Source organism: Chaetodon auriga, chromosome 13 (genome assembly GCF_051107435.1).
Source record: "Chaetodon auriga isolate fChaAug3 chromosome 13, fChaAug3.hap1, whole genome shotgun sequence".
In the NCBI taxonomy this organism is placed as follows: Eukaryota; Metazoa; Chordata; class Actinopteri; order Chaetodontiformes; family Chaetodontidae; genus Chaetodon; species Chaetodon auriga.
The window spans coordinates 19,830,365-19,901,585 of record NC_135086.1 but is presented as its reverse complement, the minus strand read 5'-3'; the positions used below and the strand labels follow the sequence as shown (position 1 = coordinate 19,901,585).

The 71,221-nt window shown below is 42.5% G+C and overlaps 4 protein-coding genes across 6 annotated transcripts in view; 3 read left to right on the top strand and 1 right to left on the bottom strand.

The window, feature by feature from the left end:
* The first annotated feature begins 718 nt into the window (after positions 1-718).
* ankrd50l (ankyrin repeat domain 50-like) lies at positions 719-16,616 on the top strand. Its single transcript, XM_076747465.1, has 4 exons — positions 719-877; positions 972-1,773; positions 9,916-10,133; positions 11,206-16,616. Exons 2-4 carry the CDS (start codon positions 1,334-1,336, stop codon positions 14,760-14,762), a joined length of 4,215 nt encoding a protein of 1,404 aa, XP_076603580.1. The 5' UTR covers positions 719-877; positions 972-1,333; the 3' UTR covers positions 14,763-16,616.
* Positions 16,617-27,966: 11,350 nt separating this feature from the next.
* fhip1b (FHF complex subunit HOOK interacting protein 1B) lies at positions 27,967-53,537 on the bottom strand. Of its 3 annotated transcripts, XR_013077950.1 has the most exons (13): positions 53,239-53,537; positions 49,247-49,749; positions 46,198-46,602; positions 45,044-45,274; positions 41,081-41,326; positions 40,556-40,723; positions 39,787-39,866; positions 39,096-39,265; positions 37,331-38,728; positions 36,248-36,426; positions 33,733-33,895; positions 28,735-33,414; positions 27,967-28,685 (listed from the first exon to the last, which is right to left on the bottom strand). XR_013077950.1 is itself a non-coding variant. In XM_076746669.1 (12 exons), the coding sequence occupies exons 2-12, from the start codon at positions 49,373-49,375 to the stop codon at positions 33,104-33,106; spliced, it is 3,480 nt and encodes a 1,159-aa protein (XP_076602784.1). In that variant the 5' UTR covers positions 49,376-49,749; positions 53,239-53,537; the 3' UTR covers positions 27,967-33,103. The 3 variants fall into 3 exon arrangements, 2 of the variants coding, with proteins under 2 accessions (XP_076602784.1, XP_076602785.1); XM_076746669.1 differs by having other exon boundaries at positions 27,967-33,414; XM_076746670.1 differs by lacking the exons at positions 27,967-28,685; positions 28,735-33,414; positions 33,733-33,895; positions 36,248-36,426 and adding an exon at positions 36,447-36,955.
* A 4,434-nt stretch (positions 53,538-57,971) lies between these two features.
* cnga4 (cyclic nucleotide gated channel subunit alpha 4) lies at positions 57,972-62,426 on the top strand. Its single transcript, XM_076747591.1, has 7 exons — positions 57,972-58,015; positions 58,127-58,233; positions 59,324-59,907; positions 59,992-60,237; positions 60,692-60,857; positions 61,386-61,988; positions 62,350-62,426. The coding sequence occupies exons 1-7, from the start codon at positions 57,972-57,974 to the stop codon at positions 62,424-62,426; spliced, it is 1,827 nt and encodes a 608-aa protein (XP_076603706.1).
* A 629-nt stretch (positions 62,427-63,055) lies between these two features.
* The window catches only part of trappc10 (trafficking protein particle complex subunit 10), a 19,536-nt gene continuing 11,370 nt past the window's right edge, over positions 63,056-71,221 (top strand). Inside the window, exons 1-6 of the mRNA XM_076747203.1 lie at positions 63,056-63,231; positions 66,850-66,931; positions 67,378-67,513; positions 70,271-70,470; positions 70,674-70,869; positions 71,083-71,194. Of these exons, the coding sequence (XP_076603318.1) occupies positions 63,171-63,231; positions 66,850-66,931; positions 67,378-67,513; positions 70,271-70,470; positions 70,674-70,869; positions 71,083-71,194 (787 nt within the window). The 5' untranslated portion in view covers positions 63,056-63,170. The remainder of the gene's footprint in view (positions 63,232-66,849; positions 66,932-67,377; positions 67,514-70,270; positions 70,471-70,673; positions 70,870-71,082; positions 71,195-71,221) is intronic.

Below are 71,221 nucleotides of genomic sequence, written 5' to 3'. Positions count from 1 at the left end.
CTTTCTGAACACTGAGTTTTCTTCACATAAATTGCTGAGTATCATATCCTCTGTAGTCAGACTGGTATAGTGGGTTTTAGGCTTTGTTTATAGTTGCAGGAGACACCGTGGCTCAGGCTTCCCTAGTCTGCACGTGAGCAACCAGCACGCACAGTGAAATTTATCCTCAACGCGTTGTTTGCAGCAGTAATTCTTCGAAACGCGAGGGGGCGAAAAACAAACATTTTGTGAGGAAGCAAGACGTCAAGAACTGTGTTTACCAAACAGCCCAAAACTCGAAGATAGTCCATTTACAATGACCTCGACGTAACATAAATTTATCATCTAAAAGTAAGTCAGGATGAAATTAATGTTAAGGGTCATGCTGTGGTGACAGAAGCACCTCAGAAGACTGAAAAGTACATGGAACCAAAGTTACATATCAGCATAATGTGGCTTTGGTGGATAAATCCCCTTAAAAGCAAAGCTTCAGGTGTAGTATTGCCCTGTGTCTGAACCTTGACCCCAGGTAACCCCTCCCACCTGTCAGCTGTAGAATTGCTCACAGCCACAGGAGTCCTCCCTCTCCCCTCTCCTCCCTCTCTGCCCTCCTGTGCATGTCTTGACATGCCGAGAAACACCAAGGGAGGGAGGAGACAAAAAAAAAAAACAAGAAAAACCAGAGAGCACGAGAGACAGAGATATAGAGGGAGGGAGGTGTGAGCTGTGAGCAGAGGGTTGTAAAGAGCTGAGGGTGTGAGAAAGGAAAGGGAATTTCATGCTAAAGCTGCAGTTTGGGATCGATGCTTGAAATCTGAAGAGGAGCGGGACGGAAACTGAGAGGAGGGAAGACTGTAGCTGTAATTGGAAGTCGGAGGATGGCTTAGTCAGGGGAGGGGTGAGATACTGTGTCATTATATCTGTGAAAACCATGCTGTCAGTTCCTCCCTTGACTCATTCCTGTTGCCTCTTTCTGATTTCTGACTGCACAGCTCCACCATCTCCAGAAGAAGCATGATGAACGGTGGTAACAATGGATCCCCTTCTTCGCTTTGGCGTGTCAAACCAAGCAACGAAAGAAACATGACAAATCCGAATAAAGAAACTGAGGAGGTGAACCATTAGCAGACTTAACCTTTCTCCGACTCCTCTTCCTGCCAGCCATACACCTCAAGACCTGCAGGGGAAGGACAGCTACAGATAATAATCGCCTGATGCAACACTTTCAGGAACTGACAGTGTGAGCAAATACCCAGGCATTGCCCAGAGCTGTCATCAGCTGCAGCTCAACCTGAAAGTAAAGTTGCTGGAGGAGCATGGGCCGTGGAGTTCGGAGTACTGAGTTGTCCCCTGGATGTCAGATCCCCAGGAACAAATGAGTAGCAGTGGATTTGGCAGCTTGCTCCAGGGCAGGCGTTTCTATTGCCGAGAATGGGCTCTGGACAAGCTGCGGCGCTGCCTGGACACCCGCTCCGTGCCGGGGCATCCGTCTGGGGTGCTGGTGATCGGGGGCCCTGGAGCCGGCAAGACCGCCCTGTGCACTGAGGTGGTGTGGCCCACCTCGAAGTCAGGCCTGGCAGTTGGGCTGGCACCGCGCTGCCTGGCCTCCCACTTCTGCCAGAGGGAGGATCAGAGGAGTACGGTGCTGTGGAGGTTTGTCCTGGGCCTGGTGGAGCAGCTGATGGCCTCACCTCTCCTCTCTCCTGCCTACAAAGACATCCTCAAGAGCCCGTCTGTATCCTGTGCTCTGGAACCTCTCACCTGTCAAAGAGACCCTGATGACACCTTCAAGAGGTTTGTATCTTAATCTTTTACGTTTTTATTCTAAAAATTGAGGAGGTAATATTTGGGGGCAGCGGGGGTGATGTGACAGTCTGGATCAAAGGAGGGTTGCTCTTTATGGGAAATTTCAAGGGTGCCAAATGTGAGAGAGGAAATTTAACGAAAGGTAGCAAGCATGAAACCCATCCAGGCGCTCGGCATGTGTGTGCATGTTCCTGAGCGTGGCTCATTCCCAGCTTGGCACTGCAGAGTTTCTGTGTGGTATCACACAATGTAAATGCTGATATTGCTGATGAAAGCAGGCGCAAGTGAACGAAATTACATCTGACGTGTGCCAGCAGGCAAACGAGTGGTTTGTCAGATTCACTCAGAATGGAAACACTGGTGAAAAACCCGTGCCAGAAATTCCTTTTGTTTTGTTTTGTCAGTTTCAACATGTGATTGTGGAGACCAAAAATGTGTTTGTAGCCATTTTAGATGGGATAAGTCTAGTCATGAGAAAGTAATCTGGTGTACTGTCAATCAGACAAGCTGCAGTTTGAGGTCAAAGACACAATGACCCATTTTGTCTTCTGTACCATAAAAGCTAGCTGGACGATTTTAATGCTGCACAACATGGAGGATATGAATAAGATTTGTAGCCTATTTCTGCAGTTCCAGTTCCAGTTCAGGGAAAATCTGTGTCACAACAAGAACATTTTCCCACCATCAGTAGGGTTGGGTAATATGACAGTATATATCATGACATTTAATACATTCATCAGCTATTAGAAATTACCTTACTCTTGATTATATTATATTATATATTTTATATATTGTACTCATATGATTTTTACATCAACATGATCTAATACATTGATATGTTGGGTATTTAATTTGATTGATTTAACAGAAAGCACAGAACACATTATCAATTGGTTTACCATATCACATGTAAGGATATCACAATATAAACTGACACACACTATGATAAGAGATTTTATATTACCTATGTTGGTATGCACAGCATAACATTATATAGCATAATTTGCAAAATGTTGTGTACGCAAAATCAATCCAATTGATGCTCAGTACAGTGAACTATGTTGCATTGTTTGCAACAAAAGAAAACCTGAAGAAGACCTTTGCTTCATTTAGTTGAATGATAGCATGAAACTGTGATATCATGATATAATTCCACTGGAAGTTGCTAAACCATTATATTGAATTTTAGGTGATTTGTTTCATGAAAATGACTTTTTAATATTCTGAGGTGCTTTTGTCATCACAGCATGCCCCTTGAAATTCATTTCATTCTGGCTTTTAGATGATTAATAACCTGGTTGCTATGTCAGCAGCATTATATCACTGACAGCCATTTAAGAAGCTCAGTCCACCTCTAGAAAAAAGAGCAGAACATGAGCAGCAGCTCCTGCTCATGTTGTGGGAAAAAGATCCATGAATGCTTTCAGGCTGCACCCATTTGTTTCTAAATAGAGGTGGTTCTCTGCAGGTGTTTAGACGATCAACAGACAAAAAGTTTCAAGTCCTGTAAAAAAAAACCATGCAGCCATCACATCTCACAGCAAAGAGAGGCCATTACAGTCACAGGAAAAAGACGGCAACGGCTATTCTTCCTCGTCTTATATTTATTTCTCCTCTCATAATGCAGCCCATTCACTGCACACACAATGGGCCTCCAGTGTGAATGAATGCTACAGTGTTATTTACGACACAACATCCTTTCAGAGAGGGAAAAAAAAGAATAAAGAGGTGAAAAATGCCTCCAGTACCCCAGTGACCATCTCGGCACCAGTCAGCGAGGTCACTCTCCTCTCCAGGACTTTTTCGCTCTCTCCCGGTGTGTTTACTCAGCGATGAGTCTGAGGCCTTTTACACTCCTCCTGTGTTTGCTTACCTCTGGTGTGAAGTACTGAGCTGGATTCCACATTCCCCTCAGACTGGCTCACAACCAGCCGCTGTTTGTGTTTGTAGCTCTTGTGAGAGAAAGTGGCCGCGGGCGAAACATTGCCATGTGAGAACAGCCGTAGACAAACTGATGAAACAGGGGTTTGAATTGTCAGTGAAGGGGCCATGTGAAGCAGCTGGTAGCCGGCTGTGGTCAGCAAGTCATTAGCTCATTGTTGAATTTTTATGTGGTGCTGCTGCCTCTGCCTGAAACCATCAACAGTTAGATTTAAAGGTCACAAAGTTGGTCTCTTTCTATGAATTTAAGTAGATGGTTTGATAGCTTTAGCTCGACGTCATGCATCTAGTGTCGTTCACTTGGACTGGAAAAAATTGATTGTGTATTTATGTTTTACACAGCATCCCAACTTTTTGGGAATCAGGGTTTTGTTGTTGTTGCTTATGCAGATTATTTGCATGACAGTTCATGGTCAGCACATGGTAGTAATTAAGCTTTTGAATTCATGCTAACATCTCATCATGCAATCATGTGGTTAGCCCACTTTGCTTTTAAAGCCCATGCTGATGTAATTAAGTTTAATTCTGATCTTGTAATACTTTCTTTTAACCTTGTTAGTATTCTATTCATTGTTACTGTTATTGCTGTTAAACGTGTAGTGTTGCAAAAGCAGTTTTACAATCAGGTCATCCCTGACTGTAAAAATAAGGAGCTGCAAATCTGTTTTTCTCACTGATTTTTGCTCCTGAGGATCACACAGTAGCAAGGCAGTGCAATCTTGTATTGTATTGTACATTTCATTTAAAATGCATGCAGGAATAGGCAACGTTTTTAACACCCCACAAACATAAACTACAGACATACACATGCAATATAGATCAATGATTAATCACAAACCTGAAAAAGTAGTTTTTGGGTATATTGATCCAGAGAACAAGACCACAATAACCAAAAGCACTCTCACCACATCTGGATCTTACTCTAGGTTCAGTTAGAAAACCACCACCTGATGGTCTGAGAGGTCTGGTTGGATTGTAGACCATGAGCAGGTCAGAAAGCCACTGAAGTGATATGAGTACAGGAGATTAACAGTATGTGTGCCATTGACACAACCTCCTAGTTATTGAAGGCTTGATTGTGACATTTCAAAGGTCAGCCACAGACCTGTGCCTGGGACTTTGTGGGCTTAATGTAGCACAAAACCTTAAGCAGCAATAAAAGGTTCATTAAACTTCCTGTTCTCTTGAAGTGAAAGTGTGCCCGGTGAGGGAGTGTCACTTTAATGAGATGACTAAAGCACACAGAGGTATGATAAGATTGTGGCTCCCATGGTCAGGGCAGGGTTTAAATGTGTTTTTAATTACCGGATATGTTCAATGATGTAAGTCAAAGCTGCTACTACTACTCTAGTTGCAGTCCTGAGGAGGGTTTTTTATTCACTATTACAGCAAGTGCTGTATATTTTTCCATATAGTATATGTATCTGGATGTGGGTGGCTTAGCACCTCTGTTGAATAATTCCCTCGCTCGCACTCTGAACTAATATACATTGCCATCAATGAACAATGAAGCACCTCCTAATAAGTGACACTAGTTAAAATGGCCATTAAGTGAGAACATTAATGGGCAGTTTAAGGGAAGACTAGTTCATTTGTGTTTCAGAACCTGATGCATGCAGTAATGCAAAATTTCTTGGCAGTTGATCAAACAGGACAGAGAAGTTGGATTTGCCCTGTTTAGTCTAATCATTACGGATGACTAAGTAGTGTGATGTTGAATTTTCACGCCCCACTCGGTAGGCATGACAGTGAGACTGATCGTTTATCGTTGACCTCAGTGTGTTCAGTTGTTGAGCCTGCTGCTTTTACTTACTCTTTGAACTCCACACTTGTGTTTGGTTAATTCACCAAGGTTCTGTATTAAGATAAGATAAGTTAAGATAAGATAATCCTTTATTAGACTCACAGCAGGGACATTTGCAGGGTCACAGTAGTGAAAGGAGTATCAGTTTAATCAGTTTTATCAAGAAGTATTAGTTTAAAAAAACAGAAAATATGATAAGTAAACATGATTGAGTTTACATTATTGTACATAGGGAATATTGACATTGCACAGTTTAGTATGCGCTGTTATTGCACATGAGTGAATTTGTCAGTTCCAGTGTGTGTGGTCTACTGGGAGCAATATTGACTATAAGTGTGACAGCAGCATGAAGGAAGGTCCTGTGTTATCTCTCCTTCAAACACTGGGTGAAGCAGCCTGTCACTGAAGGAGCTGCCCAGTGCTGTCAGAGTGTCCTGGATGGAGTGGGACATGTTCTCCATCAGGGATGATAGCTTAGCCATCATTCTTCTTTGTCCCACGACCTCCACTGAGGGGCATTTTTAACCAGTGTGTTAAGTTTCTTCTTGTTAGAGTGAAGATGCTGCTGCCCCAGCAGACCACTCCATAGTTCAGTCCAGTTTATCATTCAGGTGAACACCCAGATACTTGTATGATTCCATCATCTCAATGTCCATTCCCTGGATGTTCACTGGTGTGTTCTGATCATGTTCACAGCATGATCCATGCTGTGAGGTGGTGGTTCACCCCTGTACAACCTTCCCTCAGAAGACGTCCACTGTATGGTACTGAAGTCACTGGAAAAATCAAAGAACATGATTCTCACAGTGCTCTCAGCCTTTTCCAGGTGAGAGAGGGATTTTGATGACAGCATCACCCACTCCAGTCCCAGATTTATAGAACTGTAGCGGGTTTATAGATGGGTTCACTAGGGGGATGGAGATAGACAAAGATCAGCCTATCTATGGTCTTTATCAGGTGTGCAAGTAAACCAGAGTAAACAGAAATTCTCATTAATTTCTGTCATGGTAGCTATTTTTACAGGTTGAATGGCCTCTTCCTAGTGTTACATAAACACTTCTGGAGCTGTTTTCCTCTTGGTAGCAGCATATTCTGCTCTTAGAAGACTGGAAACATTGCTTGATTTGCTATTATTAGGCACCAGAGACACATATTCACAATACCCACAGACTGTTGATCATTTTGAGGCTGAAGAGATGCAGAATTGTTTCCAGCCTTGATTAAAGGTTCTTCAGGTTTTCTTAAAACCAGGTTTAAAGAAAACATGTTTGGTGACTAAAGGTGACTGGGCCTTCTGGTCAGTCTTAAATACAGACATTAACACTAATAACAGCACACACACAAATCCACACCCTGTGTTTGTTGCAGGATAGCTTACTGACGTTTAGCCTCTAGGTGACCCATTCAGACCAGACTGCTGTCACAGGTTAATCACTGTTTGTCACCTTTAAAACAAGATTGTAGTTATAGTTCTGTAACACAAAGTTTTATAGTTCGGTAACACAAAATTAAACCAGACCTGGTACAAATATTTATTAAACTTTTTTTTTTTTCTTTTTATTAACTTTTAGAATATTAAATGTAGGTTCTGACTTTTTTGTTCCAATGGAGTTTCGGTATGCTGTATGCCATAGGCACAGTGGTGTGCATTTGTTTATTGGTGCCGTTACAGATTTTTTTTTTTTTTTTTTTGTACATTGTTTTTTAATTGTATTTATTTGTTGTATATTGACATTGTCAGGGATAGTGCAATAACTATTTCAACTGTAGCCTAAAAAAATTAAAAACCAAGAAAATAAATTCAGAAGGGCAATATTTTTTTGATGTAGGGTTTCCTAGAGACAGAAACAAGAAAAATAATCTACAGCCATGCTAGCAGCTCTGTGAGGCTATATGAAAGCACATTGGTGTTTTGAGCTAAATACTAACATCAGCAGGCGAACATCCTCACAATGAGAATGCTAACCTGCTGATGTGAAACAGAAACAAAGTTTACAATTTTCACTATCTTATTTATGCATATAAGCATGCTAACATTTGCTAATTAGCACTAAACACAAAATACAACTGAAGCTAGTGAGAGTATTATTTGCATGTACTTGGTTGTAAATCAAGGTATTGAACAAACTGACCTCACTGTGGCACTAGAGGAACTGTCAAGAGATCACTAAGGTCATTAGGATCATCCTCTTGGGATCATGATGAAAATGTGGACCAAAGTTGCAGACTAGACCAACGCTGCCATCTGTAAAATCATGCAGGGCAAAAGAAAATGTTAGAGAAAAGATTTTTATTTATTTGATCTCTATGAAAACTTCAAACTGCATTGTGAAATTCTTTAATATTTGTGCTTGATGATGCTTAAAGTTGTCGTCAGAATCCACTATATGCTAAATTAGTAATCCAACTGCTTTACAATCTTCTCCTAACCTATTTAAAACAGGCCTGGCACTGTTTGGGTTTGTTGGCACAGGGAGAATATGGGTTACTATATTAACTAGGATTACTACACAGTTACCATAACATTATTATAGGTGTCAGAAAACAGTTGTTTTTTTGTCTTGGCTCAGGTGTATTTTCACCACAGCCACAGTAGCTATCTCGTAGCATCCACTTTTTTCTCAAGAACCCCTGCTTCCCTTGCACAAGTTGCACTTTTAGTGCTCAGATAATTCTGCTCAGATAAACTTGCCTCAGGTCTTAAGTCTTTATTCAGGAATAAGAGCCCAGAGGTTTAACTGGGGTCCTTTGTACTCCCACGCTGGGTTCAGGCCCTTGTTCAGGACATTTGTTGGTCTGTTCTATCTGATGCATTATGTACAAGTGGTATAATTTTTTTAAGTATGTTGTATTGTTTTTACTGTTTTAAGGTTTTCAAATCACCGCTCTGCATAAAGGCTGAAATCATTACATTTATTAGGATTGCTTTTATAGGTAGAGATGTGCAGCTATGCTTAGGTTTGTGTGTGTTTATAACCTATGTACACACAACAACCCACGTGTGTGTGCACCCAAGGTGGAGCAGGAAATTCCAGAAGTTCCAATAACCTGAGTCACCATCAGATCCCAGCAGGGTGTGGGTGCTGACTGTGCTCTTTAAAGGACAGTAACACTGTGATTTAGGTTTTTGCCAAGTGTTGAATCACAGTAGAAGATACAATATTTGCCATGTTTGTTCCCTAACCACTGCTTTTCTCAGTGTTAAAAAGGTTCGAGGTCTTAATATTACTCACTGTTCTCAGTAAAGAATAGTGTACCAGATCTGAGCCATGCTGTCTGCTAATGTAGTTGGAAACTGATAGAAGCATTTTTCTTTGATTATCTATTGGCTCTGTTGCTTCGCATCCAGGCCAGCCACTGTTCCACTAGCTGTAACCAGTGCAATCTCTCATTCAGAATTACTGAATTGTGTTTCTGAAAACATGAAGAATCTTCCAGGGCTTTACTTTCCATATTCCGAAACAAGTCAGCCTTCACTACAACAGCTTCTATAAGGAATCAAAACCTTTATGAATTTAATTAAATGTTTGGCTCTCTCTGTTCTGACAATTTTGCAATGAAAACAATTTGTTGCATCTTGATGAAAGAATAAACATATCAAGTTTTTTATATACTGTTTGGCTCAACCACAGTAAAACAGACCAGCCCCACTGGACTGAAGACTTTTAGGCTATGCCCACTTGATCACTTGTCCCAACTCGGTCTGACCTTGTCTATAAGTTGAGCTGACACTGAACGTTCAGCTCCCAAAAATAGTTTTAGAATTTAATAGATCATTGGAATAGGTAGAATTAGTTCACTGTCAAATGAAACATCTTAAGGTATGAGTGGAAAATATTATTCTTGCACCTGCACTTATTCCAATGTAGCTTGACCATGTCATGTGACATGCTTCTTAGTACAGCTTAAGAAAATATAATATAATAAAAATAAATAAGAAAATAAAATAATAAAAGTATTATTGGGATGACTACAGAAAATGCAGATGAACATTTAATATCCAGGAATTCACGTTATAGACACTGACCACTGACTATCCCTGTGACAGTTTGGCCACAATATAGAACATTGACCATATACAGTCAGACAATATACTAGGTTTCAGCCTAGTCTTGTCTGAACTGACAGGATGTCTAAAAGCCTGAGCAGTGTGTTAAGATTGTGATTGGAATTCCAAGTTCACTGGAAAACAAAAGTGAAAACTCAACAAAACATTTCAGGTCTTGAAGTGGACTTGGCTCAAGTCAAGCATTGATTTAAGTGTCAGTGATTTTTAAGAATTTGACCTGCTGTGTTTATCTGTGATGTAATTACACTGTGACTCCTGTGACACAAGCATTTCATCTCTTCCTTTGTGTGTCTGTCTCTTTCTCAAACGTCCTTAGAACAGTGTTGGGACCCCTGTTGGACCTTCCTCCTCCTGCCCAGACTCTGATGGTGGTGGTAGACTCCCTGGATGTGGGATATGGGCCAGGTGAAGGAAGTGGGAAGAGCAGCTCCATTGCAGAGCTCCTGGCTGCCAATCAGCACCTGCTGCCCAGCTGGCTGCTGCTGGTCTGCTCTGTCCGCCGCCACAACAAGGCTGTGTGCAAGATGTTTTCAGGTATGATGAAATAATAACTCATCTTAATGGGCGTTGCGCTTTAAGATATTATTATGTTATAAATTTTAGCCTGTGTGGGGCTGAACAGGTACCTACATGATCTACCTCAGGCATTTGTGTGGTGGATATTGAGCAACCATGATTTTGACTGTTATTTATTTGCTAACTAAATTAAAATCATCCTTTTTCTTATCTGACAAAAGGGAGGTGTTGTCTTGTAGCCGTGGATGACCAAATAATACAGTACACTACTATATGTGGTTGCTCTCCTCAGGTCTAAAATGACAGGTCTTTAACTAAGGTTGTCTTTATCATAAACAATTGTGCAATGCAATACATTCCAAGGGAAAAAGCACACTACACGTGCATACAACAACACTACAACAACATGTTGTTGTGTCAAAAAAATAAAGAAACAGAGCAGGAAAATACTGGTACCACCAGATGGTTGTCAATACACATATTAAAGAGAGAAAGAAATGGATGGCAGGGAGAGGAAAAAATGTTCCAAAAATGCTGGGACACTGTAAAACTTAAATAAAACAAAATGTGATACTTTACTCATCCTTTCTGACATATATTTAATTCGAAACAGCACAAATATGTGTGTGTGTGTGTGTGTGTGTGTGTGTGTGTGTGTGTGTGTGTGTTTGTGTGTCTGTGTGTTTTGTAAATATCTGCTTATTCTGAATTTGATGGCAGCAACATGTTTCAAACAAGTTGGAACAGGGTCAACAAAAGACTGGGAAAGTTGTGGAATGTTCCAAACAGGTATTTTTGGATAGGTAAGCAGGTTCATTGGTAACAGTTGATAGTATTATGATTGGGTATGAAAGAGGCATCCTCGAAAGGCTCAGTCATTCACAAGCAAGAATGGGTTCACAAATGGTTCACCACTTTGTGAGACACGACTGTGTAAAGGATATTACTACATGGGAACAGGAATACTTCATTGTTTTTTATGTTTTACACAGCATTCTAAAATTTGTGAATTGGGTTTCTGATAAAATGTGCCAGACAAATGTGTGAAAATATGGGTTAAAAAACTAAACTGTTTTTGTCTGTGTTGTAGGTTTTCGTAAACTATGTCTGGATGATCTGCGGAAGCCCCCACCTGTCCGTGATGTGCAACAGTACATCCTCTGCCGACTGGATGAAGAAGCAGCACTTCGCCGTCAGCTCACCCCTGACACTGCTGACATGCTAAATCTGCTTCACATTAAGAGCGGTGGCTGCTTGCTCTTCCTTGAGCGTGTGTTGGATGGTGTGGCAGGTGCATTGGTGGGTCTGCGGGAGATCCGGGACATCCCTGGGACTCTCAATGGCCTCTACCTGTGGTTGTGTCAGAGACTGTTCCCTCGGGGCCTCTTTGTCTATGTCAGACCTCTCCTTAATGTCCTCTTGGCTGCCCCAAGCCCCCTCACACCCCAGCAGCTGTTCACAGCAGTCTGGACACATGACACCTTGCTCAGCCTCCAGGACTTCCAGAACAAACTCCGAACCCTCTCTCCTCTCCTGATTGATGGCCCTGGTGGCACCAAACTACTTTTTCATGCCAGTTTTGCTGAGTGGCTGACGGATGTTAAGTATTGCACACAGAAGTATCTGTGTAGCAAAACAGAGGGTCACAGCATGCTTGCCATGGCTCTGACTTTGCAGGGACCCCACCTGGACATTGACGACACTTGCCAGCTTGCCACACATTTAGTTTACTCAGGGCACCATAAAAGTAATCCCTCATTATTGGCACTGTGGATGCTGTGGATAGGTGTGCCTGCTTTTCCTCCCAGCAGCAGTAGTTCCCTCACCACACCCTTAAACCAGCCTCCTGTTCTGGTCAATCAGGAAGTCCTTCAGTTGTTAATGAGGAGTGGACTAATCTCTGCAGACTTTTTTTCAGATGCTGACCCGAATGTTGGAGTGCATTGCATAGGTGACGAGGAAACTAATTTACAACAGCCGTTTGAAAGGGAGGTGCCTGTAAAGAAGCTGCTAGACAGTGGGATGTTTGTAAACCACCCTAGTTCTACAGATGGACGGACCTTGCTTGCCAGTGCAGCCCACGAAGGTTCTGCAAATGTAGCTGAACTTCTCTTGGCACGTGGATATGATCCACTGGACAGTGATCATCAAGGTCAAACACCACTGTCTTTGGCTTCCAGGCAGGGTCATGTCAAAGTGTTGTGTGTGCTTCTGGAGTGGGCCAAGAGCCAGGAGCCAGAAACTGCAGTGCGGATGATGGAGCATGTTGACAATGAAGGCTGGACAGCACTGCGCTCTGCAGCTTGGGGAGGACACAGTGAGGCTGTCCGACTTCTGCTGGATGCAGGAGCAGATGTGGATGGATGTGACAGTGAGGGCCGTACTGCTCTTAGAGCTGCTGCGTGGGGGGGTCATGAGGAAATTGTCTTGACACTGCTGGACTATGGAGCACAGGTTGACAAACCTGACAGCAAAGGTCGCACACCACTTATTGCTGCTGCCTATATGGGACATCATGAAGCTGTGGAGATATTGCTGGACCATAATGCAGAAGTTGACTTAGCTGATGGAGATGGGCGCACTGCTCTGTCCGTTGCTGCTCTCTGTGTGCCAACAGCAGCAGGGGTGAAAGGTTATGGTGAGGTAGCCAGTTTGTTACTGGAGCGTGGCGCAGATCCAGGACACAGAGATCATGATGGAATGACACCATTGCTTCTTGCAGCCTACGAGGGCCATGACGACGTAGTTGAGCTTCTGCTAGAAGCTGGAGCTGATGTAGATGAGACTGCTGGCCCGGATGGCAGTGTCTCAGCTGCAGCTGCTGTTACTCCCCTGTTGGCAGCTGCAGCAATGGGCCACATGAAGACAGTGTCACGGCTGCTTTTCTGGGGAGCAGCTGTAGACGCCATTGATTGTGAAGGAAGAACAGCACTCTGCCTGGCAGCAGCAAGAGGCAGCGTTGAAGTTGTCCGTGCCCTGCTGGACCGAGGCCTGGATGAGAACCACAAGGATGACCTCGGCTGGACTCCACTGCACGCTGCTGCCTGTGAAGGCCATCGGGCTGTGTGTGCTGCTTTGACAGAGCGAGGCAGCATGGCTCGTGTCGGAGAGATGGACATTGAAGGACGCACCCCTCTTATACTGGCTGCCCAGGAAGGTCACTGGAGCACTGTCAGGCTGTTGTTGGACAGACGTTCTCCCATTGACCATAGGGCGTATGATGGACATTCTGCCTTGAGTGGCACCCTGTTGGAGGGCCATGCTGAGGTTGCAGAGCTGCTTATGAGGCGAGGAGCTGATACTGATGTCCGGGATGCAGAAGGAAGGCCTCTGCTCTACCTCCTGGTACTGGAACGTCGCCTTGAAATGGCTACTCTGCTCATAGAGAAGGGGGGCGTGCCGCTGGAGTCCAGAGACTCTGAGGGCCGTACAGCACTTCATGTGGGTTCATGGCAGGGATGTGTGGAGATGGTAGACTTACTTCTGAAGCATGGGGCAAACCCTAATGCACAGGATACAGAAGGGAGACCATCAATGCATTCAGTGGCTTGGACAGGACATGCTGAAGTAGGACGTCACCTCCTAGAAGCCAGTGGTGTCAATATAGACCTTGCTTGCTGCCAGGGGGCAACAGCTCTGAGCATTGCGGCCCAGGAAGGACATGCTAATATTGTTGCAATGCTTCTGGAAAGAGGTGCAAATCCTGATCACATGGATAAATATGGTCGTACTCCAGTCAAAGTGGCTGGGAAGCATGGGCACTATAACATTGTCAGGCTCTTGGAGAGCTATGGAGCCAAGCCATATGTAGGCCTGTTGCCTAACTCTCATACTTTCTCCCCTGCAAAACCCACCAAGGTCCTCTCTTCAGGCATCTCAGAGAGTAATGGAGGTGAAGTCACAGCCACAACCTCCTCCTCTTCAGTATCTTCTCCTGGCTCAACTGCAGAACGATTCCACTCAATGCAGAGCTCCCAGACCTCATCTACCTGCCACTCGCTGGCCACAGTGCAGACAGTGCCAGCTGACAGCCTCAGCTTTATTCAACAAATCCAACAGCACTCACTGCCCCGCAGTCGTAGCCGTCCTTCCACCCTCCCCCCACCAGGGAGCTCAGGCCTGGGCAGCCTCCATGGAAGCAGCCAGAGGCATCCCAAGTGCAGTGCTCCTCCCACTGTTTGCACAGTCACTGCGATGGTGCACAACTGTGAACTGCCTCAGAAAGGCTTGTCGTCTGGACATGAATACCACGACATAATGAACAAACAAAACTCAAACTTTATAAAAACAGATAGGACTACTTTCGCTGGTGGTAAATGGCACTCAGTCATGGCTTCCCTGGGAATCATGCCAGGGCAAGACAGCCCTGCAGTAGGTGCTAAAAACAGAGAGAGTCCTCCTCTGGGCTACCCATACAGGCTACAGAGCCCACTTCAAGGGGAAGCCTGGGATTCTCTACCCCAGAAGAACATTTTGTCACCTGCTTGCTACAATTTTACCCCAGTCCCACCTTGTAGTGCCTTGCCAGAAGATGTTATGGTCACTATGACAACTACAGACCCGCAACTTAATCTGAAACAGGCCATCAAACTGCAGTTTGAGGGTCCCACCAGTGCAGCCTTATACAAGAGAGAGACACCCCTGTGACTGGTGTTCCAGTACGTAACCAAATGCTACACTTTCTTGACAAACCTGTTTCTTTTACTTTGGGACAATATGTGGGTTTGTGCTGAAACGATGAGTTTTTCAACAGCAACAGTAATTTAGAAAAAGTAACTTACCAAGCAAAACTGCCAAATACTCTCTGGTTCCAGCATTTCTAATGAGAGGATCTGATGATCTTGTTTGATTTATGTCATTATAATTTAATATATTGGGGTCATTTAGTGATTTAGAAAAAAAACAATTGATATTTATTGATAATGGTGGAAATATTCCTTAGTTGCAGCCCCATTGTGGGTATTCACAGATTATTTTTTGGTGTCAAATCTCAGTCTCTGGTGGCAAATATTTAGAGCATTCAGAGAAATTAAAATTCTAATGATAGTCTAATGATAGACATTTTTTCAGTTCATGGAGAAAGCGGTTTTCACAGTGTAAAATGACTTTCTGGGTTCAGATGAGAGAGGAAGTGATTCCTCTCTCCACCCCTCCTCAGAAAGCCAGAGGAAAAGCACACTGAATGACATGAAAGCTTACATTCCTGCCTTTCCGTTGCCTGTTGTGTATGTTGAGAAGGGCTCTCACAGACAATATCATGCTTATTCATTTAAAGTGTAAAGTATAACTGTGTTAATTTTCAACTTGGACCTTTTTCCCATTGTGCTGGGGACTTAATTAGCTCCACAGTGAACAATACGCCCTATTATGGAACACATGTCTAGGTTGGGGTTATGTTTTAAAATATTTTTTGCAAGTAAAGATCCATTTTTAAAGCAGAAACAAACCTTGTTTAAGAACTTTAAGCTTGTGGCCTTGATCTTTATTGAAGCCTTTGATATTTACTAGAAACTGGCCTTCATCCCCCATACAGTAGGTCTATCACTGACAGCCAAATACAGTGATATGATACAAAATATAAAAGACAGCCAAGTTTACTGAATCATTTTGGCTTGTTCACAGTGTGTCTGTGAACAGGCAGGAAGGAAAGTGAAAATTGGACCATAAAAACTGAGGGTGGGTGTGGGAGGGTTGTTGATTCCAAACTTGTTCTGTTTGTGGCCTAAAGAAATGTCTAGTTCTTTATCATTTTTCAGTGGATTCGTATTTAAATACATTCATTCATTAAAATGGTAAACGATGCCATAAGATTGCCTACCTCCCTTTATTTGTGATTGTCTACATGTTTAAATGTTTTATTTCATGTACTTTACATCTAAATGTCATGGAAAGCTTCTGATGCCTCCATGGTGGTAGCATCGTGCAGAGATGAAAGTCTAACGGTGGGCTGATGGTGGCCATCTGGGATTATGAAAAGAAACTGTAGAAAGAAGGGCTCTGCGGACATTATTTGTCGGATCTGTTAAATGCTTTAAGTATTTGGGAACTACATTTTTAAACTGCATTTGATGTCATAATAAGGTCTTTTGTCACCATTTGCCCTGATCAAAGTCTAGTGCCTGAATTAATACTTGTGTTGGACATAAGTGCACAGAGCCTTTATTTCTCCATATTTGATGTTTAGACCTGCTTTCACCACAGCATTGTCGTGAGTGTGATAGTCCTCTCAAAACAACATTTTGAAATAAAATATTGCTCAATTGCTTAATTAAAAATGCACAAGAGTTTCTCACTTACTTGTGCTTGATATGGCCAGATGCTTGTTGACAGCAGATTAAATCTTTCCTTTGTCCCTGTCTCCACCTCTCTGTAATTACTTATTTTGTGTTTCAGTACAAAGCCTCCCATCTTTATACTAAGCCTCTGGCTATGTTGCTTACTGTTTGTAATTCAGTGTATTTAGTCATAGACTGTTAGTTTTCTGTGTTTTGCTGAAGCGTGTTTCTGGGGTCCTTATTTAAATATATGTGTGTCTATATTACTGGACAGTAAAATTCGAATACCGTACCATTTTTGTCGACAATAACTGACAACTGGCTCACGTTAGCTGTTGTTGCATAAGGAGTTAAATTTGTTCTATCCAGTACTGTAGCAATTACCCATTTAGGTGTTGTCACTGACATGTCTCTTATGTTGTCAGACAACTGCACAAATGAGCATTCACGGAGTGTTGGAGGCAGAATGTTTCTGTTTGATACACTGAATTCTCAACCATGTCTGTGAAGAAACTGAAAGGTTCTTTTTTTGTTTGTTTTTTGTTCACTCTGTAGAGCATTTTGAAATGCTCAGATTTCAGTGGTGGAAAATGTCAGCTTGGTGTGGCAGGAGGGAAAGGATGTATGTACTTTCTTAAGATGTGCTCTGCAGAGTGTACTGAACTTAATTTTAGTGCTATAGTCAGTACTGTCACCAAGGTGACCGACAAAGAGATCGCAAGGTACCAAAGCTATATGTTTAGATGCATAGGCAAGTCATGCTACTCCAAGTTGAGCTCCACTGTGTTAATTGCTTTTATGAGCACAAGCTTGAAAGGTTGGCAGTGGCTTTCAACAGCTCTGTCTCTTTTTAACCTCCCCAGGACACCATGTCTAACATAAGGAAAATACAAAAGCAAACTTGTCGAGGAGATGTGCTGAATATTTGTGAAAAGGATCACATGCCCTGCTTGGTAAGGATCAGGTGGGCAGACTTAGAAACCTATGAGCCTGTTATACTGTTAGCGTATTTTGCTTGGTAATAATATAGTAATTTTATGTTATCTTGCGTGTATGAACCCAGGTATTTCCATAATTCTCCCTGCACAGTTCATCAATGAATATAATGGCCACAAGGTTATGACATTCTAATATAAATGCATTAATTACAACAATTACAATTACTTGTAAAGTTAACTCCATAATTTAGGCATCTTGTGAGAGAATTGTTCTTCCTTGTGTGTGTGTGTGTGTGTGTATGTGTATATATATATATATATATATATGTTATATGGAATATGGACATGGAAGTTTTCTGGAGGATATTTGGTAAGTGAAGAAAAGGGAGGTTATCTAGAAGCTTGCAAAGTATCTCCTGTCGAACTGGCCAAGTGAAAAGGGGAATAAAGGGCCATTAGGAATAGGAAAACTGGATGACAGGATGACCGGCTGGCTAGGAGACAAGACGGCTTGCTGACTGGAGAACAATAGAGAAACAGGATAGTTTCATCAGCGAGGAAACAGGTGGACCTGCTGACTGGGAAACAGGAAGATTTACTCTGCAGAGAAGGAGATGAAGTTTACAGTGAACATAGCCAATGAATGAGTCCGGACAACAAAGCAGGGATTGGGATCATTCATCAGAGAGCTGGCCCAGGCTTTGCTTTAAAGGTACAACTAGAAAACTATGTTTCTTTAGTAACATCTAGTGGCAGTGGCAGAAAATATAAGGGTTGACAGGACATGAGAATGTGGAGCATTCCCAGGAAATACACATAGATGGATGAGCTGCCTGTCTTCAACGTTTGAGACTTGAGGTAACAAATGAATCTTCTACATCAATTAGGAGCAAGCAAGTCCTGACATCCAAGGCAATAGTAGATCATACTGAGACTCAGACTGCTGGTCACTGTGCTCCAGGAGGACCCTGACAGTGTTTGTAATTCAGTGAGTACATTTTTCATCTTACAGCTCACTGAAACATATAATTTAGTGTTGTTAGATCGACTGCACCTGCTGAGACTGCTGAATACTGAAATCTGAACTGCACAGTATAAATCATAATGTTCTGAGGCAGATGACTCATCAGTTTAATAACGGCTCGTGTTTTATTTGATATTGTGTTTTGGTTTTTGTTTGAGGGTCAGACACACAGGTTTTGACCCTCAAACAGAGGAAGGTAGGAAGGTTTCAAAATGTATCAGAAAGAATGAAAGTCAAACTTCCATATGATGTTTGATACATAACATGGCATGTTAAAAACCCTTAATAGATGTAGCGTAGTTATTTTATTTCAAAGACAGGACAGACTTAGAATTCTTAGAATTATATAACTCTTATTATGACAATTGCTGTTTTACATGAGGCTGCATAGTCCTGGTCATGAGATATGTCTTATAAACCCCTGCATTTCTAGCACTGCATGGGCCCAGACCCGAACGGCACCAGCATGGATGATAAAACAGAGTCTGCACTCACTGGCCAGTGGAGAGGTTGGTATGAATCTCTCAGATGTGGAGGAAATTGACTTAAAATGCAAACAAAGGTCTTGTGTTATTCTTCACTTGGCAACAGATATGAGTACGTGGGTGTGAGACCCAAGAGACTCATCCCTCAGTTCTTTCTGTGTGCAAGTTCATTTTGTTGTTATTAATTTTCATCAACATAAAAATTATGCTGTAGAATTCAACTCATGTTTTCCCACTAGTGCAAGAGATGGCTGGCATATTGTCTAAGATGAGTGTCAAATGACTGATTGTTAATGTCAAATAATGGTAATGTGTATAAAATAAAATACAGAGAATGGCAAAATTAATCCAAAAATAAAAAATCAAAAAAATAATCAGATCCTCCACTCTGTAAAATTGATTTGTAGATGTAATATTACTCAGACTACTCCATACACAAATTAACTGTGATATTTTTCATACTGTGTATTTCTGAGACAAAACAAGCTGCGTGAGGAAAAGATCACAACAAACAGACAAAATTGCAGCCAACATTTTTTTAATTTACTCTTATCATGCAAGCCATCACAAATGTAGATTTTCCAGGAGTAAACATATCTATAACATAATAATAACTCATGATTTGGTAGTCATAAAAACAAAAATGATAACACATGAAATCAGCTTGTCTTTTCAAATAATGGCTCACACCCACAGCAATACTCCCTGCTAAGATATCTTGACATGTCAAGGGACATTTTGGATGTACAGAAACAGTCCAATTGCTTACTTATCTTGCATGCTTACTATATAACTCAATGGAAAAATAAACTTCATTACATGTTAAAGTCTAGAAAATTGTTTTTCAGATTTTTCAGAAAACTAACCTCTTTCTGTTTCTAAAATTGATGAGATTAGTGTCTCACACTGAATGAAAATTTCATCTGAAAAATAACCACAGCTGTCAGATTAATGCAGTAAAGAAATAGTAAAAATAAATAAATAAATACATAAATAAATAAAAACAACATCACTGCAAATATACTGTACTCATGTAAATTTAGTAACTTCACACCTCTGCCTGATCCCAAATAAGCAATGGTCCCCTGAATGAAACATCTGCCATAAACAGACATTTCACAGAATAGAATTTGGATGACAGTCTGGTTTCACTGCTGATGATTCACCCACCCTGTGCTTTCTGGCATCAATGTATCCTCATGTTAAATACAGAATCCATCAGAGAGTGGTGGATATACAGCACATGATAGAGACTGCTGGTGAAAGAAGTGAGTGGGAGGAGTGAAAAAAGCCACTGAGCTCTACTCATTGTCAGTGAAGATCAGTGACAGTGTGAAAAATTTCAGAATTTGAAGGACTTACTGGAGCAATTCGTGGCAAGATTCCATTAAAACATTGAAACCACACTCGTTTGAACACATCAAAATAAAAATGCTACACTGGAAAAGGAAGTAATCCCTGTTGCTCCACTTGAAATTCACTTTTTAACTGTGAAAAATTCTGACAGTTGATGTGAGTGCATCCGTATTTGTCTCTGCTCTTGCTGAATTTATTTAAACCATTCAATATTGAATTGATTTGTCAGTTCTAATCCCTGCATGTTAGCAGCTGTGGGTGAAAACAGGTAGCATGTCCTGGAGAAAATTAATGACATCCCACACTGACATTGCCCAGACTATAATTAAACTATAATATATATAATCAAGAAATCATATAAGCAATCAGCAATTCTATTTGATTATGAACTTTTAAGAGAAGCAAAATTAAACTAAACTAAACTAATGCCTCACTGAACTCTGTTTTTGCTCAGTCTAGCAATAGCTTGTTTTTGTCTTTATTGCTTAGCTTCATATCGCTTGCCTTTATGATGAATGGAAATCCTTTGGCCTTACAGTACAGCTATTCCAAACACAATACATTATTTGTCTTAATGCAGTTTGTCTAGTTGTAGTTCAGCAATAGAAACTACACAGATTAGTTGTAGTAGGAATAAATGCAGCAACATTAAGTCTCAGTTGTTATTGTTTACCACCTAGTTTTCTTTAAACACAGTGTATCTCTAAGCACCAACTCATTCTTCCTAGTCATGGTTCTTTTTGTACTGGTATATCTTAATGCAATGGTGCATGCTGTCTGACACTGCAAGCTGGCCCTCAGGTAGCAGGGTAAGACCACGTGGACTACTCAAGCCCTGGGTTACTATGGGCCAACCCACTCCCTGTGCTGGGTACAAAAGGACTCTGTGCTGCTCCCCCCAGTCCGCTACCAGCACATTATCATCTGTATCTATAGAGATTCCCCAGGGGCAGGACAGTACAGGTCCCATACCGGCACATACACCCAGAACTCTCACTGTGTTCCAGCCTGGCTCCAGCACTTTGATGCAAGGTACACGACCTGTTTCGTTGCCCCTTTCGGAAACAGCTACCATGCCTGAGCTCAAGCAAGCTGCCACTAAGTAGGGCCGGTGGAATCCTGTCACAACTGTGCGCTCGAGACGGGAGCCTGTTTTAGGGTCAAGTTTTAGGGCAATGAGGGTACCTTTCCGGATATCAGCTACCAAGAACTCATCCAGCCTGGTTACGGTCACACCCCTGGGAGCCTCAAGCTCATCCTTTGTGGAGCCCAACCCTGAGCCTCCAAAGGTCTGGAGCAGGCGACCATGCCGATTGAACACAAGTAGGGCTCGCTCAGCTGCACAGCTTAGAGCAATCAAACCCTTAGCATTGACAGCAAGGTCAAAGTAGTTCCGACATCGTCTGGCAGAGCCATCAGAAGTTGGGGATGTCACTTGCTGCAGGACATTGCCCCGAGGGTCAGTTACCTGTTTCAAAGTTTAAATTTAGTTTTTACATTAGTGAAAACTTTATCTGCTGTACACATACTGTACGTTTTACATGTGTGAAAGACTTAACACAACACATACCTGAACACGTGCATTTCCACAGTCCACTATGAAGAGTTGTCCCTGTGGTGTGGCGTGGATACCACTTGGCAAGGTGAGGTCAGCCCGGCCTGAACCCTGCTTCCCAAACTGTCTGATCAGATGGACTCCTCTGGGGTTTAATTCTGCCAAAGATGTGTCTCCCTCCTCCTCCAACTCCACCAGGGTAGGCTCTCCTCTCTCTCCTTGCCCTCTCTTTGGTTCTTGGGAGGAACCATCTATGACAGACATGGATAAAGACCTAGCCACCAGGGGTTGTTTGGAGCCAGCCACGGTGATTTTTTTCTGTGGCTGCTGCAGAATATTATGACTTCTATATGTGGGGTATGAAAGGGTCTGTCTCATGTCACAGACCCTCGCCCCCCTACCGGGAGTTGGTGAGGTTGATGTGGAGCTCGACAAAGAGTTGAAGTTGCCACACTTCAACCTCCCCACCCCTTCATGCTGACTTGTCCCACCACTGATCAATGGACGTGTCTTGTGTGTCAAGTCCACTGCAGACTTTGAAAGGCGGCAACTGTAGTTCAAAGAGCCTCTGTTGTATGTTGTAGTCAAGTTGTAGTCATGAGATGGGCTAACAATGAAAGTATAGCTAGAGTCAAGGCTGTCAGTTGGGGATGGTGCTCGGCCAGAGTCGCCATGGGTCCCAAGAGAGTGTTCATCAGAGGACTGGCTGAGACAAGAGTGAGGTCTGCCTCTGGAGGTGAGGTCTAGGCAGCTTTGGCTGATCTGTGAGTCTCTTGGAGTCATCCTGGGAGATGTTAACGCACTGTTACCATACCTCAAAAGTCTACTATTGGAGTCCTGACTCACTTTTCCTTTATCTCCATCCTGGCTGTCTAAACTCAAACAGTGACTTAGCTTAGCATGCTCCCATGTTCGTTCAGATGAAGGGGATGCCTTCCTACCAGAGACCACTGTAAGCGACTTCCTCTGATTCCTGGGAGAATAGTGTTTTCCATTTCTATTCATCTTGTACACCTGCTCTTTGCCATCAGTATCCATGTTTTTGAGTACTGTAGGGACAGTCAGAAACACATCCTCCCCTTGTGGCTGAAGGGAGGCTGATTCTATCTCGTCATCTTGGGATGACTCCCAGTCAGACTGTTCACACTTTGGAAGCCAGTGACATGTCTTTGTTGAAGAGAACTTTTGTTCCTCCTCTGATTCCAGGTCACTTCGGTTAGAGAGGCTGATCTTTCTAACAACCCTGCCTGTTGGTGAGGTCCACCCGTGTCCTTGGATGCTTTTTTCTCCCCCAGTTCCTTGATGGTTTGTGTATTCATACTGCATCTCATGTGAATGGAGAGCACACAGCTGCCCCTGTGGCCCACAACCTCCAACATGCAGACACAGCCTTTGCTCTTGAAGACGAATATCTCCAAAGCTGACAGCATTAGGCTGGGAGCTGGGTTTGAAGTTCACTTTTTTTAGGGAAACTGAAATTTCCCAGGGTTGGAGGAACTCTGCAACCTCCTTCAGCAGCAGGTTCTGGTTTGTCCCACTTTCAACCAGACCTGACTGTTGACTCATCTCTTGAATCCCCTGCTGAAGTTGAGCCAGTTTTTGGAATCTTTGGTCCAGCAGGGACTGGCTGACCCGGGTCGCTGCCATGTTCTCCCTCTGGACCTGCTCCAGATGCTGCTGAGTGTCCCGATGGTCCTGCTCCACCCTTTCTAGCAGGCGCTGCTCTTCTCTGCGTGCTCCCAGGATGGCCCGCTCTAAACCCCGCTTTACTGATTCAGTCTCAGTTGTGTGGTGCTCTTGTATGCGACGCAGCTCTACCTCTGCCTGGGCAAGGTCGCACCGTGCCTGTGTTGCCCAGCATGGAGGGGACTGAGGAAGGAGTGCAGCAGAATGACTGTCTGATTGGCAATCAGCACTGAGGCTGTGGGCTGAGATAGGAGAGGTGGGATTGCCACCCAAAGAAGTTCCTACAAACATCATGATGGCTGGATAGATATTTATTCTCTAGCACTGACTTTGAATTCCTGCAGAAAGACACATCAAAGAGAAAGGTAAGATAAATGCACAGATATTCAACAAAATCCTAAACATAACAAATGCCTAATGAACCATGGTAAGCCAGGTAATTAAGAGGTTAACGGAGAGGTTAATATCTAGTAATCTCTCCACCAAATGATAATGTGAGTGGTTAAAATTATGTTGTACTTTTTCCATTTTTTTTAATGTTCAACTAAATCCAAATCAAGGGAAGGCTTAGATCCTATAACCAAAAGGATTTTCCCTCTGAAATTTGATTGACTACCCAATAAGGACAAGGGTTCCACTTATTCTCTCTGAGTCAGGTAACTTTCAGTGTGGCTTACTGAATCATGATCCTGAAGACCTTCAGTTCTTATTAGTTACAGAGGTAGGTAGTAAGCTAGCGTTAGCAGCATTAGCATCAGTAGATCTGTTGAGAGGATCTAGTCCAAAATTAAATCCTGTTCGTGTTTATACTTTGTTCTTTAAGATCATGTGCTTTAAATAGTGTACAGTACATGGTAAACTAATCCTATCATTTTAAAACTGTGTGGTACACAAATGTATTAAGTATGGTCACCAAGTGTGGCTAAATGTTCAACTGTGACCCAGTCATATACAGCCCAATTAAATATAATAAAATATCTCTTAGGTAAGAATGGAATCTGAAAGCTATTTTTGAGGTACTTTTTGAGGCTGGAACTTGGGGTGTTACATTATTGGAGCAGAATCATATGCAGTATAGTGAACTGTATACCTGAGCTAAGCATTGTGGTAGTGACATCCAATATGATACATTTCACTACAATGAAATGACTTTCATCAGGAATTATTTTTTCTGTGGAGAAATATGTGACAGACAGTCAAAGAGTGTAGTTTACCGAATCTGGCACACTCCAATTCAGCCTGACAAAGGCGACAGCAACAACCCCTTATTGTACTATTGCTCCAGATAGATCTTCTATTAGAGCTATTTCCATGCTGCCAAGCCAACAGCTGCTTATAGAAAGGTGATATACGGAGGCCATAAGAGAGACAAGGCTGTGGGCAGAAAGAACTAGCATGAGGGGGAAGAAAGTTTTGAGTTATGCACAGAGAAATCTATTAGCATTTCAAATGACAGGAGACAGCCAGAAGCATCCAGAGTGAGGTGAGAGTGGGAGGTAAATAGACAGCCCAAGTGTCAACACAACAATACTTCTCATCTCCCCAGTTCTGCAAACAGACCCCGCTTTGATATTTTATTCATGAGTAGAACAAAGTGATGTCAAGAAATGGCAGTGAAAGATGTCTGTCTTTCATGTGATGTATTGTGATTATACCGGAATCACAGGGAGCCATCATACTGTATAATAAACAGAAAGTAGCATTCTTACCAGGAATACATTAGGAAGTTAATGGGCCCAAACACTTTTTTTTTTTCTTTTTTTTTTTTTGTGACGGTACGGTTGCCAGTCCTATGCATGAAAACTATTTAATGCTTTTTTGCTACTTCTGTCTAAAATGGAAAAAACAAGCTACTTTAACAAATAAGCACACAGCTGTACAAGGTATTCGCCTGTAGTAAATGCAGTCTGACACTAACAAAATGACTCAACTTGCAAAATATCTATTTAAGTGAAGAAAAATAAGAACGTTCAAGTAGTCAGTGACAGCTTTTGGCACTTCATAATTTTTATTTCTCAATGGTTTGGAAACAAGTGTTCAAAAATGATCTCATAAATCTCAGATCTCAGAACCATTGTTATAATTAGGGTAGATCTCATACTTCTGAAGGCTCATGTCTTTAAATCTGTTTGTTGAAGCTCAACAAGTAGTTTCATCATACATACAGCTTCAATAACAAGTGGCCAATACTGAAAGGTAAACAACATATTGTATTTGCTTTTATATCAGCCACATCCACTGACTGACTTAACCTTAACTGGTGCCTTGTGATTGCCAGAAGTTGTCCAAACATGAGCAGATACAGTTACTGACCTTATCATTTTATGATAGCTATTGATGAGACAATCATTTTACCTCATAATTAGATTTTGTATGGCCAAACATATGCTAATGTGACCAAAAAAAGAAAAAAAAAAAAAAAAAAGGAGGAGAAAGAAGTTCATTGTTGCCAAAACGCAGCAGTGCTACTTACATTTGATCAGGTTTCATTTTAGCTTTGTTACAATTATCAACCACTGATTTTAAAATTTAGGTAAATGTTTTAGGACATTTGTGATGATGATGAAAACAGTCCTTAAACAAACGATATTTTTTCAGTATACAGTACACATTATTAATTAAACATTGGGAAAGTGTCTTTTTTTCATTGTGGTGTAGTTACTTGTATTTGTATTTATTTATTTTAGAAGTTACTTATGTTGCAGATAAGCTGCAGGTGCATCTGAGACACTGTGCCAGTCCATTCTCTTTGTGTCACAGACCAAATTTCCACTCACATTACCAAACTACATAATAGATGAGGAGGGTCCAGTTGCTCATATGGTGAGTGCTGTGGGATTACTGCGTCACAATGACCGTCTCAAAAAGGAAAGCTTTAGAAGTAATCAAAAGATTGGAATTAAGCTGTGAAACAAATGAAAATAATAAAAATATAAAATACCTTTTCACACCATTTTCACATAAAATACATTCAAAATGTATTTTATAATAAAACACTGAAATCTGATGCAGAATAGAAAAAAGAAAACACATACCCACATCACTGTCTTACCTGTAGTCAGGCCCCAGTGCTGCTATGACCCCATGCAGCTGCTCCTCTTCACCTCATCTCCTCACTCCCTCACTCTTACCACCAACCTCTGGACCTCCCTTCATGCTGTTTCCCCTCCTGTTGGCTGTTGCTAGGAGACCAGCAAGCTGACTTCAGGTTCCTCTGTATGCAAACTCAAACTGTGCGTCCAGAATTGTATTTTTTCTTGTTCTTTGTGTGCTTTTACGCTGTACTTGGAACCTTGCTGTGTGTTTGAGAGATTAACACTTTTAGAGTCAGACGAGGCGCAAATTCATTTCTAACACAAACCACATGGACTGATGCCTGCGGAACCAACACTTCTGTATGTTGAGAAGTACCCGTGTGAGCTTTTTGTGCAATGCATGAAGCAGTTGTATTGAAGTGTTCCTGTTGTGGCTGATTTCCTTTGCCATCTGCATTTAATATTGATTTCTTGGGTCGGTTAGCGTTTGGCACTTTACTCGGCTCTGGTGTATGCTCAGAGCCATGTTTCTGTGAAGTACTAGTGACGAGAGCTGCAACGAACAATCATTTACATGATCAGCTAATCTACAGGTTATTTTCCCACATGATCAATTAATCACTTTGTCCATAATATAGTGAAAAATGCCCGTCATAACGTTGCAGAGCAGGAGAAGCTGGAGAACTATTCATAATGGATTACTTGACTACTTGTTTTTGATTGAAACATTGTCCAGGTTTCTGATGGTATGTGCATTGGTGCAGGTGTGTCTTGATTCCTCCACATCCAGCACCTAGTTTCATATCTGACTTGACCTCCTTTAGCAGTTACTCGTGCATTCTTCACTGGAAATGGGAGATGAGAATAAAAAGAATTATTCATTTACCACCACATGACCAGGTGATGCATCTTGGTTTCTATCACAGGAACCCGTTTGTCAAAACTACGTGCCAGGCCTCTGGAACCAGGATGTGTTTTCATATGAAAGACACTCCTGAAATAAACCTGAAACTGAGACAGGCCAACTAGTGTGCAGGTAATCATGCTCACTATGTGCTGGGATGGGCTCCAGCCCCCAAAATGGATGAATAATAAATGAACGCTGCTTGGTATTTATGTGGTGAGCATGCTAACATGCTTACTGGTTCAGTGTTTAAGTCTTTCATCACAGCGGTTTCACTCCTGAAGCTCAGGCTCAATTAGCCTCAGATTTTCTAGTTTTTGCCATTTTCCTTGTTAAATGTTAGTTGAGGCCTCTAAAAATAATTAAAATGAAGGAGAATCCCTCTTTGCTGTTAAAGCCATATATAATCTGTGATGAGGGGTTAGAAGTAGACATGTTGTACAGCACAAAGCTCTTTGGCTTGTCCACCAAGAGGTTGGGAACCACAGTTTGATCTTACTGGAGATCTGATGTTTGCATGGAACACAGCTGGCACTCCTCTCCACGTGCATTCATACAGTCGCAAGACAAGAAAGAAAGGACACCAGGACACGTGCGATATTGCTAGGCAAAGAATTTATAAATTAATAAAAACATTCCCTTTGTAGTGTTCTTCTGACAGCTTTTCCCCCACTTTGTATTTTTGTCCTTTTTTCTACTGATTTCAAAATATAGAAAAATATTTCTGACAACATTCATCATTACATTATTTTTAGCATGATTTCCATTCTGTCCTGTTGGTTATTTCACACACCTCTGCATTTTCGACCCATTGCTTTTTACAGTATTTACACATTAAATCCACGTCGTCTTTCTGCTTCAAACGGGGGACACCAGAGCATGTTTTGCATAGATCACAGGGGAGAAACCAAAAGTCAAAGCTTCAAAGAAAAAGCGAGAAGATACTGTACATCCCAAATCAAACATGAGAAATAGATTTCAGACATGGCACAAAGCGTGTTAAGAAATCAGGAGTGAAAACAAATTTTACACGGCAGCAGAAAATTAAACAGTCAAAACTGTTAAAGTTATATCCATTCTGTCAAAATCACGTGAAGTTAAACTGGAAGCCTGATTTAGCACACAGCTGCTGCTAATTGCGTTGCTGCTTACAATGTGAAAATGCGTTGATTTTTTCACCCACTTTGCGTTGTGTTGGGGTGATGGAAAGGCCAATCATGACCCACCCTGAAACAAGAGGCCGTGCCATGAATCCAACAGCTGAACGCGTGCTGCTTGCACTGTGTTTGTAGGTAACCTTGAACATAACACGCTCCGAATTTAGAAACAAAGATGTGAGATTTCAATTTAAACTCCCTGACAGATGAATTGTTGTGTTCAAGTACATCTGTCTGAAACAGACTGCAAAAAAAAAAGAATCTGTGCCATGAGACACTTTCTGAAGCTTAGCTTTGGGTCTACCGCTCATCACCTTCTTTGTCAGTTAACAGAAAATCAAATCAAGTAATAAACTGAGTCTGTCTGAGGTGAAATGAGGAAAGTGCAGCCACCACGGCCGAGACGCCTGTTTATCAAGCCAACATTCACAAACTAAGACTGGATGCTTTTTGATGCATCAGTCATTAAAGTAAATAGACAGAACCATTAGGTTTCCTCTGTCGCTTCATTACCAGAATATTTTTTCTGCTGGCAGCTTCTGGTGGAACTGCAGTCAAAGACATTTCTGCGCCGGCTTCAGCATCCAGCCGTGGCAGCTGCTGTCAAAAGCCAAAATAAAAGAATTTAAATCAATAATGTGTGTTTCAAACAGGTCGTCCCCCTGTCCACAATCCCTACTGGTGTCTGAACAGTTTGGGGGGCTCACTTTTCTACCGGCACAAGAAGCCGTCTGCTGCAGTTCATTCTTGTGCAGTATGAAAAACAACTTCCATAAAGCTAGGAAATCCATCACAGTAAGCATGCAGCCTTGAGTGTGGCTGTCAGACTCAGCGCTGTGCTAAACTAATCTACGGTCACGCTCTGTCATCTGACAACTCAGGTCTGAAGTCCGCGGTGGGAAATAATCCCTTATAAAAGCACCCCGTTACAAACTTTGTCATATCTACGTCTTTGTATTCTTAAAAATGAAATACAATATTGAAAAAAAATAAAAATACAAACAGTAAGCAGTGAAAAATGACTGCGGGTGATGAAGGTGATGAAGGCAGGTGCGAATGGACTACAGTCCCTAATCAGAACATTTGAGTCTCAGAGGACCAATGCCAACAATTTCAGTTTTGCAACTCAAGGTTTGTGAGCAGCTTCCCTTCTTTTTTCTTTTTTTTTTAACAGAATCTCAAAAACACACCTTGCCCTGTCCAACAACCTTCACCTTTTCAATTCAGATCATCATAAATTTGGCAATTGAATCAATAATCCTGATTCCAAAAATGTTGGGATGCTGTGTAAAACAAATAAAACATGATCTCTAATTTAATTTGCTGATCCTTTTCTGACATATACTCAATAGAAAACAGCACAAAGACAATATATTTAATGTTTGACCTCATCGGGCTCATTGATTTTGGAAAATACCTGCTTATTCTGAACTTGATGGAGCAACTAAAGACTGGGAAAGATGTGGAATGCTCCAAAAACACCTGTTTGGAACATTCCACAGGTTAACAAGTTCATTGATAACAGCTGATAGTATCATGATTGGGTATGAAAGGAGCATCATGGAAAGACTCAGTCGTTCACAAGCAGGGATGGAGTGAGGTTCACCACTTTGTGAACACATGATTGGATAGAGGAGATTAATACATAAACACTTTGCAAAACCTTTATCGCTAAACAATTTATTTTTTTTCCCCCCATTTCCAACAACATCCAACTTTTTTTTGGAATCAGAATTGTATCACCTGTGTTGTAGCACTGATAAACTAGGTGAGTACAATTTTATCATGTTTGCATCCTTAAACATTGTCCTCGTATTTGGCCATGGAACGTTTACTGTTACTGCATTACATTAGGCACTGGCACCTTTCTTCGTGGGGTTATTTGAAAGCAACATTTAAAAAGTGCTGCACGAATAAAGTTTATGACTGAGTTCAGCTTGTGCACCGTGAAACTGTCTACGATTGCTTAAACAGAGACACTGGGAGTTTCAGGTACTGTCTTTGGTGTCCATGAAAGCATCACAGAAATACAGACGACTGAGTGAAACTGCTACGTTACAACTGACGAAGTGATTGACAGTACGGAGAAGTTGACCATTTAGCATCATGCTCAAAACCCACCTTTAACAGAACTGTTTGTAAAAATAGTTTAGTTAAAAAAGACAATCTTGAGTGTAAAAGTAGAGGAACCTGGTGAGGAATGAGACCCTCTGGCCTTTTTTTTTTTTCTTTCCTGTGCAAGGGAAACGTTACACACAGACATACAGCAGACTAGGTGAACAGATGGACGGACAGATGGCAGTGGGTAAAATACAGAAGTGATTTCTCTACCAATTTAATTAGCCGAGAGGAAACATTCAGTGTGAAATGTGTTCTCGTTGCAGTGGCTGATCTCTGCAGGCACCGGGATGACTTACTAATAACTAAACCCTACAGTACTGCATGGAAGCTAATTTAACCTCAGCACTATTGCACAAACCAAAGAAAACTTACTCTACACTACTTACTTATCATTTAATTAGAAACCTGGCCTTAATTGGCATGCAGAGACTCTTAACTAATGGTGTTTAAAAAGCAAACTGTGGCGCGTTACGAAATGTGTCTAGAAATTCCGTAGAAAAGTGAATTACAGCAGTAATGAAGTCCTACATTTACAAACTATGGCTTCGACAAGTTGAGAAAGATGGAACAGTTGTCCAAACATGTTGTGGTTTTCAGTTTCAGAGGTTAAGACTTTGCAGGATGATGGCAGGAGCTTTCTCTACTGTTAGAAGTTGAGAGAGAAAGGCTAGTATGTGCAGAAAACACCAGATTAGATGGATTGCTTTAAACGGATCGCAGTCATGGAGGTAATGCTTCTTTTTACAGGTTCTGAAGTTCTTCATAACCGTCTTGTCATTTAACTACGAGAAAAACAAAGAAACTACAGACCTGTAAACTAAAGAATGACCATCTCACAAAACAAACTACTGACACAATGATTCAGCGCTTCATCAGGCTGCTTCATGCTGAGGAGAAATCAAGAAAGTTGAAAGATCATTTTGTCTTGTTGAAAGCTTTTAACACTGTGTGGCTGCGACTTCATTCAAACCCAGACACAAGAAAATAAATTAAATGCCGATCACAACACTGGCACTGACTCCTCCACACCCTCACACGCACACATTTATACTTGGTACCACTGACATGAGAGAGAGAAGCTATCACACTAATAAAAATGGGAGTTAGTGTTCAAAAATAGCAGCATGTTAAGTTCCAAGTTGAACAAGTTGTATGTTCAGTTTGGCCTGTCTCACTCCAGAGAGACACAACATTGAAGCTTAAACTAAAATGGAAAAACTGAAATGGAGATCGCTTCTTACAAGCTTCATCTTCAGCTCACAGCTCACAGAGACCTGCTTAAAGGAAAGTCAGTGAATGCCTCACGAGGACCTTTTTCAACTGTCAGTTCAAAGCAAACGGAAATGGCGCCAACGCTCCCTTGAAATAAATCTCCTTCCCTTCTTGCAGACTCTCAGGTCTTTTACAAAGACTAAACGTCAGACAAAAGGTATGAATTGTAAAGCAGTGCTGTCTTCTCAATCCCACAGCCTCTTTTCATGGCAACAGGTGATTGGCCTTCTGATAGCCTGAACAGGTGGCGTCACCTGGTGTCATTAGTTCGAACAAACTCGCACACAAACGGCAGACGCGCCTGCTCGCGCATGTTGCTGATATGTCTAGAAAATGGTGCAAATACAAAAAAAAAAAAACATGTTTCAAACAAAACATTTTAAAAAAAAATGGTGTCGTCCAAAGTTTTCCAGTACATCTGTGGCGGTCGTGCTGATTCACAGCAGAGAAAGTGGCACTCACCTGTGTTCCAGTTTCATCTCGTTAACTGATGACTAGTGCAGCCTTTTAAAAATAAAACAGACACTTGAGATGTTGGTAGGAACACTTGCTGTTTCTCTGTGAGCCTCCGTTATTGGCCAGTCCTTGAAGGAGGAACAAAAAGCCCAGCAAAGATGAGTGTCGAGCAGGGGTGGCCAGAGCTGACGGGATCACTTTGTTGATTGACCAGCCTACACTTTCAATGTTTTCCTGCCAAGCAATATTTGGTGTTTGTCATTACTGTGTCGAGGACAAAACCCTTCTCCTCCTCTGTGCCGCCTGAAAGCACCCTTTCAACTTAAAAGATAAAGAGGATTGACTAGCACCAATATGTGCACCCAGTTCTTTTATCTGTGGCTTCACTGTCTCATTATACCACGACATGGTATGTGTATGTACAAGCTCCCAAATCTCAAGCATCTACCGAGATTTTCTGTGTATAGAATGTAAATATAATACATGATATGCACAATATCGTATTGTTTACAGATGAGGGAAACTCTTCCAGTCCTATAGGGATCCTATAATGATTTTGGTACAAAAATGCCACCGTTCTCATCTTGCTTTGTGTTTGTGTCACTGCAGAAGACCCACTTCAGTGACAGAAAAGTCTCAGCGCTGCAGTCTGTCTGTGGTGATGGGAGAGTCAAATGGAACTCTTTTCACAAAAAGAAATGGAGGCTAAGTTTGATGTTTTTGTCTACTCCTCTGCCCCCTGGCTGTGGGGGAAAGGCAGAGTGACGGCGTGCTCTTGAGCCAGGGCAGCCAGCTCCTTGAGGAACTCACAGAAGATGACGGCACAGTACACGGCGTTCTTCACTCTCAGTGCCTCGGCTTGCTTCTCCAGTCCGGAGGCCCCTCCGCCCCCGCCGCCCCGGAACAGAGCGCTGTGCAGTGATTGGCCGCCATCCCGTACATGTGCGAGGGCAAGCTGTGCGGCGTGTCGAGCCCGGGTCGGGCTGTTGGTGTGACGAAGAATCAGGTCTCCGAGAGATGGCTTACGACTCTTGACTGGAACGAGAAGACACTGAATTTAAGTCATGATACTGACAACAAGGACGTGTGACCTGAAATGACTTCTTTTAATGTAAATTGTCAATAATTCTTCTGTTTGTAATTCAAAGTTAAACTGTATGTAAAGCACATTTACTCCAGAGTATGAATGCTGTTGTATCAATAAACCTGCCTGCAGTAAAGATTTCAGACTAAATAATAGAGAAATATCATTTTAGAATTTTCTTTGTGTGGAAATGATTAGATATGAGAAACATATAGTACGACACACACACACACACACACACGCACACAGATGCACGCACACATCCTCACCGAGTGAATCAGAGCGCCGCAGGGGAGGAACTGCCGCAGGCGAGTCAGTCCAGTCCACTTTGCCTCGGGCCACCAGGTACTGCTGGGCTTTCTTCAGCATGGCTGGGAAGTCCTCATGGGAGGCTGCAAACGCTTCGATGCGGTTCTTCACAGAACCTAGAACCTGAGGTGAGTCATGGAAAAAACTCTTTGAGTTTTGATCGATCTTGAAAAGCAGCTGGCTTGTTTTTATTGATTGCTTAGTCCTTTACTTTCACTTTAGAATTTAAGGGCTCTGAAACAGTGGATGATACAAAGCAGCAGCCCCTAGAGGATGCAAGGCTAATCACAATCCACAGTATTGTGAGTCATGCACTCTACTTAATACAAATATTACCAATACCATGAGGCTCTGAGTGTGAAGCCAGAGAAAAAGCCATGGGCTCATTCATACAGTACATAAAGAAAGTTTTCGCACCCTTTCCAGTTTTCCACATGTTAAAAGTGATTCAACTCATTCTTCCCCCATAAATCTACACACAATACAACAGAAAGCAAAAACAGACGTCTGGAGTGTTTTGTGTAACTTGACTGGAGTCCACCTGTGCCTTAGTGACACACCTGTCTAGATAAGGTCTCACAGGTGACCGTGTACGTCAGCGTGAAAAGAAAGCCAAGAGGTTGACAGAACTGTCTGAGATCTGCCACACAGGACTGTGACACAGCACAGGTCTGAGGAAGGATACAAAAAACATTCTGCTGCATTGAAAGTGCCCTTGAGCATGATAGCATCCGTCATTCTCAAATGGAATAAGTTTAGAACCAACAGCAGTCTACTCAGATCTGGACACCGAGCCAAACTGAGCAACCGGGCACGAGGGGCCTCAGTCAGACAGGGAACAAAGAAGCCACTATGATGGAGATCCTGAGTTCCTCTGTGGAGATGGATGAACTTTCCAGAGGGACAACTATCAGTGCAGCACTCCACCAAACAGGGCGTGATGGCTGACTGACCAGCCAGAAGTCATTCCTCTCTAAAAGGCACACGACAGCCTGCTGGGAGTTTGCTAAAAGGCACCTGGATGACTTTCAGACTATGAGAAGCAAAATCCTCTGGTCTGATGAAACAACAAAGCAACCGTGTGGCCACGATTCCCAAACAGGCACAGGCACTGAGCATCACCTCATTAATACCATCCCTACAGTCAAACATGGCAGAGCATGAGTGTTTTTCTGTGACAGGGACTGGAGACTCGTCAGGATACGGGGAAGATGGATGCAGAAAAATATAGAAATCCTTCTCCAGAGTGAAACTGATGGCAGGAGTGTACTACACTACCCATGTGCTCACATATGGGCACGATAAAAACAAACAGGGGCCCACTAGTGGAAACACTGCTGCATGGTGCTACAAGTGGTCAAAAACTCCACAGGATACCTTTAACCAAGTGCTACGCAGGGCTGTAACTGAGTTTGAAGCTTCATTCGTAATATTATTAGTATTACAGTATTTGTAGGGTGCTCTTTCTGAATCGTCTGATCCAATTTCCAATAACTCCACAGTTTTGTAAAGTCCAAAAGACAAAGTTTATTGAAAAAAAGGAGAGATGTAATATTTCTAAAATTGGCATGTTTTTATCTCACAAAATATTTTCCGTTTCCACCCATATTTGTTACAATCTTGCCTTTCAAGAGTGACATCTTCAAAGCAGTCAAAAGCTGCTTGCTCTCCCGTTCTGCACACAAAGGGAGGCACACACCTGTATTGACAGGGCGGTCTAGCAGCAATCTAACAGCACCATAAATTACATTTATAGAACCACAATAACAAAGAAAATTGATTTCTTTACCAAAAAAAAGAAAGAAAGACCATATTATGTATCTGCATTCATGTGAGCAGCTTCCCAGTGAGCCTCTTGTTACTGTTTCATCCTAATAGATGTTAAATCTTGTTCAGGCTTTTGTGAATAAGAATTGAAGTACCCGTTATCTACCTTGAGACTGTGCCTGGCCCAGTCTTTACTACTGACACACATAATCCTCAGAAGTTATTTAGAAACACTAAGAACAATTAATTCTTAGCAGTTAATTGTCCCTCCAATTTTATTTTCATTATATTTATTTATTTGACTTGAACTTTATATGTGTCAATTATCCAAGTTCCATGCAAATAAATAACTTTATTTTACAAAATCCAGCTAATTTTACATTGCTTCCCTTTTCTTGTTGTGAGCTGGGTTGGAAAACAATATCTTAGAATATGGACAGAAAAGGACTACGGAAGAGAAACACCATGCAAATGCATTGTGGGCCTGATGCGTTTGGAAGAGAAGCTTGCACAGAAGTGAGGTGGGCTGGAAGTGGACAACGATGCCTAAAAACAGGACACTAAAAACTGTCATCATTTCAAATATAACTACAGAAACTTCTTTCACCAGTTTGCACTGAGAACCTGGTTCAGACATGTTCAGTTCAGCTGAGAATACGGAAAGCATTGATGGGCAATTAGTTAAAAGTTTTGCATTGTTCGGTGTACCTGGATGAGTGACTTGACGCTGGGCTGGAAGACCATGTTGGTGTTGAGCAGGAAGGAGCGTAGGAGGGGCTGAGGATAGCAGGCCAGCTGGGCCACGATGCCCGTGAGCAAGATGTTGACGTAGAGCGAGTTTTGGAGCATGTTCTCCAGCTTGGCAAACAGGACCACCATGAATGGACCTGCACAGAGAACGAATAACAGATCATTGAATGGAAAGATACAAGACACAACTTCAGCTCAGCTGCATGTGAACGAACTACAGATGAAATTAGAGAGCTTTCTTTTAAATATTTGACATTGTGGCGGAGACTGGCAGTAGGGTGCTTTAACAGCTTGTAGAGATGAAATGGGGACAATTAAACTCTAAATTTATACTTTCTGAGTTCAGGACTGTAAAGAAAGGTTTTTACAAAAGAAGTGCAGGTGAAGCATGTAGCCAGCAGACTACTCTGGATAACACTGCCCTGCATAAGCAGTCTTCAAACCGTGCAGCAGTGTGATAAAAATGTGGCACAAACTACTTTTTTTAGAGGGCGCTGACAGCTAAGTTACCAAAAGAAGCAGTTGGCCCAAGGCAAGTAATACTAGCATTAGCAGCTAATGCTAGTCCCAACTGGCCCCTAAACTGAAGCCATGTACTGATTTGTTATCATTGGGGACATCTGCCCGTACAGCTTTATTGAAAATACCAAATTCAGAAGGATGAGACTGATCCAGGAAGTGAGGTGAACAGCAGCCAGTCAGCAGCATTCGAGCAAAAAAAGAATGGCCAAAAAGTTATCCAATGTACCCATCCAATCTAACCCTAAGTAAACATTACACACTCTAATTGCAGAAGAATTGTATCATATGTAATTAGTTTAGAATCAAAGTCATTACAAGGTACCTCTACTGTTCTTGTATTGGATCCTGGACTGTGTACATAGATATGTAACGAGTAGAAAGAGACACACACCACTAAAAATTTAAGTAAATATCGCCCCTTAGTGTGACTTCATTCAGTATAAGTAAGTGTAGACAATAAAAATACAGCCAATAAATTCTTCCCATTTTTAACGGAGACATTAACGAAGCAAGTCTCACCTGTGTACGGATGAGAGGCCGGCTGATTTAGGGGTCGGACGGGACTACATAGGCCCACCATAGACCCTTCTCCCTTTGTGTCTCCTGTCAGCTTCCCCTCCAGGGCCGAGGACAGCTGCTGTTCCTCTTCCTGCCGCTCAGCCGACAGGGACTCCCTGGACGTTTCCTCCTGCAGGCATGCTGCTCTGCTGCGCTCCTTCACCCGGTCCTCCAGCTCCCTCAGCTCCTGTGTGAAGGCCTCGATGCTGATGCCCTGGCCGTTGGAGTCTCCGGAAAGCTGTGGTTCTCCTGGCGCCTGCTCCAGCAGCTCCTGGATAAGACTCTCTACAGATTGTTGCGCCTGGTTACCTTCTGGAAGATCTGAGGATAAACTGTGTGGATTTGAGGTGTCGCCAGTCAGCAGTTTGGTGTCAGACGTTGGCTGGGTGATGGAGCTCTGAGGGGGAATCTGGTTCGAGCAAAGAGATTTTGCATCGCTCATTTCACTGTTGCTAAACATGGACTGTGGGAGAGCAGTGCAGCTTTGGGAGGGACAGGTGACAAGGGATCCATTTTGATTCGCGTTTTCATCCAAATACTGCTGCTCCCCCAAGTCTCTCTTCACTTTCTTTACCTCCAGTCCTCTGTCCCGATTATCTGAGCACCCGTCCCCCTGCCCCATTGTTCCGTTATACATGGCCTGGTAGCTAACAGTGATGGCAGACGTTGGAACGTGAGAAGCTGGGGACGAGGCGGGGTGAGAGGTCAATAAAGGGGTGGCTGAAGATGAGGCGGAGGGGACGAGTTGAGGTACAGGCTTTGGCAGGAGCTCCTCTCTCTGCAGGCTGCGTTTCTTGGAGCGCGGTGTGAGGCTGATGCAGTTGTTTTTGCCAATGGTAACGTCCCACTCTCCGCTGTCCCGCTCTGAGCTGCTCCACTCGGATCGTGCTGCCGCCACTATGGCTGCCCTCTGCTGTCCTGGAGGGGTGTTACTGTTTCCTCCCTGCTGAAAAGAGAAGTGCTCAGGGAACATTGCCATGGAGGGATTGGAGGTAGGGGGAGGTGGCGGTGGAGGGACTGTGGTCGGGGAGGGGTTTTCTCCATCATAGGGTGCCGACCAGTCACGGCAGGCCCAGGAGCAAAACTCGATGCCCCGCCGGGCGTCTTTGAGGTACTCCAGGTAACCCGAATCCCAGTCCAGACACTCTGTGTGACCCTGCTGCTGATGCATCGGGCTGTCAGGGGACAGGGGGTGGGAGCTGGAAGAACCCGACTGCAGTGGCTCCATGCTGGTGGGGGTAGAGGGACCCCCGCCTCCTGATCCACCCCCACTGCTCTGTTGGCGCATGAAGAAGGCTAAGCGAGATGGAGTGCTGGGTCTGGGTGGGGCTGGAGACTCTGTGCTGGGACTGTTCAGTACTGTGCGATGGCAAAACACAGACACAATCAATTAATTTTCTAACACCACTGGTAAGTTCACATCAGATCAAATGTAGCAGCCTTCTGCTAACACTCTGGCTGTTCCTCCCTCTCTGACCACAGCAGCCACAACAACCCATAAATTCAGTTCCATTCATTCCAATTACTTCACCATTGTCAGTCTATGTCTAATGCCAGGAGTACGATGTGACAATTATTGTTTAGAAAACCAGTTATTCCCCCCAAAGCATGACAAAAATTAAAGAATATGTTTGGAGTCTTCACATGTCCATAGCTGCTCACTTCACATTTACAAGCACAGCTGTAAGTGTGAACTGTTCCTCTACCTCAGGTGTTCGTTGCTCACCTTTGCCCCAGAATGCACCGTCCTCGTCCCGCTCAGCAGAGGACGCCGCACTGAGCCGGCAGCACTCTGGAATCAGCGACAGGAACTTGTCCGCTGACTTTCCGTACAAGTCAGTCTCCCTGATAGCGCGACGCTGACTCAGCATTACATGCGTACAGGGCAGCAGATACCTGGAGCAAACCCCCGAGACACACACAAAATGTTTATTCTGGATTTACATAGTTAATCCCTGTTCAGGCTGAAACATTATTATCTGGAAACCTTAACAGATTGTGTCAATCATTTTCAACTCCTCATCCTCATCAGAAAGGTTGGCTACTCTATATTGCTGTGACAGGCCAGCTGGCCAAAGCTGCAGTTACAGCCTTTAGTTTTAACGTGTAATTCTCAATCATTCTGGTGATAAAACACCAAGTACAAAGTCACTGTTTCAGTCCTGAAGACAAAAGGCAAACATGGCCTTGGAAATTCCCAACATGCTTATGAATTCATTTAAAATGTGGGCACAGTATGTTCTCTATTGGTTACTGTTTGAGGACAGAGGGAAAGAAAACCATCCCCTTCAATTTTCCAATGTTCTGAAAGGAGGACACACATTTTCAGTTAATCTGAGTGAGTGTGTGTTTTGCATATTAAATGAGCCTTTTCAAAATATAACACATGGGAGACGCGCTGAAGTGTGCGGACATACCTGAGAACGAGCTGCAGCATGACGTCTTCACAGTTAAGAGAGAGAAGAGTCCTGAAGAGGCTCAATGATACCATGCAGAGCTGCAACACACACACACACACACACACACACACACACACACACACACACACACACACACACACACACACACACAGTTAGTAGTTATTATCTGATCTGGAGAGATAATGCCAGTTTCTATGTGATCTTGTAAGAAATCTGAACATTTTTTTAAATAACTTGGGTCTTATTTTTGTAATTTTGCCCCAATCATAAATGTATGAAAATCTGACATATTTAATTTTCCTCTCATTTTCCAGCTGTGTCTCAGTGATGAGAAAAACTTTCCAGGACAAATGGGAAACTTGCATTCAGTGGTACCGCCATAATAAAATGTAAGCAAAGAGGACTGTTGTCAACCACAGCTTTCCTTTAAAGCCTGAATCTTTACTTTCTTTACTTTGTTTTGTTTCCATTGTTACTGTCTGAAATGATGTTTGAACTACAACAAAGACTACACGCTGAAGTGATGACATCCTGTTTCTTTTTCCTAAATAACACCACTGTCTCGGAGTGACTGAAATGTATTTATTTGGGAGGAACTTCACTGGGGATTGTTTTACCAACTACAAACAATGTGCAACACGATACTTCTGTATTCTGCAGGAGTCACTTTCAGTCAGCTTTTGCTCTCAGCCCACTCACCACCCACACATCTGAGTTCACATACCGGCCTTGAGGCTCTATCACACAAACACACATATTTTTATACCCTCGAATTGCTGCTGATGCGTGTGAGCAGTGTGTCCAGGATAGTGTCGTTATCGTGATGATGCAGCAGGATGAAACGCAGGAAGGTTTTGAGGAGCGAAGTCTCCGACACGCTGCGCAGGAAAAGATCCAGGTAGGCGGTGCTGGCAATCATCTCATCCACCGATGACTACAAACACACACACATACACAGAAATCTGCACCAACACTGCAAAAGGGGGCAGCGTGACAAGTGTCCTAGGAATAAGATCAAGTCTAAGATTAAAAACAGGCAGTGAGACATTTTCTACTGGTCTTTTTTTTTTTTGCTTTGACTCACACTGTGTCTCATCTTTTGAAGAAAGTCCAGGAAAAAAAAAAAAATCAGTGCACGCAATTGTTCAATGTCTTCTGCTAATTTGATTCACACACACAATAAAAAAATGTCCTCCAGTAACTCACGCCATGCATGTGTGGAGCTGAAAGCCTTGGGAACTACTTTCTAACAAAAAACTCCAATGTAAACCACCACCCATCCCTGTTCTACCTTATGCAGCGCAGGGCCAATGACAGGGACCAGGAAGCCGTTGTGGAGGTAGTCCAGGAGCTGGGAGCGGACCAGGGGATGAGCGACCTGCACCACAGCGTTGCAGAACTCCAGCGAGTTCATGAACAGCACGAGCGATGACACGCCCATCCAGTCCTCCCGCCGCAGGGCATGCCAGTCGTCTCCCCGGACCTCAATCTTCCTGGGCAGAGAGGAGTAGAGAGCGCTGAGGCCTGTCGCCAACACCTGAGAGGAGACAGAGACACTTCAGATAAGACAGCTGACAGCACCGGTGGGTCAGGAGGTGACTGAAGTGATGGACGGCTCGCAGGTAAAAATCTGTGTGTATCCTTAAAGCACAAGAGTTTTTTTTTTTCTTTTTTGCAACAACTTTGTAACAATAAAGCCTCAAACAAGAACCAAAATAATACGTCGATCAATTGATTAGTAGATTGATGGATAATGAATCAGCACCTTTGTTGATAACAGACTACAAGCTTCAGTTTTCATTTTGGCCGGTTGTTCTGACAAAGAAAGTCATTTTAACATGTCACTATGGACTTTGTGAATTTTTATAATTTTCTGACATTTTACAGCAAGTTACACAAAATATCATGTAACAGATCCCATGGTCTGGACAGTCTTACCTTAGCTTCCCTGTGTTAGTCCCAGACATGGCATGCTGACATAAAACTTGTGTTGTCCTGATTTAAACATTTTGTGTTCATAACACCACCAATGACTCTACAGATAGGTACAACAGAATAATTCCAGGTAGGTACGGACATCATTTCACTGTTGAGGTAAAAGAGTTCATTTAACTTAGTGTTTTGACAAGAGCTGATGCCATCTATGAAACTGTGTTTTGTGCATTTTTGCTTGCTGGATCAAAAATACATGATGCAGAAGCCTGGACCTGTTCATCCGACTAAGCAAATGCAAACAATTCATTAATCTAAACGAATGTAAAGAGAGCAATGCCCTGACATTTCAGGGCGGGAAAAAAAGAGAAGTGTGTAATGACCACAGCGTAACCACAGTAAACAGTGGCTTCACAGCTATCTAAGAAGCTACTGCTTCATCCAAAAACATCAAACAAAGCTGATTAGAGTGTGGGAGATTACACAGGCTGAGAATAGTGAGACTGGCAGAGAGGAGCATTTGGTCCTTGATGCCACCTCCACTGGTCCTTCTAGCTTGTAAGTAGGTCAGACTGAAGCTGCTGGAAGGAGGATGAGCGGAAAATAGCTGAGCCAGCTCTTTAACACCAGAGTGAACCGGCAGAGGAAAAGATAACAGCACTGACCACAGCACTAAACTACGTGGAGTACAGACATACTGATGTCGCAGCACATTCACTCTCATTATGCAGTTTTGAAGCTAAAATGTCGTTCCGCTGCTGTAACTTGTGATCACATTCTGGCTGTCAAGACTGAATTTAGAAGGATGATCCCGACTGTCAAATGTCAGCACGCACACCTTCGCCTCACTCCGTGTCAGAATCAAATCCAGAGGGGGAGCACGCTCGTACTTATTGGACATGCATTTTTAAGTGCAATCAGCAAAATGTGGCTCTTTAGGAACACCTAGTGACAGCTGGAAGAAACTACAACAACACAGGCACACAGCTGCTTGGTCGTGCTGCACAGGCTTCACTCTTTTTTTTATCATTTACGGTGTTGAAACACAAATGGGTGCTACACCCTACGTGCTGTACTCCATCATGTGGTTTAGATTCAGTTAAATTTAATGATTATCCAGCCGGGCAGTTCAGACATTATTGATTTGTGTAAAGCAGCAGTTAAGGAGGATTTTCAATTCATCTGTTTATCTTATCTCTATCGTGTGATGTTGGCTGAGGTGGTTATTTTTCAAGATGTCTACAGGAAGGCCTCCAAGTTAACACAGAGCTGAGAGGATGCAGATAAGGATGAATGTTCTGTCAGAGTGCATAGTCATGTCCTTCCCCCTCCATTATCACACACCATCACTGATGCATCAGAATTAGGCAACACACACACATACACGCACACACGCACACCTCTCTTTCTCAACAGCAGTGTTGAAAGCAAGGCAGGACTGCAGGATTATAAGATGTCATCAACTATCACATCATTAAAGAACGGGTCATATTACTGTGTGTGTACAACACAGATGGCGCCAAAATTAACTAATGGAGTGTTGCTTTATATTATATACATAATAGTGCAGAGGAATGTGAATTACAGTTAAATCAGCTTAAAGCTTGGAGTGAAATGAAAGATGTTGTAGACCATAAAACATAGAGTAAAAGAAGAGAAAGAGATGAGTAGTATATTTCCAGATATTTCGCTTTGAAAGAAGCTCAGTGGGATTTACATTGAGGAGGGAAACTGAAAACTTGACAGGATATTGAGGATGTTAATAAACCATCAAACCCGTCGTGAGTATTAAAAATTTAACAATATCATTAATGAATACTTGAATATGAGTTGATAAGAGTAAGATGTTCTGCCTCGAGGACTTTCTAACAGGGTTCAAGGAAAGTTTGATTCTGCTCTTATACCAGGTTCAGCTATGAACCACACGCTGTGGCTCCACCAAAGAGCACTAGAGAGAGAAAAATCTATACATCAAATACCAAAAGTAACAGGGCAGCAATAATATGTGACAAGTTGTCCTGGCTTTAAAAACTTGGACAACAAAGTCCATTATGATACAATGACCAACTGAAACTCTTACAGTAGCATGCAGAAGTCTGAAGTCTCAAGATTTCTGTTACTGTGAAGTGAGGAAAAAAAAAAAGACCTGTCAAGTTAAAGACGAAACACCTCTTAGAGAGATCACTTTTTTCTTCTCATCTTTTAGAGTTTCAAAATGACAAAAAAGGAAAAGATTCAGAGGCAGGAGTTTGAGTACCCTGCATGATCAGCACGTAGTAACACCTCCACTGGCAAATACCACAGCTTGTAAAGGTTTTATTGGAGTCTTTCAGTTCTTGTTTGGGGGATTTTGGCCCGTTCTTCCTGCAAAAAGCTTCTAGTTCTGTGAGATTCTTCAGTCGTCTTGCATGCGCTGCTCTGAGGTCTATCCACAGATTGTTGATAATGTTTAGGTTGGGGGAATGTGGGGCCGACTGCAAAACCATTCGCTCGTTATCTCCTTATAGCCTTCTACTCCTTATTTTACATTTCAGAGGGCTCGGCAGCTTAGAGGAGCTCAGGGTTTGAGGAGTCAGATTACTGTTAAAGCTCTGAAATTTGCATCACCTGGCCTTTTCTAAATAACACTGTAATCTCGCTTAAAATGTTGAAGAAAATGCTTCATCGTTATGCCTTTTGGAAATCAGGTTATCTGTTACTCCATGAGCTGTTCACAACAACAGAAATTTGGACCAAGCACGGCCAAACTTCTTCATGCCTCTGTAAATCATCTTCCAAAGGTTTGTAAAGAGTTTAGACCGTGGCAAGATTAGTTCACAAGTTAGTGAAGCTGCTTATGTAGCACAGAGCGTCAGCAGTGCAGCTAAGGTTACCTGCGGTTTGATATAACTGCTGACCTGAACCACAGTAAGTTTGTGGTAAACCGATGTCTGACTTTGATACCAGTATTTTCTATGGCCATGTTTTAACAGAATAACCTTTTAACTTTATTTCAACTTCAGAAAACAACTTGATAAAAGACAAAATTTCTAACTAAGTTCCAGGAAATAACTAAGTCCAGTCCAGCTTTTTGTAAACCCCAGCATCACATAAAATGTGTCAACAGTCAGACCCACAGAGCAACAGTTTCAACTGACAAAAGTCCCCGAAAAACCTGAGCACATAAATAAAATGTAAGAAACCTCAGGACAGGAAGAAAACCTGCATTACTGTGTGTGCAAATACAAAAAATGTCCAAATTCAGCACCATCTGTCGCCACATCCTCTCCTAAAATACATCAATTTCTATGACAACAGAGCTGTCATCAGCACCATCACTCACCGGGCAGAAGTAGGAGTTCTCAGCGATGTAACGTGCCACAGCCTCGTGGCTGGCTGAGGCCGCCATGACCAGCAGCAGCGCGTCTCGGGCCTGCTGTCCGATGGCTCCGTCCCGGTGGATGAATGGCACGAGGAGAGAGAAGATCAGCAGATTGGTGGAGCCCTGCTGAGCCGGCGCCGCCCGAAACAGCATCTCTAGAACCACAGGCTGCCGGGCCATGGACACACAGACCTGGTGGAGAATTACACCGTCACTATCAAAAATCAAAATAGTGATGAAAAGTCATATCTAAGGTAACATTAAAAACAGGTGTTACACAATGTCACTTTACAGACAAAAAGAAGAGCTGTCTTCAAATCATCATCCATCATGGGTACCTGCAGTGTGCTATACTGTGCCTCCTGCACAAACTGTGAACGCAACTTAACTCCTGAGGTGTCCTGTTATATGATTTTAATGTGAAACAACCCTTTCCATGGCCACTGTGTCATCAAATTAGAGATACAAGCAGGACAGGCGAACGTTCAAACACTTTTTGAACACTTTCTCCTGATTTTAGCGAAGCTTCCAGTTTCAAACTTATCAGCCAGGGAAAACATAAAGTTAGTTGGAAAGACAACAAATTCTTGAGCCAAATTCTATTTTTTTGGATGTCACGTCTCTGATCATTCCAAGTTGGCCCGAGTCTATCCCAGTCTGGGTGACTTAGCGTTGACAGCCAGCAGATAAAATCGCAGTGTGTGTGGTTTAATCATTCTAATAGTTTGCCTTCTGATCCAGTGGCTGCTTTCCATCCTCATAAAAATTACTTTAAACAAGTTGGACTTTTAGGACTGGAAGAGGGACAGTCAACTGCAGAGCTCAGATAAAACTCACGACCAACCCACCATTTCATCTAAATTTAGCATTTTCTTTCCTTTCACCTTTTACACGCACATTGCAGCTAATTTAGCATGGACTCCTCTCTGCAGCACAAACTTCCTCATAAAGAGTCCCCCTAGACTGTCTGGAGTTTCCTAGCAACATGACTATCATCTGCTTTACTTCCGTCGTTCAACATATGCTCCATTCTGACTGTCAAGACTAAAACATCTGTCTCACGGTGGTTAACATAATGGGTACGTGTATAAGTATACAGTCTGTAGGTGATGTACCTGATTCAGCAGCAGTACCAGGCTGTTTTCTAGCGCTGAAGGACAACCAAGTTCTGGATCGGCGCATGCTCCCAGTAGCCTCAGCAGGGGGTGGAGGACGGCCGTGTGCTGCAGCAGAGGCTGCTGTGACTGGCCAATGAGCATCTCAAACAGCTTGAGCAGTGCCCCCTGGCTGTCCGGGTCCAGACCGCGGCGGAGATGCCACTGAACCAGGCACTCCAGAATATTCTCAGTGACCACGAGCTCCAGTATGGGGCCCATGGGCGGCACACTGGCGCCGCCCTCTGAGCTCTCAGCGGGCCGCTCCTCTGCCAGCAGACATAACATCTGGTCGGTGTGATTCCTCACAGCCGTCAGGTCATCACTGGAGGACGAAGGCTCGTGTTGCTCTAACACCCAAGAGACCTGAATAATGGAAGAGTGTTTTAGTGTACTGGTTAAGTCGTAAATTAGTTTTTCTGTGAGGAGACTAAAAATAAGAAGAAAATTGTTCCTCTAATGGGCATTTCAGTTTGAATTTCCATTTCAATTCAGTTCTGAACTGATTTTGAATTCAGGGTGATTAGACTGTTTAAATTCATCAATCTGGACTATTTGACATGTCACAGTAGGAAAAGCACAGGTGTAAATAACAAAATGAATGATGGCTGAATTCCATCTAGCTTGTTCAGTTGCAGGGTATCATCTGTGGTTCACTGTCACTGCCATTTTATTCTCATAGTGCAATGTAGATAGAAAAATGACAGTCATGTGACACTACAGCTGTCAGTGATAATGATTCAGAGAGTCAACTGTTAAGTGTTTGTTAGATAGAGATCAGTACATGAGTGAGCTATGGAGCGATTAGGGACACAGCTAATTCGATGCCATACTGGGCCTGTGAAGAAGGTCTGCTGATGACCGATACAATGATCTATCAAATCTGAAAAACGGAACTAGAAATGAATAAACAACTTTATATGTTTTAAAAAATCATTCTGTGTAATTTATTGGCATCTAAAATGCATTCACTGTTTTCTGAGATAAAAATCTAACAAACAAAACAAAACTGGTGGCTTAAGGAAATAAAGAAATGGACAAATGGGGAGAGCTTTCACAACATTTATCAAGAGGTCTACCCGTCATGACTTCAGCAATGATGAATTTGCAGATCAGAGAGTACCTCGTACAGATAAGAGATGTGTGTCTTTGTGCTTTAGCAGCTTGCAGTGTGTTGTAAATGTACAGCTGGAGGCCAGAGCCCAATGACAAACTATGCTGGGAACCAATCGGCTGAATATACACACACACTGTCCCACAAAGCCACTTGTTATCTCTTATGCTCTCATATCCATTTACATGTAACTGACAACAGAGACGTGTATCTCTACCCTGCTTTTAAAAACTACGAAAACTTATATTTTACTGACATTGGGCTCCAGCTTTCCTCCACCCCAAACATGCATGTTAGGTACAGAACTAGGAATCTTGTAGCTGCATGCAGGAATACTTGTGGATATGTTGCAAGTCAGTTGCAGAACATCCACCTATAAACACCTATGACAACAGACCAATAAACATCACTCAGTCTTGTGTTGCCTCAGTCAGACAGAGGCAAGGCTCTGTAACCTATAAAACTTTCAGCCAGTGATTGGACATAATCCAGCCACAGTGCTTAAGGAGACTGACAGTGCTGGAACTGCAAAGTGAACGTGTGAACATTCACACTTGGAGTCTGGACAGAAAATCATTCATTAAAACAGAGAAAGAGGCTTGAAGTTCTAACCGGTCTCACTATCGTCTACTGTCAGCGCAAAGTGACATTTATGTTCAGTGTGTGCCGCTCAACACTACACAAACAAAACATGCAAATATTTCCTCAACCATTGTGAATCACTTTAGTCGTGAGGGGTGTAACAGTTTCAAGGCTGAAATGATTAACAAATTAGTTTACCAAAGGAAAATTCCTCTATTCAGAAAAAAACTGTTCAAATAATTACTAAATGAAGTCATTCATCAAGCAAAATCAGTGACTGCTCCTACCTTCTCAAACGTGAGGATTATCTGCCCTTTTCTTTTCTTTCTAAAAATGTAAACTGAAAATCTGGATTGGACTGTTAGTGGGACAAAACTAGCTACATGAAAAAGTCACCGGCTGAAATTAAATAGGCTAAATGATTATTCAAAATAATAAAGTAGTTACAGCCGTACCCCAACGCCACTGCCAGACAACATCAAGACAACTGTGACTGAGACCGCGTGAGCACAAACCGGCACCTCCCTAAATTTGCTAAGCTAACTATTAGCAGTTCCTGTTGGAATATAACCATGAATGCACAGACAACTATCAGAGGACTGTTTTGATACGGCTGAAAACTTTTCTTTTTTAGGACTTCTAAGGGGATTTTTGGATGTTAATTTGCCATAACATCACAGATAATGATATCCTCAGAAGTCCTCGTGCCTGTGTACTCAGATTGGAATGAGTCATGACTCAGAGAAGAAGGAGCGAGAAGTGGACAACTCTCCCTGGGGAGCTACGCCCCACAGTTCGAAATCCTCTGGGTTTCTGTTTGATTTGCTTCTTTTGGTCATTATTTCTACCACTCGTGAAAAGTTAACTCAATTCACTGCACTCTGGGGATGCAGCAATGTTGGTGGCAACAGCTTTGAAACAAAGTGGTTGAGTAATGCATTTCCATTCAAAACATGCCCAGTTTGACATAATCCAAAGCACTTATTTTGAAGGGAGACATGGGTGATTACATCATGTTCTACTGCAGGCACACACAATTACAGTAAGTCCTTCTGGATAAGTGGTTTGGATAATAGTTTTTGTTTAAAAACCCTTCTGACGGCCTGCGTGGTGGCCCTGTACAGCTTATAGTAAATGAGAGTACAGCAGAGATGGTGTGTCTCCACATTTCAGCTATGAAGTTTGTGAGGAAAATGTTATTCAGAAAAACTAATATCCATGTTTTAAAAAACAACAGGCTGAGGACACAAAGCGTACTTAATATAAGGTGTGATTTCATCAAGATTCAAGAGAAGAGGTGTGTCTCCAGCTCACCTGTCTCCAGTGGTTCTCAAACACCATGAGGCAGGTCTCCGGGTCAGCGGTGCAGGGGCTGGAGGGGGCGGCACTCCGGCCAGACCGACTCCCGGGACCCCGTGGGTTCAGCCTGCTCAGCCAGCTCATACTGGACCCGGCAAGAGGCAGGTCAAAGGTGACAAGGACTTAAAGACGAAAGAAGGCGCTCCAGTAAAAAGGTCAGTATAGATGCGACAGAAGGCAAAGAGAAATTAGAGAGGGAAGAAAGGGAAAAGATGATGTGGAAAGGAGGAGGAGGAGAGGGGGAGAGGAGGGTCAGAAAGGGGAGGGAGAGTGTATCTGAACAGAGAGAAGGAAGGGAAGGAGGTCAGCTGCAAACGCGCTGTCACTGCCAGTCAGTGTGCGGCGAGGAGAAGCCCGCTGCTGCTTTAGAATCTGTGTGACCCTGTCCTCCCTGTAGACCCTGTCATCCAGTCTGAAGCCAACACCACTCCATAGCCAGTCAGGACGGGCACTCTGCGCTGTGTGAACAAACAAAAAAAAAACAACAACACACACATCAGCACGCACACCTGCAGACACACTCTAGAACACATTTAACACAAATATCTCCCAAAATATAAATGTACAGTATTTGTCCAAAAGCATATTTCCCTGAGATATTAAAATAAAATGCAATAGTATTTATGATGATGATGTGGATCAGAATCTGGATTCGTCTGAACCAGAGCTGTGTTTTACCCTACAGTTAAAAGCATCTGAAGCCAACCACGTCACAGATATTCTGAAAGTGTGTTATTCATGTCGGCCAGAGGGAAACATGCAAAAACTGCTCAAAGAGCGTGCTTCAAATTTCATCATCACGATTTCAAAATATGCACTGTGAAATCGTAGCTTTTCTCAAAACCTAATGATGATAAAGGATCCAGATGGGAAGGTTTGTTCAGCTAATCCAGTGAGTTAAATGTGCAAATATCTGGAAAAATCAAATCAAGACACTTCATCGCACTGATGCAGAAAATATAATCCAGTATTTCCATAAAGCAGCACTACTCAGTCATTTACAACATAGCATGACATGATACAAGCAGACATACAGTGACAGCTCCCTCAGCGTAAACCGCTATGTCTCTGTCAGCATGCATTGTCCGGCCTTCTGACCCTATCAAATACTGATTAATTGAGTAAAATATCATTTGTGCTGAAGAGCGTCTGTGTTTTCGCTGTGTTTTCCGAAAACAAACACAAGTCAGCCTCGACAGTGTGTTGTTACCAGGGAAACCATTCGGCTCCAGCCAGTCCACCTTCTGCTTAACACAGGACTAACTGTCTGTCCTGGACTACGACAGCACATTTCAACACATTTTCTTGCTTTGATCATCAGCCACGTTAATGACAGACGGATCATTAAAGCTTATAAAAACCTGAGATGCCTGCTTTTCTTCAAGGAAAGCTTAACTCAAACACAAGTATTAACTATTTCAACCAAAAACATGGCTGCACACTCACAATTGCTGGTCCTGCTTCAACCAAGCTTTAGATGAACCACTGAGCTCAAATTGCATTGAAAGGGCCTTCTCTCTATGAGCTGACATGTATTTAAGTAATAGGGTTACTATCAACGTCCTGCACTAACTGGATTTCTTCAACAGTATGTCCGCAAGATTTTTTAAATGGGTTACAAATTACAGAAATATACTGTTAGAAATCTATCATATACTCCATACCTGAAAAAGAATCATAGTTTTTCTGCAAGAAAGCTGAAAATATTACTTCCATGTAAGGCTATCACATCCCTATAACTCCAAAAATATCTGCCGAAAGTAGTGTATTTAGTGATTTATTGTGAGGATTATTTGGAAATGACTGAACAGATGGATCAACAGTAAACAAGTGGATTATATTGCAAGAGTGGTTTTGATGTCTTTTTTTTTTTTTTTTTTTTTGGGACTCTGTGTTGCCATTGCAATCAATCGTAACTCTTGTGAATCCAGCAGCTATTTGATGCTTAAAGGATTCTGCTTAGCGTATTCCTTTAAGAGAAACCCAGGTATCAAAGTCAGCTGTCTGCTGGAGAAGCTTGATGTCACTGTAATGCACTAAGTTCAAAGTTAATGTCACGCCCAGGGGTGAGTGGCGCTGCAAACCTATTTCTGTGAAACAGTTTGCTTTCATTTCATTTCAGGTGTTTGAATGAGAGATCATTCATGAGACCCTCTGACTGATCCAGTGAGGTTCAATAGATTAATGATTTCAGTGCCACACTACTATTAAAGAAGTGTAGAAAAATCTATGTAGTAGATAACAAATGTATTTGTTATTATTTGTGGTCATGTGATATGTACCAAAGTCACATGACTTGGACTTGGGTCAGACACAAGTAACAGATTTGATGACACCTGACTCGACTTCACTAAATCAATAAGACTCCGGGCTTTTCTTGATTGAATTTTTCCATACAGCAGCTGTTGAACATCTACACACAAACAGCAGTGAAAAGAAGTCAGGGAAAATGTAACATCAACGCTTTTTTAATGATTCACCAGCCTTGAGCTGGTGACTCCAAGTTAATGATACTCATGTTGCTCAGAGAAAATTCTATCTTTTCGTTAAATGCACTGAATGAATCCATATCCAGACATGAAAGACTAAAACAGACACATCTGCAGCAAAATAACAGGCTGAAAATAAGAGTGTCTGAGCTTATGATTCACCATAAATGCAATTACGTTAAATGCACATCAGCCAGTCTGCATGTCAGGAAAACCTTGTGATCATGACATGCAGGATTTGGCGAATGTGAGGTATGCCACACGCGGAAATCCAAAGTGTGTTTTATTTCCAGGTCACAAACACAACATCGTTAAAAAAAACATCCATAAAATGAGTTCAAAGTTCAACTGCAGATTCCACTAAAGAGAGGCTGCCTTCATAAAGACAAGAGGGTTTGTCAAAGGTTAGTGATTAAACACATGACAACGCAACTCGCCTCGACTGTTACGATCTCACGCCACAAAGTCTACAGGCCAAGATACACTCTCTCAGAAGTCAAAGCAAAGAAAGGCCTGCTTCCAACGTCTGCAACTTCCTACAGTGAACTGACCCACAGCCACACCTGTTTTCTGCAGGAACCGTCCAGGTGTACACAGGTGTGAAAGCAGGCTGAGCTCCAACGTCTCTGCAAATTCTCTCCTTCACATTCCTCACATTTCTACTCCTGTCCCTGTCCGCTTCTGCTGTGTAACTTCACTGATCACCTCTGCGTCTGCAGTGGTAGAGTCGGTAAGCGTTCATAGCACAGATGGGACGAAGGTGACACAAATCTAGATCAAGATCTGAACGACAGCTGCAGCAGAGAAGAGCCAATATCTCCCCCTTCACCTAATGTGCATTTCTAAGTCAGTGGCACAGCTGATCTTAAAACACACACCACAAAATTTGGCCACTACCGCGCTACCTGTAGAACCGGTCTGATCAATTCTTGGTGTGTTTCAGGTTACGGATTGTTGAAGAATGGAGTGTTTCTGCCACAGTTGACAGACTAAAGATGATTGCCGAAGCACCTCCTGTGATTGAGTTTGCCTGAGAATCATATCCACTAATTTAATAAAGAACCTTCATAGATCACATCATGTAAAGTCAGGCATCAATCACTGCAGTGTTTTGGGTCTGACAGACTGTTAGCGCACCTAACGTTAGCTCTTGACTTCAACCACAAAACAGTACGGCCTTGTCTTTACACTGGATGACTTATTCATTCTATCCTTATAGCATTTGGTCTTTCCCTCTCATCTTGAAGTCGCCATCCTGCGCCAGATCTTGTATTAGCCAACGGAAGCGTCTTACGTGAGGGTCCACCGGAAAACAACAATCAATGCAAGTTAATGGCGAGATGATGTAGCAAGCTAGTTGATGCTGCAAAGGTAATTAGCTAGCTTAGAAATGTCAGCCGTGTATATGGTTAATTCAACAAGCTGACGTTCGTGTTAGGTCATTCAGAAGTGACCTACCTTGGATATTTGTCGGCTTCTCAGCAGTTGTTGTGGGGTGCTGTTTTCCACAGATACCTGCTAGCGGTTGCTCGTAAGTTAGCGCTGGCTGCTAACGACGAGCTGCTAATGAATTCCACAATGTCAGAGCAGTGAACGCGCGAGCAGCGCGCAGGAAACCCGGAGACAACAGGCGAGCTAGACGACACCGAGCCGGGGAGGCTGACACATTAACCACTCCTTCATTCGGGCTGCTGTGCATCCTGCTAGCGACAGATAAACATCCCATTTGATGATTTCTCAAACACTCTTCTCCTTCCCGCAGCCATCTTACTTAAACTCCTCCCACACGTCTCCTCTGACTCACACCCACAGCGACGGCGCTCCGCCCGGCGCCATGACGGCGTGAGAGGGCCAAACAGAGGGAGCGAGAAGTGAGACCCACGTCCACACCAGGACTGACAAGCGTGCACTGTGGAATAAAACAAACTTGAGAAAAATGGCAAATCAGTGCTGAAACAGACTTGTGATGAATGAGCATCATTGGACATAATAGTTTGATTCTTTTTTTTAGATTTGGGATTTTTAGCCTTTCGCTTCGTTTGGTATTTATACAAACACATCACTATGAAAGCATGCATTCTTCATGTTGTGAGGAAATATGAAAGACAAAGTGAAAGTCAGATGCATTTAAGCGAGATGGCAGGATTAGAGGACATTGTTTGGCACGTGCGTAAAAGTGCCAGCTCGGACAGCGCATCATCTGCCGTTTAGCACGTGGAAACACCGAGGTAAAGTGGGACATTCGACCCTTCCGTGCCACGTGACTTATTGACTCAAAATCCATATTAGATATTATTACTACACTGGACAAATAAGACACACCCCATCATGACGTATGTGACCTATTGATTCCAGACCAAAGGACAAATAAGACACACAATACAATAAGACAGGTACCACTAAAATACACCATGATGGGGTTTCTTGTGGTTTCTTCGAATGATCAACAACATCGCCAAGTTGATCCCAGAGCTCTCCACAGCAGCACAACCACTCTGCACTCTCATGCAGCAGCATGGGGAAACCTGTGGCCTACTGCTCCAGGAGTCTGAACAATGCAGAGACCAGGTGTTGTCAAATAGAGATAGAATGCTTGCCTAGTACTTGGCCATGTGAACAGTTTGAGAAATACCTTTTCGAACTTGACAGCTTTAAAGTGATCACTGACCAAAAGTCCCTGGTACCCTTAAGGAACAGCAAAGACATTGACAGTGTCCCTATAAGGTGCCAGAGGCTGCTGATGACACTTATGTGCTTCAATTCAGAGATTGTGAATGCACCAGGAAAGACATTAGCAGTAGCCAGTGGTCTCTGCAGGGGCCCAATGCAATGTTTTGTGAATGAGATGTCCATTGATGATGTGGCTGCACATATCTAAGTCCTGAGTCTCACTAGCTATACCACAATGGATGCAAGAGATCAGAGACCACACAGCTACAGAACCCCAGGTCCAGGTAGTAATGCACTTAATGCGTTCAGGTTGGCCAGCTTATGAAAGGAAGGTAAGAGGAGAGTTGACAGAAGTAGATGATTTAGTGGTCAGGAGTAACCCCATTGTGATTCCCACCTTTATGAGAGCAGAGACAATAGAAAGGAGTCACAATGGTCACCAAGGGTTAGTGAAATGCAGAGAGACTTTTGCACATTTTGGAATTTCTGAAGCAATAACGGACCTCAGCTAGTTTCAGACAGCCATTGGAGAACTTAGACCCACACTGGCCAGACAAGGTAGAAGCAGATGTAGCTGCCAAGTACAGACAGCATACCACTACAACCGCAGGACCAGGGTGAGAAGTGTACCTTTGCTGAACCCAGAAGACAAGGAAAGTTTAAAAATTCAAATAAACATTAGAATTAATGTGATGAGGGTGTACCTCAGTGGAGTTCTTCTATAGACACACTGATTCATCATTTCGTACTTTTTAAACCTTCTTGTTTCAGCCTCTGTTGGTGTCAAAAGCTTGTACATTCTTATATATGCTCATAAATCTTCAGCAGGTCAAAGTACAGATGTGGTAACAGGTGAAGATGTGACACTAACCAGGTTGAAATGTGACTGATGAGTGTTTGGATCTTAATCTGAACAAAAAATTAAGTATAGATACAGACTCCAGACAGGTAAAAGTCAGGTGGAGACAATACTGGAAAGATTTGAGCGCTCTAAACGAAACTCAGCTTACCTCAAACACCAGCACCAAAAAGGAGCACTGTAGTGAGACCTTTCACTCCAGCTCCTTCCCAGGTACCTGCCTCACCTGGGAATAGAGGAACTCATCATGGGACATCCCTGCACTCTGCAAAGACTGATAACAGAGGCAAGAAAACAAATACATGCAATCTCCAGACAACTAACTGTCTACCTGCAGATACCTGCAGTGCCAACAACTGCAGGTTTCTGCAGGTAGAATGTTTAAGCTATGCAGTCAGGTCTAATATTAACTAAAATCAGTTTTTCTGGGTTGTCTACTAAGTCAGTTTAACTGCCATCAGCTACCTTACACAGTATCTTCTATCAGTTGGTGCAATCACGAAACAAAAAAATGTGCAGTCTGTCTAGCTGTAACAGAAGAAATACTGAAGGCATTTCCCTCTTTGCCTCTCTGTGTTTTACACTGTTCCTGTTTGTCTCCTTGTGTTGAGGAGTGTGCATGCTCCAGTGCATCTGTGACAGAAGTGGGACTACTGACTGGTGATGTTCATTCTTACTCTTTTGTTTAAAGCCCTAATCCCCTCAGTGGCTTGTGCTGCAATGGACAGCATTGTTCACATGTATGTCTACCTGGGAAGGGACATGGACATGCAGGTAGAAAGGTAAGGTCTTGCTCTGCTACTGAAAGTTGCACTGTCATCTGCAAACCTCTTTGCAGGCCAGTGTGGCCCAGGAGACCCTTGTATGGAGCTGCAGCCCAGGTCAAGGTCGAGAAACAGAATCTATGAATAAGTGTAGTTTCAGCAGCATTCAAAGGAAGTGAAATGAAACAAAGTGAGTGGATTTGTTTGTCCTTCCACAGCCACCGGAGCTTGAGGGCCAGCACAGCTTAGCAGCACCACCTGCTGGCTGACAGACTAGGAGAGGACACAACACAGACAGACACTCAAATAACACCCCTTTGCCCCACCAAGACTGTACCACTCAATATTCTGTTTCAAAGTACTAGATACTTCATCTGTATCTAAGGAAAAAAAAAAAAAAAGGATCAATTTACAGGGCCTGACATTTGGTGATAATAGCTCAATTGTTGTGATACTTAGTCACAGTCTGTGTGCTCATGCAGCCTACACTTTTAATGTCTCATTAGTTGCTCCAAATATAAGCTGCATTATATGTGATTCAGCTATTTTGTTTTATTTCCCTGGATCCAGAACTCCAAACCCCAGTCACATGTTACACCTGCTACCCACGGAGGGTGGTTAGAAGTGAATAGTGGATACTATGAAACAACACGATTGTTTCTTTTAATTTTCATTTTTCTCTCTGTATGTTGCATGCTTACAATATATTATCTATACAATGTACTGCTTTGTTTGTTGACATTGACATGTTGTCTCTTGTTTGGGTTCCATATTCCAGTTATTGTTTGTTGTCTGTAGCAGCCCTAGGCTGTCAAAGGAAGACCTCTTTGGTTTTCTAGGGGAAGGAGGAATTCCCAGAAGACACATGACATCTGTTGTGGTTTCCTCCCATGGAGACCTGCATCACCAGGCAGTGCTCATGCACACCTGGCATGTTGTTGGGTGAACCATGTATATTGTCTCATGCAGGTCAACAAGGCTCACGCAGGAGGAAACAAGAACAAGAGCAAAGGCCATCTTCATTTCTAAAAATGTGTTAGTCTAAGGCTACACTTTGGAGAATGGATAAAACAGGGAATGTAAGTATTAGAGGTAACCAGTGGCAGAGACTGCTCAGGTGGCATCGGGGGCAGAAAATTAATGAGGAAGGAGAAGATGGAGTCAAGGATGAAGAGAAACGTAACATCAATCTGGATCAGAAGTGGAAGGTTAAGTGAGTTGTTACTGGATGGGATCTCGATGAATGTTCTTGGTCATGTAGTTGATTGGCAGGAGTCATTTAATACAATTAGATTTAGGGCTACAACATGTCATACTTCATCACATCTGAATTTACTGGATGAAGAATAAATACCCAGCTAATGTACTCATCCACAATAAGAGCATGTTATTTCAATTGTATATTCTGGTTTTTGCATATGAATTTGTCAGGGGATTTAAAAAAGCATCTGCCATATCATAGTTTTAAGTTATAGGGAGATGTTAAATGTCAATAAAGAAGTGGGTTAGGCTAAATTAAACATTCTGATACTCACCACAAAATGATCACAATGATTGTTGTGTTTTGATATACATGAAAGCATTCAGAATATGTTTCTTATGTTTGCAATGTTTTTAAGTATTTAAGACATCATGCTGTGATAGATTTGGTGACATTTTGTCTATTATTCATTTAGATATGAGGACCATGAGCCATAATCTCTATGTGACAATTATCATATCACACCAACATCATCATGACTGATCAGGCTGTGAATCATCATTTCCCTCTCTCTTCATCATCATTTCCCTCTCTCTTCATCATCATTTCCCTCTCTCTTCATCATCATTTCCCTCTCAGCTGGACAGAGTGGTTGGTTGATCCAGCAGAACAGTTTTATTATATCTGGCTGCAGGTTATGATCTTTCCAATTGTCTACAACTCAGTGATCATCATTTTGAGGTACAAACATGGAATATGATGACTATCAAACAGTTGCCATGCATCTAAGCACATAATCTGTAATCATTTCAGATCCCTTAAAACCCAGACTCACAGGTTATGTTTTCTCAGGACATGCTTCACTACAATTGCACTGAGTTACCTTCCTGTGTGGCTCACACTGGACTATCTGGCAGACATCATGTATATGGCTGACATGATCATCACTGTTCACACAGGTAAATATTTCATTTTTGTCCTTTTTGATTGAGTCTTTGAAATGGAATGTCATTCTTTAAATTCTCATTTTATTTGTCACATTCACAGTAATCCAGCTAGTTACAAACTACCATATTTTACTCCAAATATCCCAATTAGAGTAAACTTCTTGTTATAAAGAGAGATTTTTTTTTTGTCCTAATTGAAAATATTCATATAGGAATTCTTACATGAGGTCTAAAATGTGGTATGATGACATTTTATTAAAATAGCACACATGCACACAGACTTAGCTCGGTCCCAAATATGTCTGCATCAAGACAATGACACTTGAGTACTGCCTGTTATTTTGGTGTTTGCCTTGCTGGGATGTAATTTGGCCCCACAGAGCCAATGTTCTGTGGCTGTACACTTAGATTAAAGGAAAAACAAAGCATTTATCCCATACGCACCTTTGGTCTTCTGTTTTATTAGAATGAGTTCAGACAAACTCGAACCATAATTACAAAATAATAAAATTAAATTTACACACCATTGTACATCAGAAATCTTCACTTATATGAATAGAAAGAAGCGCTAGGAGGCCTTGTTCAAAGTTTTTACCTTTGAGCTGAGTTAATAATTTTGAGCTTAGTTGTAAGACATTTTATTTTTTCAGTCACCAGCCACCAAATGGGTTAACACCACATTCATGTCATGTGGGAAGTAAAACTTGTAAATACAATTCATGTCAAAATCCAAGTCTGAGATTGGGAAATATATCTGGTTTTGTGCTCAATAATACAGACGTACCTGATGCGGGAAATGGCAGCATCGCTGCCTCAGTTCACTGGATATAGTGCCATATTGGTCATGGACTTTATGTAAACCTGCACGTGAGCAACTCTGCAACGAATCATCTTGAGTTTTTTTCAGATGATGAGAAAGCTTGCAAGTCATAAGGACAGGAATTTTTCCCATTTTTACATTCATGATGTGAAAGCACTATGATCTCTCAGAGTCCAATGGATTTGATACTGCCTGAAAGTTGTCCCAAACTATGACTGACTCGACTGTACCAGTGTATGAAGAGTACTCTGGCCTTTTTAAACCTCATTCTTTCCTTTCCAGGTTACTTGGATCAGGGCATCCTGGTCAAGGACCTAACTCAGCTGAAGAAGCGCTATCTGCACTCTAAACGTTTCTTAAAGGACCTTGCTTCCCTGTTGCCCACCGACTTCCTCTACTTTGTTTTTGGCATCCAAACTCCGCTGGTGAGGATCAACCGCCTTCTGCGTATGCCGCGACTCAACGAGGCCCTGGATCGCATGGAGACAAGAACCTCCTACCCCAACACCTTCCGCATCTCCAAGCTCATGATCTACATCTTTGTGTTGATCCACTGGAATGCCTGTCTCTACTTTGCACTGTCGAGCTACATCGGCTTTGGAAGTGATCGTTGGGTCTACCCTAACATCACAAATCCAGAGTTTGCCTCCATGCGTCGTCAGTACTTTTACTGCTTCTGGTTCTCTGCCCAGATTTTCACCACAGTAGGAGACACCCCCCTACCAAAAAGGGAAGAAGAGTATTTGTTTATGATTGCAGACCTGCTCATTGCTGTGCTAGTTTTTGCATCAATTGTTGGCAATGTCGGCAATGTCATCACAAGCCTAAGGGACCGTGATAATGTCTTCTTCCCTAACCATGAGCTGGTAAGTTGGAAGACTGTCATGTCCTGGTTAGGTGCTAAGTTCCTTTGTTCTATATAAAATATGGTTCTTCATTTCCTCTTTCAGGTAAAGGCATACTTGCGTAGCCATCACATTAGCAAGGAGCTTCGACAGCGCATCGACAACTGGTATCAGCACCTTCACATCAACAAGAAGATCATGCGAGAGAATGAAATCCTGCAGCAGCTGCCTGTACACCTGAGAACAGAGATCGCTGTCAGTGTTCACCTCCCAACACTCTCCAAAGTCACCATCTTCCAGAGCTGTGAGAAAAGTCTGCTGGAGGAGCTGGTGCTTAAACTAACACCTCAGGTCAGGGGCCAAAAGATAGCAGTCAAAGAGTACAGGTGGCTCAATGAGTTAAGGCAACTCTGTAATAGTCAGCTTGGGAAATCCTTATCTAGGATCAGGAACAAAAGGCACCAAGATGGGAATTTGGACAGGATTATCTAGCTCCACCAAAAGTCATGTGGCTGAGTGTAAGCAATAGTATATACATTGGAATCAGATACATCACACTGTAGTGAGTCCAATCTTCATCTTAGGTTCTGTTTTTAGAGTAGAGGTAAGGTAAAATTTGGACACACTAACAACTTTTATTGAACCTGCTACTCTCAATACACAATAACCTAGTGGAATATTCTTGTCATGTAGATTTGAATTCAACCCCATTGCTTTGTCTAGTTCATTATCTAATGCATCAGAAATGTTCTCAGCAGAAACCTGTTTAAGGATGAAGAGGTTTCTTTTGCCTTTTGCCTTGCAGGTGTTCAGTCCAGGAGAGTACGTCTGCAGGAAAGGAGATGTAGGCCATGAAATGTACATCATCAGAGAGGGAAAACTTGCAGTTGTTGCAGATGATGGGGTCACAGAGTTTGCTGTACTCAGTGAAGGGAATTTCTTTGGGGAAATTAGTATTCTCAATATCAAAGGTAAGTCAAGCATCAAGTACTTTGCACAAAAATACACCCAGAAAGGAAAGTTAAGTTGAGTCAACAGTGGAAAGAGCTAGCCATTTTTCTTTGGTGCTTTTGGACCCTGCTAATGCATTCAGGTCTGTACTCATGAAGTAAAGCCTTCACAAATGGTAGGTTGTAGTTGAGCTTAAAATTAAAGTCAATCCTTACCTGACCTACCTGACCTTAAAGTCATAGAAAATGTGATGTCTGTGTGACTCTCCATAACATGTGGAGTCACACAAAGTTTGATTAGAAGTATTTTAAAAGACTGTAAAACGGTAGCACCAAACTATAAACACATAAACCATTCAGCACACAGTTGAAGGACACAACTGTAAAATACTAAAATTAAAATATTACTGAAATACCATTGATGTTTCGTTTAAGACGACAACAAGAATATTTCCCTAATGTGCCTTTAAATTCTGAAATGAGCTTGCCTGGGTTGGTAACATCATATATAACATAGTTTTAAAGAAATCACATCATGTTTTCTTTCAGGTAACAAATCAGGCAATCGTCGCACTGCCAACATCCGAAGCATTGGCCACTCTGACCTGTTCAGCTTGTCCAAAGAGGACCTGACAGACGTGCTGTCCGAGTTCCCTGCAGCCAAGCGTCACCTGGAGGAGAAAGGCCGACAGATCCTCACTAAAATGGGCATGTTGGAGGACAGTGAGGAGGGGGAGGAGAGGGAGGCAGAGAAAGTCGAAACCAAGATAAAAAGACTGGAGAGCAAATTGGAAATCTTGCAAACAAAACTCGCTCGACTTATGGTGGAATTAGAGTCCAGCAACTGCAAGATGCAGACCAGGGTGGAGCAGCTGGAGAGGGAGGTGGCAGCAGTGGGCTCTCAGCTGCCAGAACATGGGGAAGAAGGAGAAAGAGCACAGGGAAGAGGTGAAGGGGTGGGAGGAGAGGTTGGGTGGGAGAGAGAAGAGGCAGAGGGCGAAGAAGAGGAAGGTTCGGATGCAAAGGTAAAAAAACAGGGACAGGGAGAAGATGGTAATGAGGTGACCAAAGAGGGAGATGGAGAGAGCACCAAAAGCACAAAAGAGGATGTGGAAAGGATGGCAGAGGGAGATAAATCTGGACCAGAAGAACGTAACGATCAAGAAAAGAAAAAAGAAGATGATGGAGAGAAAAACAGAGAGAAAGGAGATGACAGACCTGGGAAAGGAGATGGAGCTGAGATTGAACCTGAAAATGAGAAAAGTGGAGAAAGAGAATCTGAAGAAGACAGAGAAAAGGCTGAAGAAGACTCAGAAAAAAGAGAAATGGGGCAGAAAGCGGAGGGGCAAAAAAAGAAATGAATGAAAAACAAAATAACTGATAAAGAGAATATATATATGTGAAACAAATAAGTGTTTCTTTGTCTGTAGGCGTTTGTTTTATATTAATAAAGATGCTGAAAACCTCAACATCTCATCAATGCACTTTCTGCGATACGACTTTGTGCCCCTAGATGGCAGAATTGTGCCCAACACCGTAGATAAATGTGGATCATCAAGACAGAACAAGGTGCAGAAACTACATGATTGATGGTATTTGAATTTTCATTATTTACATTTGATAAAATACTTATTATAGATTTTCTGTTGGTCTGATAAATTGAATTTTTATTTTTTTTTTTAGTTTACATGGGGTTTTGTCATATTATTGATACTTTTGATGCTGAAGAAAACACATAGGTTACTGCAGCAGATGAAACAGTCAATCAGCAATACATTTAATTGACCATTAATTTTAAAATGGTTGTGTTTCACCAGTCATTTGAGACATCCCACTGAAAACTATGATTATGATTCGATTCCAATGAAAATACCTGAATTATCCATATTCCCTGCAGGCTAATCTTCCAAGACTTCTGTTGTTGAACGGTAAAAATAATAATGTGATGTCATGATCTAATAATTTAACACAGTGAGAAGCCCTTCTTCTGTATGATAACCACTTTTACTTTTAATAGTCTGTACATATTACTGATTATACTTCTGTACTTTATTTACTTCATTAAAGGCTCTGAATACCTCTTCCATTACTGTAACACAAAGTTACTCTGCTGCTTTTTACTTTCAATACCAACTCTTTACCATCTCGTTGCACCTGTAATGTATGTCATAAAACGTACAGGTCGGCCCTTTAATGACGCACAGTTTACGCACTTCCCGGAAGTGCAGTGGGGACACAGGCCCCATCGATTGAACACAACTGCATACATAAGCATTTACTAATAATAAAGCTCTGTTTGTATGTCATTTTCATGGAGTACTACCGCTAACACATATGGAGTGTCAAGAGGAAAAGCCTATCATCTACACTATGGAAAACAAGCCGATTGTGACATGTGAGTGTTCATTAACAGGAGACGTTCAGTCTGATTTTTTCTGGTTTGACAGTTAGCAACCTTAGCTATATTCATTAGCTCGTTCAGCTAAGCTAGCTGGTACCCTTACATTAACAAGCCTGGAGACGCTGCGTGTGTGTGTGGCGATTGGTGCTTTTATTTGTGCTTGTCAAGGCTGCAGTATGTTCATATTTATGTTGTGCTGCACCGCTGTCGCTGCCAAACTTCCACATTAAAAGCGGTATCTCTCTCAGCTAGCTAGTAGCTACTTTGATGAACAGGCCTAGCTAACGAGAAAACGTCACGGCTAGTTGCTGCAGTTTTGGGAAGGATATCACCTTGTTCTCCGCTGGACGGCCACAGTGACTCTGTTAGCACTTCAGACTGTAGTCGCCACATGTGTGGGCGTCGGGGTCAGTTTTCCATTCATACATCTTTAGAGTCTCATGGAAGCTTCTTGGAGGGGTTATTTTAGGAGCCGGACTCTTCTAGTGTTTGGCAGCTCCAGCTCCATTTTTAGGACAGAGTGATCCAAAGGTGCCTCAGTACAGGAATGGACAGCGGCACTGTGAAGCCGGAAAATTAAAGAAAATCATGGTGTAACAGTTGACTAACCAGTGGGATTTGTTGAAGGACTCAAAATCTAGTCACAGGTTGTCCCAGATGGGATCCAGGGAACACCTGCAGGGTTATCAGATGTCTAACTCAGTACGCCTCTGAAATCATCATTGTTACATTTGTGACTTTTACATGGATGATTAGATTCAGACACAAGTATTACTTACAAGTCGTATAACAAACCTTATCGGCTTTTAGGGCACATCCATGCTCGTCAAAGAGTCACTAACCGTGGCGAACAATGATGCATTCTCTGACCTTAGCAAAGATGGCAGCCGAACAGGTTAACATCTTTTCCTGTTGCCAACTGTTTGCTCAAAGAAAACTTTGCCTCATTGTGGAGGAAATGATTTTTGAAATGGTCTTTTTTTTAAGATGATGGTTTTCAAGATTTTCAATGCAAATTCTTATCTTTAAACTGATAATTGCATAAGAGACACAGACTAGGTCTGAAGTGGAAAAGGGTGTCAGAATAAGTCAGAATATAAAAGGAAAATAGTGGATTTTATTGTTAGGTTCACTGTGAAAGTCACCAGTTAAAGTTAGCTGCACGGTTACAGATATTACATGAATGACCTCACTTTACACTCTCTGTGTTTTTGATGATTGTGCTGGAGATAATTGATGTGGTTTTATTCGGAATAAATTAGCATGGGCTGAAACATTGAGATCCAGGTTTATGAATAAAGAGCTCGCATCAGCGTTAGGACTGTGCAGCTCTCTGCTTCCTCTGGTTTTAGTGGTGTCTCCAGCAAGAGGAGCAGTGTTTTACTATTATTTGACTTTGTGTGTTAGCTACAGTCACGCGGTCACAGGGATTATACTGTTGTTTGCTTTGCGGCGTTGTGTTTGATAGCAGTTTGTAATGTGAACATCCAAAGTTCAGTTTTGTTTGTAGTATACTGGAGTTTTAAGACCCTGAAAAGATTAATGACGTCCACTAACTCACAGGTTAACTACATGTGGGTGTTGTGGCATTTTAACAATGGCGTTCAGCTACCAGTTCCAGATCAGAACAGTGTTTGCTGGCAGCCAGCTGTGACTAGCTCATATTTAGTTATTTTGTTGATTATACATCTAAATTACTCAAATGTTTTGTCTTATGGCGTATGATGCAGTAATTATACGCCACATAGCAAAACTCAACATCCAGGGATGCGTTGGATGTGTCCAAGTGTTAAACAGTGGCCAACAAGGCTAATTGATTTACAGTGCTGTGAGATTGTGAGCACAGAGAAATGCATTGGCCCAACTCCAGCACTCTGGATTCAAATAGACCTCACTATGAGGTGGAAGTGCTGACGTTTGTCTTGCAGGATGTTTGATGGTGTTTACGTTCACACAGGCTGAACAGAGTTCAACTAGTAGTCGTGTTTACCCTGGGGAGCTATTCAGAAAAAGGGCTTTTTACATGGTGCATTGGATGTGGCCCAGTTCCAGCATAGCTTGAACAAATACCTCAGTGCCACAAGTCACTGTTACCAAGAATGGCAGTTTGAGCATTTCTGAAATGGGCCGGTGGCAGTGAAATTTAAGGGAGTCTGTTTATCGTTGTGCTAGATTTAGGTTTCTACAAGTCATAGGTGGTGAGGTGACAGCCTGGTCAACAGGACTTGTGTTAGTTTGGAGGATGGACCACCTTCAAAAGGGGATCTGCACAACACAGAAGGCATTTGGGAGAGAAAACTATCTGGCTCACATTTCAAGAAATTCACCAGCCGAGTCTTACAACGTAAAACCTGACTCTTGAGCCTTTTATAACTGTTGCTGTGTGTGTGTGTTAAAATGGCTCAGACTCTGTGCACTTGGGCACATATACAGAGATGACATGGTGATGAAACCACGTCTAAGGATAGAGGGTGTTAAGCTGGCCTCAACTCTGAAACTGAAAGCTCTTTTGTCATGCAGCGCATCCATCATACAGCATAGGGTTTGATTTCTGCATCTTAAAAAAAGATTGATGGAGATGATAGATCACAGAGAGATATCACACCATGTGAAGATGTGGTGCTATTTTCTGTTCTCAGCGTGAAGCTTGCTAAAGCATGATAGCAGTAGAAACCATGAAATGTGCCCAGACATATGAATCAATTGCATTACAGAGGCAGAGCCAATTTTGGAAGCAGGCATTTACAAGTCGGTCATCAGAAAAGACAGAAATAATCAGTGTATCACTAAAGATGAAAAGGAATAATTGAATATTAGAATCACGTTTCAGTTGGAAAAGTTCCCCCTAAATATGGGATGGTGCTCCCAGTGTTATTTAGTTAATTGGTCTGGAGCCTTTTTTCAGTTGTAAATGACAAAGCAAGTAAATTAAAAACAGTCAAGATTTGGGAACAGGCTGTCGTGTTCCCAAGACATACAAAAGAGACGTAGAAATTTCAAAAACGTTTGAGAGGAAATGTGTCTTTGTGTTTTTGGAAGATGAGAATTTATGCTGCAAACCCAGACTCAGACCTCCATCAATGGTAAAGCTAGTTTACTCGTTCATGGAAGCGCATCATGTAGCTGTCAAACAGGAGAGAGCAGATAAAGATGCAGAGTGCTCCACAGGATGTCGCTGCAATGTTTGCTAAATAGATGCATTTCCTGACACAGTTTTTCCCCAGTCATGCTGCACAATCCCATGATTTCTTCCTGACTCATGGCTGTTTTGGAACTTCACTGTGTTGAGTCTGAAAACATCAGCACAACGATCGAGTGACAAAAGCAAAAAGGAGACTGTGCATGTTTGCACGTAATCTGCTCAGTATTTTGTTTTACTTTCTCTTTGCACCCCAGATTATGTGCAAACTTAAATTTGCCCAAAATATCCTTCATGTCCCTTTATGCTGAAACCTTGAGTAGTCACATGTGAAGAACGCATCTTTTGCCCAATGTTTTTATGAGGACATGAGAATGGGTAGAGGTTAGATTTCAGTTTCCATGTGAGCTATCTGGATTCTTCATTTCTGAGCACATTTGTAAATGCTCTTTGTGCTGCCCTGTTCATCACAGGTGCCGGAGACCAGAGCTTGTTTACGTCTCTCTACACCTCATTGGCCCAGCAGCTTCCCAGGGAGCCAATGGAGTGGAGGAGGTGAGTACTGCCCTGCTGAATGCATGCTTAGTAATAAATATCACTCTAAGCTCTTACCTTCAGTTTTGTACTGAAGGTGAAAGGGAACTATGTAGTGTTTTAGAAAAATGCCTATTTTACATGCTGGGTCTTATTGTCAATGTTTTACTCTAACAGAAAGTTAACAAAGCAGTTTGTGAAGTTGCTAACTGAACAAGGAATATACTTCTAAAACAGATGTAATTAGAAATATGGTCTCAAAGAAAGTTAGCTCTTTAGCTGACAGACTTGAGAAAGGACATCAGTAGTCTAAACTATGACAATAAACTGAATTTTCTTTTTTCATTATCACCAAGCTGCTGATCCAGTGACAGAGTCAGCAGTCAGTGTTCATGTTTATTCTCGAGGTTGACTGTGTTTATCGTAAATCCTTGATCCTATGAAACTCTGCTTTCTCTTTTGTGCAGGACGTACGGCCGTGCACCAAAAATGATCCACCTTGAGGCTAATTTTGTCCAGTTTAAAGAGGAGCTCCTCCCCAAGGAGGGCAACAAAGCTCTCCTCACCTTCCCCTTCCTCCACATCTACTGGACTGACTGCTGTGTGAGTAACTTAAAAGCACAGTTTGGGTTTTTGAAGTGGGATAGTACCAGGTACCTGTCAATACTCAGTATATTATCACAGTAGATGGCGCTCAGCACGCCCCCAGTTTGGAGAAGCAGACAGGAGTTAAGAAGCTAAGCAATGTTCAGCTGTAGACCGGAGCAGCAGCACCTGATGTTGACCTCCTGTTGACCTCCTGCACAGCAGTACGTTGTTTACCTTCTGTGCCAGCACTTCTCTCTGCTTCTCCACACTGCGGGCATGCCAACTAGCACCTACGGTAGCAGTGCACTGACTATGCATAAGTACCGCAAACAACTCCACTTCGACATACCTGAACTACCTCTTGCACGCACGCACATGCACACACCAACAACCTCAATCATTCAGTCACTCAGTAATGTAATTGGCAACACAGGGAAACATTCAGGAGAGGCCTGTTTTGATATTTTGCAACTCACAGCTCTCCCAGAGACACATATTTTGTGTGTCGGTACAGTCGAACACCCAGCACAGATAATGTTAGTGTGATTGTTTTCTGTGTTGTCAGACTGTTCCATGAATAATGATTTAATTTGTCATCAAAGCTCCCTTCGCTAAGACTTGTTAAAAATGTGCTGCTGCAGGGAGACTTTGGATTCAGTTACTGTTATATGGTCTTTGTCATGAGGTTTTCTGACGGCGTAACTACAAAGACACATCAAGGAGAACACTTTCATGTGCTCAGTTATGTTTACACACATACTGATTAATCACAGAGAGTGGTGGCAGCAACACAAACTCTGCTGTTTAGTGTACTTTTCCCTGAGCGTAAATCTTGATAAAGTTTGTTTATGCCATGTGTTTTGGAGGATAGGCAATGTCTGCTTGTTTACCCTCTAAGAATAGATGAGTTCTTATGGAAATCCTACCCGGGCAAAAATAGGTCACAGACAGCTCCGTATGCAAGATATGCAAACTCATAATATGAGACATATTCGATATGCAAGTTCACTGAGTGTAGATCATGGTGGCACAAAGCTGGCACACATCGGTTGAAAAGCCTTATTTCCGCTGTCCACACAACACTCTAGAGAAGAGAATATGTTTTCAAATATATCTGCATTATTGTGCACATGGCCTTATTTATTACACCTTAGGAGCCTGCAGCCTTGACATCCACTTGAACTTGACAGCTACTTTATAAGAGTGCTCAGGGAAAGCAGATGGGAAAAACAAAAAGAAAAAGGGAAGCAGGAACTCGCTGCAGCTGCTGACTGAGCACCTGGTTAGCTGAAGGAAGTGCTGTCATCAGCTCGTGACTCATGACGTTTCCTAAGGACTACTGTGCCTCTAGTGTGGGAGCGGTGATCCTGTATGTGTATGCAGTATAGAAAGAGGAGGACAAGCAACACATTCACATTTAATGTGTCTTTAATACCGTCTGGTGACTGAAACATTTTCAGTTGTGTGAAAGTCTTTCTAATCTTGCTGAGTTTTTCAAGGTTTACAATGTAAAGCACACAAAAAAGGAGAAGCTTTTTCATTGCAGAAAAGTGACAAATCTAATTAGCTTAATTTGTGCACAAGCACAGACCTATAGGTGGTGCACATTGTATTAGATTGTCCGGTTTCCCCAACCAGTCCCTTCTCACCAGTACTTCTCTTATTTAAAGGGGGGGGGGGGTGGGGTGTAATTAGTTATATAAACTTTGCAATGTAAAATGTTACAGGTTATCCTGCTGAAAGAGTTGTAACAAAGCTAAATGGACATTCAGGGAGGACAGTCTGCATGTGTCCACGCAGTCTTGACAGCATAATCGGACTGAATGCGGCAGGAAGTTAGTGCTGCCGCTTCCCCTTCTTTCTCTACAAGGAGCAGCAAATCTGATGCACACAGCACGATGCAGGTGGTAAGGACAGGTGGGCTGTGACCTGGACAGGCAATAAAAGCACAGTGCACTGACTCATCACGCCTCTGTTTGTATGTAAATAATGTAAATTATAGGCAATTTGGCATATTTTACTGTGGAAATTAAACTCACATGCAACTTCTCCACCAACCTGTTAACCTTGTGAACACAACAACAACAACAGCAACAAAGGAAGTAAGCAGTAAAGACAAAGGATCCATTCACAGTTAGCTGACTGTGGGTGGGAGTGGCATCCTTGTCAAACTGGGTCAGGCTGTCCTTTAAGAGGACAGTCAGACAGAGCTCATCAGTCAGTATCACTGGAAACACCTTTTTGGGGTTTCCACAGGTATGTGCAGGCGTTACAAGAAAACAGACCAAAGGTGTTCATGGATAAATAAAGTCATTTCTATGAACATGTGACGTGACGCTGTGTTATTCAAGATTCAGAGTCCAGGAATGAGCCTACAAATTTCACTCCCAAAACAATGAGCCACACCAGGCCTTCACTTCCTCTCCCTGTCAGTGGACTCTGTTACATAACAACTGACTCAACATATTATTTCAGCTCTGCTCGGATGCAGCCAGTTTAAGACAACACTCAGCAGCCTCCAGGTTATTAAGTTTACTTATCATAACATAAACTCGCTGGCCAACATTCTTTTCATAGTTTCAGTCCTCTGATTTCATCTGATGTGGACGCTTCCTCGTGCAGTTTTACCCAACAATTGTCAACAAGAGTTTGTCCTTGCAGTTTTCCTTCATGTGTATAATTTTCATGTTTTAACATAATTCTGGGGCCAATGAGACAATCAGAGTGAAGAATAAGTATTTTCATTCATATTTACTTCATACTTCATTGCAGGACACAGAGGTGTATAAGAGCTCGGTGAAGGAGGACATGATGCGATGGCAGAACAGCTTGCGGGCTCATGGCTCAGCAGACTGGGTCATCATCGTTGTGGAGACCAACGATAATAAGAAGAAGAACAAGACCAACATCCTGCCTCGGTCATCCATCGTGGACAAGATCCGCAGCGATTTTTGCAATAAGCAGAACGACAGGTGAGGACAGTCCTCCCCTATAAGCAAGATGATTCAGGTGAAGTTAGCATGAGACTGAGCGACAGACTGTCTTCCTTCACAAGACATTGTCAGTCCCCATTTCCTCCTCCTGCTACAGTAACCATAGTCAGTACCTGCTGAGATTAAGAAGATGTTGATTCAACCTTACCTGACTGTGTAAAGGTGATTGCCCTTTGTCGCAGGTGTGTCGTGCTGTCGGATCCTCTGAAGGACTCATCTCGGTCTCAGGAATCCTGGAATTCCTTGCTGCTCAAGCTGCGAACTCTCCTCCTCATGTCCTTCACCAAGAATCTGGGCCGGTTTGAAGACGAAATGCGTACCCTCCGAGAGAAGCGCACGCAGCCTGGCTGGAGCTTCTGTGAATACTTCATGGTCCAGGTACCCAGAAAAACAGTGGACCTTGACTTGTGATTGGATTGAGTGAAGCTGAGAGGGCGTGAAAACTTGCGTGCCCCATCACATCGCTTCAGCTACAGATTTTATATTCACTGTTTCTGTATCTTTAAATGCAGATAATTAGAATTAGTTTGCAGTTGTGGATTATGGCGCACAGTTCAGTTGTGTCTCACATGTGTATGTGTGGTTATGCAGGAGGAGCTGGCCTTTGTTTTTGAGATGCTGCAGCAGTTTGAAGATGCCTTGGTCCAGTATGATGAGCTAGATGCTCTTTTTACCCAATATGTCCTTAACTTTGGAGCTGGGGGTAAGTAACCACTCCGCACATGCACCA

What these genes read in the sequence shown, in the direction of transcription:
- ankrd50l (XM_076747465.1), top strand. Translation starts at nt 1,334, where the DNA reads ATGTCAGATCCCCAGGAACAAATGAGTAGCAGTGGATTTGGCAGCTTG. An exon ending in CCTGATGACACCTTCAAGAG is followed by an intron (nt 1,774 to 9,915) that starts GTTTGTATCTTA and finishes AAACGTCCTTAG; the next exon opens with AACAGTGTTGGGACCCCTGT. An exon ending in TGTGTGCAAGATGTTTTCAG is followed by an intron (nt 10,134 to 11,205) that starts GTATGATGAAAT and finishes TCTGTGTTGTAG; the next exon opens with GTTTTCGTAAACTATGTCTG.
- fhip1b (XM_076746669.1), bottom strand. Translation starts at nt 49,375, where the DNA reads ATGAGCTGGCTGAGCAGGCTGAACCCACGGGGTCCCGGGAGTCGGTCT. An exon ending in GGCCTCTCATCCGTACACAG is followed by an intron (nt 36,427 to 37,330) that starts GTGAGACTTGCT and finishes TTCTCTGTGCAG; the next exon opens with GTCCATTCATGGTGGTCCTG. An exon ending in GCGGCGCTCTGATTCACTCG is followed by an intron (nt 33,415 to 33,732) that starts GTGAGGATGTGT and finishes TTCTCGTTCCAG; the next exon opens with TCAAGAGTCGTAAGCCATCT.
- cnga4 (XM_076747591.1), top strand. Translation starts at nt 57,972, where the DNA reads ATGATCTTTCCAATTGTCTACAACTCAGTGATCATCATTTTGAG. An exon ending in GATCATCACTGTTCACACAG is followed by an intron (nt 58,234 to 59,323) that starts GTAAATATTTCA and finishes TTTCCTTTCCAG; the next exon opens with GTTACTTGGATCAGGGCATC. An exon ending in TCTTCCCTAACCATGAGCTG is followed by an intron (nt 59,908 to 59,991) that starts GTAAGTTGGAAG and finishes TTCCTCTTTCAG; the next exon opens with GTAAAGGCATACTTGCGTAG.